The 72,089-nt window shown below is 38.1% G+C and overlaps 1 protein-coding gene across 1 annotated transcript; it reads right to left on the bottom strand.

Annotated features, from left to right (window-relative positions):
- Positions 1-37,153: 37,153 nt before the first annotated feature.
- Positions 37,154-38,543, bottom strand: LOC136051376 (uncharacterized). Its single transcript, XM_065740787.1, is given in 2 exon segments — positions 37,154-38,363; positions 38,365-38,543. Coding segments are annotated over 2 exon segments (1,389 nt in total).
- Between the last annotated feature and the right edge of the window lie 33,546 nt (positions 38,544-72,089).

A 72,089-nucleotide genomic window follows, 5' to 3' on the forward strand; every position in this document is an offset into this window, starting at 1 on the left:
GAGAATTTCATGTGAAGTTAACATTCTATGCTAACTTTAATGTGCCAAATCAGAACTGAGTCTCTGTAGTAGATTATACCCTTTGAAGTTTCTTGCCTTCCTCCTACTTTTCTGGTTTTTAGCAAATTGGAGATATTTATTAGTTATTACTTATTTTACCTGAAGAAGGAAAAGTTGTTCAGCATCTGATAGTGTCTCTGAATAACATACAGACTGTTCAGAAAATTGATTATCTACATAGAAAAATTGTGACACTTTTTCCTTTAGTTATCAAATTATGGTTTCATGACAAGGGAATAGATGACAGTTTTAGGATTGAAAATTTGAACAGTTGAGTGACAAAGATAATATAAAAAATTGCCACATTAGGTAGTGTGGAAACAATTGTGACCCATGTAGTACACATTTTCTATACAGTTTTGGTGGCAGTCATAATCTTGTCACACAGCCTGCACAGACTGACCCACACTGATCTGCTCTATGGCACATGGATTTTGATGAGCCTCTTGAGTTTGTGATTGCTGAACTCTACAGACTGGGATACTTTATTCCTATGCAATTCTGACCCAAGGTTTTGGGAAAGATAGTGATACCCCACTGCTTGCACTAGGAAAAAACAAGGGATGTTGTTTTCAGTGAGCTCATTAGGATGAAAATGTAACATTATGCATCCTGCAGATTCTTGGAATTAAAACCTGAAGTTTTGTTTTCAGGTCTGCCAAAGGAACCTGTACACCACTGTGATTCATGGCAGGATCACATCGGCTAACACCTCCCTTTGGGGTAAAACATTGTTCTAAGCATTGTGCAGCCATGAGATAGAAAGATGATAGTTGGTTAGCCCAGAATCAATAATGATGAAACATTTTTTCTTAAGCGGCTTTGTCAAGGTAGGAAAAGGAGAGAAGGGAAAACTGTCATGTCCCAGAAGTCATTATGGGGAATCAAAGAGTTCACAGAAGCTGTCCTGGGAAACAGAAGTGACTAAGATTAACTGAACTGCCCTGAGGACTGTCACTGGGCAAAGTAATCGATTTCTTTCCCTCTTGGTCTTCAGGAACATTGATTAACAAGGTAAAAATGTCCTGCACATAACTCATTTGAACAACTGAACCAAAATCAAAATGGTGATCTCTATCCCAGGCCACACAGGCTGGTTAGCATGAAGGCTATTGGTTCCACAACAGCTAACAGCAATTGTGTCACACTGCCCAGCTTTGCTTCTTCCAGATATTACTTCTGTCATAGCACGGTATCTCTTGCAGCTGCTTCTCCTACTCTCTTCTCTTACCCTTCCAGATGATTTCTACTCACAGAAGCATACATACTACCAAATCTTTTATTAGGTGTATATAGGGCAGTGGGGGCAGCATGGTACTATCCAAATTTGTTACTGTAATTCCACTTACTACATCAAGGCTATGACTTGATACCCAAAACTTCTTGTCTGAAAGCACCAAAAATGCACATGTGAGGAGCTTACTTCCTCTGAAGCAGAGGTCAAAGACCTGAGTCTATGCCTGTGAGTCAAATATGCACTACTTCTGTACTATGTAGAACATATAGGCTAATTGGAAGGGTAGTTATACTCTTGCACTTACTCCTGATGATATGTGAGACATTACATTTTCTTCAAAATATGGAAGAATGCAAGAATAAAATCTTAAGAGAATCACAGAATTATAGGGGTTGGAAAGAACTTCTGGAGATCAACAAGTCCAACCCCCTGCTAAAACATGTTCCCAAGAGTAGATTATACAGGAAAATGTCCAAACAGGTTTTGATTATCTTCAGAGGAGACTCCGCAACCTCTATGGGCAGCTTGTTCCTGTGCTCTGTCACTTTCATAGTAAATAAGCTGTTCTTCATTTTCAGAACTTCCAGTTTGTGCATGTTTCCCATTGTCCCATCTCAGAGCACCACTGAAAAGAGCCTGGCCCCATCCACTTGACTCCCATCCTTTAGTTATTTATAAACATTATTACGATCCCCTCTCAGCATTCTAATCTCCAGGTTGAATAGCCACAAGCCCCTCAGCCTTTTGTCATGAGGGGGATGCTCCACTTCCCTCATCATATCTGTGGCTCTCCATTGGACTCTTCTCTAGAAATTCCCTGTCTTTCTTGAACTTAGGAGACAACTGGACAAAAAAGCACTCTAGATGTAGTTTCACCTGGGGGAAGATCACTTCCCTTGACCTGCTGGCCATGCTCTTTTCAGTGCTCCCCAGGATACCATTGGCCTTCTTGTCCACAAGTGCATACTGCTAGCTCACAGCCAACCTGTTGTCCAGTGGGACACCTAGGTCCTTCTCCACATACTTATAAATAATATTTAATTTTATAGAAAAAATATTTACTTTATATGATTATATAAATACTGATAGCATAATAAGAATGAAGAATTCTGTTCTTCTCAAGTATATACAAAATGCAAGAAAGATTGAATTAATATTTAAAGTTTATGTAAAGCAAAAAAAATCCAAAACTCCCAAACCTCCTCTGTGGAAAGATCAGCTGTAATCAGACTAAGAGTATACCTTAAGGTTTTGAAGCACTCAGAAGAGTTTATAGTAAAAGTTTCATTCTATTTTTAAATATAATATTTACTACTGCTGCTTCTTTGTTAAAACTCCAGTGAGAAATAAAACAGAAAGAACTTTTAAAGAAAAGAAGTACGTGTTACATATAGAAATACTATCTCAGCTTTTGAGTACACTGTATCATCTTTTAAGATTTAGAAATTAGTGCTGAATGAAAACAAAGAAAAACACGTTGAGCTTTATTTTTACTATCATGTAAATTCCGCTAGCTGTACTAGCTCCCTCCTGTAAGAGATTATTGTTTTTTTATGCAATTGCCTCAAAGCTTGCTGAGGAAGAAGTCCAAGATAGTCTTGACCAAGATTTGAGAAATCCTTTGTCTGAGGGACACAGATGGAAACTACTCAGGGCAACAAGAGGGAGAGATAAGCTGCAGCTCAATGGCTGGAGAACAGTCTTGTATGTGGACTCATCTCGAGGGAGATAGCCATCTCAATAGATACTCACATGACACTTACCCAAGCACCCATGGATGTCACGTAGACAGGATAAAAGAGGGATCAACCAACATGAGGATAGGTGTTTTGTCATTGGAATGCTCACGAGCTGATCCCTGCATGCTGATGGACTTCCTCCTGGGCCTGAGACCTGCTGCTTCCTCCTGGACTTACCCTGCCACTCCTTCATGGTAACTGCTTGCTGCCCAAGGCAGACCATCACTGCTGCTGCACTACCCACCCTGCTCTTCTCCCTCAGACAATCGGAACGGCTTGCAGTGGGACCATGGCTGGATCCTGGTGGTGTCTACTCCTGCTTTATGCAATTCTTGATTCTTTCCTATCTTTTCTATCACCCGCCTTGCCTTTCCCATCACCCTAATTGGTAATAGTGTCCATCCTCCCCTTCCTCATCTCCCTGATTAAGATTTGTAATAAACTGGTCAGACCAACATTTGAACTGTTGTTCCTTAATCTCACACCAAGTAAACATATCAAAGAACCTCCTCTTCCTCCTATAAATTGAAGCGAGACACCTCAAAATTTTACCTTCAAAAATACTGCTAGACCAAGAAGTCAAAGAAACTGATAGCATCTTTATTGCACTTACAGTTTCCTGGACTGTCATTGGTTATTAGCTTCCAATGCATATCTAATTAATCTGTGATTCATGATGGAGAAAATTTAGGAATGTGATTAACTTCACTCCTACAATTCCCCTGTTAAACTCAGAATGAGTTTTTAAGTTCCTAAATGTTTTTTGTATTAGAACATAAAAAGTCAAATATAACTTCAAAACTGTTGTTGGATGCTTTTTTCCTTACCCTAATTTTTAAAGTAGATCATGCTTCTTTTTAGTTGAGCAAATGCAGCTCCAAAATACATACTGTAGCTGGTTATACGTAGTCAGGGTATTTTAAAGAGAAGCTACTGTGTCAGATTTTTATGCATCCATAAATAAAATATTATGCACTTCCCAAATCAAGCTTTTCAATAAAAATCCCACATGCTAAAAGAAGATAACGATAAGGATTAATTACAAGGGATTTCTCCAGGAAAATATGTTATTGAAAAGATTATTTGGATAGGATCTCAAAGTGAGCAAGAAATACCCTCCACAAGCGATTTTCTTATTGACTATTTAAGTCTCTGTGCAGGATTTAAGAAAACACTAGAAATATTAGTCTGTAACAACAACGTTAATACTTGTGCTCTCTATGTGATGTATAACGTCTCCTAAAGCTATTCTTTTATATTTTATTCATGAGTGATTTTATCTTCTGGTATCATTTTTAGTCAGTGATAGCTGACTATTGTACAGTTAGTTCTTGAACACTGTCCAGTGCATCTCATCAACTGATAGTTTATAGTTTCTTTATTGTACATTATCTATATAAAGAGTGTCCAAATTCAGCGAATCAATTGACCTGTTTATTTATTTGCTCTTGTCACTTGAAGATTGTAAAAGTGCAGATGTAAGATTTAAAAAATGAGCCCCTAAAAAGGCAGTGGGGAAGCCACTACCACCTAGTCTAAGAGACACCTGAAATACTGACAGCATCTGGTTTAAGTAGCTTAAAACTTATATTACAGTTGACATAGTGCACAGCTGTTTCTGCAGTATTTCTTACATTTTGAAAATTAAATGGTGATTCTTCTACAGTAGCATCAGTTACTTCACTTTGTGCTTTCTTTTTAGTTTTAGGCAAGGAGATATTACTAATATTCCTTGTAAACTTATCTGAGAAATATCACAGACATTTCTATATCACCATTGTCCTTCATATATTGAACTCCCACCCCACAAACATACTAAGCTTCTATCTCTCTCTTATTTATAGTAATGGGAAGGTCAAGGAGGTTGTGTCTGTCATGACTGCTTGGGACCATCATGATGAGAACTCCTATAACAGAATCATTTAGAAACAGAATATTATGTCTGTGCTTTCTGGAATGAAGTATTTACATAAGGGGACCCAAAGTGGCTCCTCTGGAAGTCATAGTGCATTGCAAGCTGATGCCTAATATTTTGTCCAATGACATTCCTCAGTCTCCTTGAATGCAGAAGTTTTCAAAATTTCTAAGTCCAAAGTATTTCGGGTTATAATATATAATATGCATAGATCATCAGTTTCTGTACTGTGGTTCAAAATGTTGCTGTTCCCTCCATATCAACAGTAAAAAACTGTAACAGCAGAGTAATATCAGTGGAAAATATTCATATTACATTGAGGTAGTTCACATTTAGCCAAACAAAGCATAATTCAAGAAAGAATAATGTGATTAGTCTCAGTAACAGCTACTTATCTGTCAGATTTCATTGCTTTTTGCTAGTCCTGCTGATTTACTGACATTTGAAATTTCACTTGTGTGAAGTTAAATTTTTCTTGTACTTTACTTTTATTTTCTAGTTCCTTCCATAGGGAAAAAAAGAAAGACTATGATACATAATGAGTAACTGATTTATAACTAAGATTTCTCCTGAGGAATTTTGGCATTTGACTAATGAAACATCTTCAGTGAAATGTTATTTGATTTTCTTTTCATAAAAGAGTTGTTAAAAAAGCAAATAATAAATGGCATTTGGATTATTTCAAATAGTACATTAAACAACAATACCAAAATCTAGATTCTTCAAAATGTGGCATGCAGCATGCATGCAAAAATCTTGATGATTTGAAATATAACCTCCATTAAATTCAGAAAGCAAAGTCCTTACTCTGCTGAATACACTGAATATCAAGGTCAAGGGACATCAATGGAAAATACAGCATATTCCTACTTTGCTGCCTGTAGTGGTAGTACAACACACTCATTTTTTTTCAGTTCTCAACAGCAGCTGTTTCTTGACAAGCTAACCAGAGACTGGCTGGTATCAGTCATGAGATTCAATGACTATCTTTAATCAGGCATGCATATTCACACCTTCAAGAAAATTAAGAATGTACTGTTAGGAAGTGATTAAGAAACTAATTAGACTATCACTCAGGAAGAAAAGCCTACGATACTTATCAAAAGATACTAAATTTGTCACCATCTCCTAACTTCAGCTGTAGTTTCCAGTTAAAGTTGGTATAGGAAATATAGCTCAGCTATCGAAAATAACATACATTCTCCTTCCACCCCCTCTGAATTCCTCATGGAACTCTTGGAATCTGAAGGAAACAGTACAAAATTTTCAGCAATATGTTTTTGAAGACACTGTTATGCCAGATTCTCAGATGATGAAATTTGGGATATCAGCTTCATGGCTTCTTACAACTCTTTTTGAGATGTACCATTTCAGTCATACTGTAGGAGAATCAAACAGCAGAAGTCACAGCTTCAGGTTATCTAGATATAATTGTGTCTGATTTCATTTTTCTGATGCTAGATTCTGGTCACTTGCACAGATGCCTTCCTAATTTATTTTTGTTCATGTCTTTAAATACACAGACTACTTCAAGCAAAATTATTTCTGGTGCTGTACAGGCTTTCTGTCTTATTCGGTAGACATCTGAGAAATCTCTTGTCTTCATGCTGAAACAGCAAAGGCTTATTTTATACCCATAATCCTGTATTGATTTGTTTTAATAGAAATCCCAAAGCACTCAGTTCTTCCATTTATTTTACTAGCTAGGCATTTGATTACTTATATGATAGCTTAAGAAGGGATTGTCAGCTCTGACTCAACCTTATTCAAACAAGAGTTCTTCAGTGGGGGTTGCTATTTTCTGCTTCTTTCCCTCTTAGATGCTCTGTTTCATAAAGCCTCTTATTTAAGTTGTCCAGATTTTAAGATTTATGTCACAAACATTGCCTCACCCACTTTACTTTCTGTTACAAGAGGAACATGGACAGCAGTGCAGACTTTGAACAAAACAGTGTGAGATTTTCAGGTGTCTCCTGGATTTCCTCCTATGGCACAGAGAGCAGTGTAGCTAAGGTATATTTTCAAATGGACAGTGAAGTATGGTTTTCCAAACAGCCAGAGTTAAGCAGTATCAAACAGTGCAAACAGTGGGAATGTAATCTATTTCGAATCCAATAAAGAAAATGTTGATTTAAAACAAGTCACTTATAGTAACAGTGCAAAATGTACTTGGTATTTAGTACAGAATTGTGCTGATCTGAAAGAGTCTATCTATCTATCTATCTATCTATCTATCTATCTATCTATCTATTTAATCATGTCTTTGAGAATTGCACCAAAGGGAATAATTTGCTAGGGAATTATTAAGAACTTTGCCTGCATACAAGGTCTTTTTAAATTATATTGTGCCAAATACTACTGAAATAATTGGATAGCTGCAGATGAAATATACTGCAATAAATTTAGATAGTGCACATTCAATCTAATTTGATACTGGGCAGGAGATCAAAATTATATATTTAGTATTCTACTCATTTACAGTGAGTGAAACCTAAAAGTATAAACATATTAATATTGAGTCTAGCAATGTGTGAATGCAGATTTACATATCTGTTTATTTTATCTTGATGATATGGAATCATAATCAAATTGGACATACTAATTATGAACTTTTGAATTAGTATAATTAATTTGGATATAGCATCTATTTTGATTCTCATAGTTAGAGCTCTTCCAGAGAACTGCTATGCATTATTATGAGAATGCCAAGGCAGAATGGTAATTACTACCTGGTTGTTAAGAATTTGAATGCTTCTGAGATTTTATTTGGGCGTAAAGGTACTGAAGGGGGGAGAAACTGTTGTGAAGTAAACGCTTTCTCTAGAAAACAAGATTTTCAATCAGGGGCTGTTGTCACCATTCTGGAAGGTCGGACTGTCGGGGTCAGTGATCTCCCCTGCTATGGCCATTGCCATCACAGACACCAATATGGTTGAGTAGAAAAAGGCAAAATGGCATTTAATAAGGCACGGCAGCTCCTTATATACATATATCTATCATTGTCTATGCCCCCTAGAGCATGCATCATACATCACTCACAGAGCAAGGGAGGGCCTATCGCGTCACATCCCGGTGTCCCAGCCATGCTTACTACAATAGGCATGAAACAGCATTTCAGGATACATCATACTACATTTTACATCAATCAGTTCGACTTGTGACCCCTTAATCATAGAGAAGTGACAGATTGTTCTTGTGTAAGTCTGAAGTTATTAATCTTCATGTAAGCACAGCTTTGTGGTATAGAGTGTGTTTACAGAGGTGTACTGTAAGGCTTGATTTTTGGGGGCCTCTTATGCAGTTATGTACAGCTTTTTGTGCACTTAACTTCTACTTCTAGGAAGATCTAGATCTAGAATTAGATCTTCCTAGAGCTTACCACAATTTTTGAACTAGCCAACACTTGATATGCTATAATTAATGAAGATAAATGTTCATTATGTTGAAACAGGAAATGGGTTTTTATAGATCCCACTAGTTTGTTCTTTCCACATCATGCAGAGATTTTCTAAAGAAAAATATCTTCCCATATCATGCAGCCTTCTATACTTCTATTTGTTTTGCAAATAACACTGCTTACTTTTATTCATGCACAAAGTCCATAGACCACAGGATTCTATATGAAAATTATGGTTCATTCTACCCTTCATTCAGGAGTAAGCAGACCAGCTGCTGGCACTGTAAGCAATTACTGCATTCCTTTTAGTGCATGCTGGGAGGTCAGTGCTGTAGCCCTGCACAGAACTATGATATGGACATCTGACCTGCCCTTGGAGCAGGTAAGGACTAGCTGTTGTGGCAGCAGCCAATGCTCTTTCTGCTGATGGCAAAATAGCTCATTAATGCAAATGCTGTTCTTGATAGTAAACAGTTTTGCATTCTCAGTTGTCAGTTCTGTTGACATTCATTTCTTTCCTACCCTTTAAAAATTATTCTTCTCTGTAAATCAATTTTCTTGTTTCCATGGATTAACAATTACTAAAAACTATTTATTCCGCAGGGAGATTTGATACAGTGCATGAATACTCAGCCATAGTGACCTGTGCAATGGTGCAAGAATGCCTCTTTTGCCTCAGGTTATCTTCCAACAAGGATAGGAACAAAATCTGATTTGTTTTCACATATTGTGCCCAGTGTTCTGATGCTACTGACTTTGGTCAGCATGCTTCAAATTCAGTTTGCTACACAAGACATAGCATCTTGTTTGATTGGATTACAGTTAGCCCTATTTCTCTGGAGAAATGTCTTTGTTCTCTGGCAACACAGTACAGCCAGCAAATCCCATTGCAAGGTGCTACAGTTGGCAAATTGTTGTCCAACATTGTAAGTTGGAATACAACCAAAAATGTTCTCTATCCATGCATTCTGAATATATATATGACAGTAAAGCAATCCACCTGATAGGAAGAGCTGCAGGTATCCCTGCAAGCCAGACCTGCTGATGAAAATGGTGAGCATGCAAGGCTCTGGCTCCACTGAAATAATGCATGCTCTTGTAAGACATGAGCTCACAGTGAATAAAGCTGCAAGAGCCTAGCACATGCACATCTTCAAAGTTTGTACACAGACTCAAAATGAGACATAGGGGAACTTCAGCTAGTACTGTAAAGAATCAATCTGATGTGACTCAGCCTCATACAGTTTCTTGCTAATAGCCTTGTGTATCATACCTTTACACTACCTCATCCTTGACAAGTCGCTACAGATATCATTTCTGAAGAACTACGTTAAAAATTATTTGATAAAAGCCTTCAATATTACTGAATATGGAGAGGGAAAAAGGAATTGTGTCTTTTTAATATTTGTATAAATATCTAAAATGTTCTTGCATACATCTACGAAGTTCTGGGTGCTTAAATAAGTTGTCTCACAGCTACATAGAATTTTGTTTACATTATTTTGGTTTCTTTCTCATTAAAATGCACTGCCTGCTGAGTTCTCAGAGTAATACTATAATGAAGTTGTTCAGACAAAATCTGGGGAAAAAAAGATTTTCATTGCCTGTATAGTAATATATTGTGATAAAGTTAAAGCCATTACATTTTTTTAGCTCAATAGAAGAAAATCTTGAAGTATGTTGTATGATTACATAGCTAAGCAATGTTGACTCCTGAACTTAAATATATATATATGTTTAGAAAAAGCAATAGGAAGGATAATACCTTTAACTGGAATAATAGGTACAAATTTATCTTCAGGGTCTGTAACAGGATCAACAAGCTTTGGTGTAAGTACATTCTCATAATTTACTGTCTCAGTATGAAGGAAAGAATAAAGATAAGACAGTTTTCTCTCAGGTTTACTGCCAACAATATCAATCTGAAGTAGTGCCATTAAAGAGCTTGGATTCTAGCACAGGAGCTAGCCGGACTCATTGAGAGAGCTTTAAACTAGCTGTGACGGGGGAAGGGGATAAAACAGGGCTCTCCAGTAAAGAGCCTAAGGAGGCTGTGCTGGAAAAAGGGGCGAGGCAGATATCTCAGCTGAAGTGCATCTATACCAATGCACGCAGCATGGGCAATAAACAAGAAGAGCTTGAAGCCATTGTGAGGCAGGCTAACTATGACCTTGTAGCTATTACAGAAACATGGTGGGACCTCTCCCATGACTGGAATACTGGGATTGATGGTTACAAGCTCTTCAGAAGGGATAGACAGGGAAGAAAGGGTGGTGGCATAGCTCTCTATATCAAAGAGTGTTTTGATGTTGAAGAACTAGTGGTTGGAAATGACAAAGTAGAGTGTCTATGGATAAGGATCAGGGGGATAGTCCTTAGGAGTGACATCGTGGTGGGGGTCTGTTACAGACCACCTAGTCAGGATGAAGAAATAGATGAGATGTTCTATAAACAACTCGTAGATGTTGCACGATGGCCAGCACTCGTTCTCATGGGGGACTTCAACTTCCCTGATATATGCTGGAAATACAATACTGCGCAGAGGAAGCAGTCCTTGAGATTTCTAGAATGTGTGGATGATTGCTTCCTGACTCAGCTGGTGCAAGAGCCTACCAGGGGAGATGCCTTGCTTGACCTACTTTTCACTAACAGGGAAGGACTAGTAGGGGATGTGAAGGTTGGAGATTGTCTTGGCCAGAGTGACCATGAAATGGTGGAGTTTGCTATTCTGGGTGCCGTCAAGAGGGTGACTAGCAAAACTATTACCTTGGACTTCCGGAGGGCAGACTTTGACCTGTTCAGGACACTTGTTGCAAGGGTCCCTTGGGACTTGCTCCTGAAGGGTAAAGGGGTCCAGGAAGCCTGGATGCTCTTCAAGATGGAAATCTTAAAGGCACAGGAGCAGGCAGTCCCGGAGTCCTGTAAGTCAAGCCGGAGGAGCAAAAGACCAGTGTGGATGAACCGGGATCTTTTGTTGAGACTCCGAGAGAAAAGGAGAGTCTATGTCCTCTGGAAGATGGGTCAGGCTACTTGGGGTGACTACAGAGAACTGGCCAAGATCTGCAGGCAGAAAATTAGAAATGCTAAAGCCCAGCTTGAAATTAGGCTGGCTACTGCTGTAAAGGAGAACAGGAAACCCTTTTACAAATATATTAACAGCAGGAGAAAAACTAAGGAAAATTTCCCTCCTTTACTCAACGAGGCAGGCAATATAACCACAGATGATAAGGAAAAGGCTGAGGTTCTCAATGCCTTCTTCACATCTGTCTTTAATAGACAGGACAGTTGTCCACATGGTACTTGCCCTGACCTGGAAGTCCGGGACGGGGTGCATAATGCACCCCCTGTGATTCAAGCAGAGACGGTCAGAGATCTTCTCCTCCATCTGAACTGCCACAAGTCCATGGGGCCAGATGGGATCCACCCAAGGGTGCTGAGGGAGCTAGCAGAGGTGATTGCCGAGCCACTTTCTGCCATCTATCAGCATTCCTGGTTATCTGGAGAGGTCCCACAAGATTGGAGGCTTGCCGATGTGACTCCCATCTTCAAGAAAGGCCGTAAGGAAGACCCGGGGAACTACAGGCCTGTCAGCCTGACCTCGGTATCAGGGAAAGTTATGGAACAGATGATATTGAGGGAGATCACACGACACGTGCATGGCAATAAAGGGATCAGACCCAGCCAGCACGGGTTCACCAGGGGCAGGTCGTGCTTGTCCAACCTCATCTCCTTCTATGACTGGGTGACCAGACAGGTAGATGAGGGAAAGGCTGTTGATGTAGTCTACCTGGACTTCAGCAAGGCCTTTGACACGGTCTCCCACAGTATTCTCCTAAGGAAACTGGCAGCCCGTGGTGTGGACAGGTTCACTCTTCTCTGGGTGGAGAACTGGCTGGAGGGCCGTGCCCAGAGGGTAGTGGTTAATGGAGTTAAGTCCAGCTGGCGTCCTGTAACGAGTGGTGTCCCCCAAGGGTCAGTTTTGGGGCCCATCTTGTTTAATATCTTTATTGATGACCTAGATGAGGGAATTGAGTGTACCCTCAGTAAGTTTGCAGATGACACAAAGCTGGGAGGATGTGTCAAACTGCCTGAGGGTAGGGAGGCCCTTCAGAGGGATTTGGATAGGCTGAACAGCTGGGCTGAGCAAAATGGGATGAGGTTCAATAAGACCAAGTGCCGGGTCCTGCACTTTGGCCACAATAACCCCATGCAATGCTATAGGCTTGGGGCAGAATGGCTTGAAGAATGTAGAGAGGAAAAGGACCTGGGGGTGTTGGTTGATGCTCGGCTCAACATGAGCCGGCAGTGTGCACAGGTGGCTAAGAAGGCCAACAGCATCCTGGCCTGTATTAGAAATAGTGTAGCCAGCAGGAGCAGGGAGGTGATCATCCCCCTGTACTCAGCTCTGGTGCGGCCGCACCTCGAGTACTGTGTTCAGTTTTGGGCCCCTCACTACAAGAAGGACATTGAGGCCCTGGAGCGTGTTCAGAGAAGGGCAACAAAACTGGTGAGGGGCCTGGAGCACAAGTCTTATGAGGAGCGGCTGAGGGAGCTGGGATTGTTTAGTCTGGAGAAGAGGAGGCTCAGAGGAGACCTTATAGCACTCTACCACTTCCTGAAGGGGGGTTGTGGTGAGGAGGGGGTAGGCCTCTTCTCCCTGATAAGTAATGACAGGACGAGAGGGAATGGCCACAAGTTGCGCCAGGGAAGATTTAGATTAGACCTCAGGAAGCATTTCTTTTCTGAAAGAGTGGTCAGGCACTGGAATGGCCTGCCTAGGGAGGTGGTTGAGGCACCATCCCTAGCGCTGTTCAAGAAGCGTTTAGATGAGGTGCTTAAGGACTTAATTTAGTAGTTGGGTAGAGATAGTGATAGGAGGATGGTTGGACTAGATGATCTTATAGGTCCTTTCCAACCTTATGAACTTATGAACTTATGAACTTATGATTACTCTAAGTCTTGTAAGAAATAAGATCAGAAGATATGCTACTGTATACAAACTGAATCAGAAATGAATGTCCTGAATTTGAGGGAAGAAGTTTCCTTGGTCCTGTGTTTGCTGTTACTGAAAAGCTTTCCAAACATGATTGATCTATTTAAAGCTTGGACAGTAAGCTCTCCAGCTAAGCAGTACTTGAACTGATTGCCTGGAGCCCACAGAATGATTGCTTAAAAAAACTCATCCCGTAGCTCCTGCTGACATGGGGGTGATTTAAAAGCCTCAGAAACAGCCTATAGGTTTTGGATTAGTATTATTTCAATTTTTTTCAAGATTTTAGCTCAAGTATTTGCTTTTTTTCCCCTTTCTACCATTGATCAGACTCCGCATTCTCCACAGATATTTTACCTCACTTAGAGGTGTTTGAGATTTTTATTGATTGCAGAAGAAAAACATTATTTGAAAACAATTCTGTGTGTGCAAGCTTCCTTGAGAACATTGTAGAATCTGCTGTTTCACCACTAAAATTGAAGAGTCTCACTGCTTGCTGTCATTCCACCTCCTTAGACAGCATTTTTTCCCATATGATCCAAATAAGCAGGCAGCACAACAATCTGTGTGATTCTACTTCCTTTGCTCCCTACCCTGCACTGCTCAGTATTTAACTTCAAATGTTTTCAGCAGACCATTAATTACCCCTTGGATCATTATCCCATTTCCCAATTACAGAAAGCTGGACACTAGCACTCCTTGAACTCCCATTCCAGTGCTTTTTTTTTTTCTTTTTTTTTTGAGCAACCTGCTACTGTGGCTCCATGTCAGTAGGAAAAGGTAGAAAAAATACAATTTAATTCAGATTAAAAGTTCTGCACATTCTAGACATTTAATCGCCCCATACAAAATGCAACTGTTTCTTTAATAAAATTCAGCTCAAAAACTGTGTACAGATTGTATAGTGCCGTACATAATACACAGTCATTGTTCTAGGCAGCAGGTGCTCATTCATGCAAGCCCCATCACTTTACAATGTATAGTCACTGCCATTTTAGACTGCAGTGGAATGTTTAACTCTTTTTAATCTGTTTTGGTGTACTTTAGCATTACTGTGTTACAACTTTCTTAGATTCCCACTTGTTCTAAGGAAAATTGATGTAAATGTTATAAAAGCATATATGTAATACTAGAACAGCAGACAAAAAAAAAGTGTATTTTTCAGAGTTGTCTTTCTTTTTGAATATGTCAAACAATTCTGAAAGCTTTTTAATCATAGCAGCTGTGAAGAATGAGTAATTTGCTTTTTTTTAAACGAAGAATGATTTTAATTCAGTCTTGCCCACATCTGTCAGAGAACATCAGTGGATGATCCATTGCAAAAAATTCTGCTATAGTTTATCTGGTATCAATAAAGAGAGACATAAGCTAGAACTGGATCTCTCAAGTACAATTGTTTGACAACATATCCATGAGTGTCAAATAATGCCACTACTGTCAATCACAGACTTTGGAAAACTATGTTGATAATCAAAGTTATTACTGTCTTCGTATGTAAGATTACTTCATATCTCAATCTGTATACAGATAATAATTCTATGTTCTTAATATTGTTACAAAACTATATATAATTATAGACATTTTACCTCAAAAATGGTACAAGGCAAAGGATAAAAAACAGTAGGTAATTTTGCAGTGATAAATTATTGTTGTTAACAAGTTCAGAAAAAAAGAAATCCAAACATGCTACAGCAAAGCCTATGAGGTCCCAACGCCTGTACTGTTATCTTGACATGAAATCTTGACATGAAATCTGTGGCCTGCTATAAGCAACAGCAACATCTTATTCACTGAGCTGTGAGGCCACAGATGTCTACTTTAGAAGGAGAAATAGTAGTTTCTACTATGTCACCTCTTGGACACTTTCCTTTCCTACAGCTATTTTTTTTACTCTCATAACTACTTCCCCATTGGATCTTAGCAAATTTTCATGTATTTCCTCCTCAGCCATTTTAAAAGTTCTAATATTTGGCAGAGGGCTTACATCTGGACTTTTAAATCCTCACAAGTAATTCCAATTCATTTTCATATGTAACTATATTAATAGGAATCCTATTTGAGGTCTTAGAAATTTTTAGGGTCTGACAACTATGCTCTGTCTTAAGATTTGTCTTGGGGTTAGATTTTTATATTAAGCATTATTTGCTGAAAATATAGGAAGAAAGACCAGAATTGTGTTGAATTTCAAATAAGACTAGGTTTAACACTTCTCAATTTGCTAGATTTACCTGTCTTAAATTCCTCTGAAATTGTAATAGGAAGGACGTGGTTTGGTTTTAGCAGAAACTAAGAAGCATTAACGTTTTTCTGCCTAAAAGCAGTCTTTTTTATTATTTATTTTATTTTATTTTATTTTATTTTATTTTATTTTATTTTATTTTATTTTATTTTATTTTATTTTATTTTATTTTATTTTATTTTATTTTATTTTATTTTATTTTATTTTATTATATTTTATTTTATTTTTTTAAATCAAAGTACAAAACACAGAAAACAGACGATGAAAATCTCCTATTGCTCTATGTCTGTAAATGTGTGGGCAAGTAATGCCCTCTATTTGTTGCCACAGAAACTACAACAGATTGGAAGCCCAGTAACACCATTTGGTGGAGCAAATTATCAGCTACAAAACAATGTTTTTCAACATAGTCACTACAATGAGCTGATTTACATGAATATGGTGATTGAGACACTCTTCATTTCATAGTGTGACAGCTGTACGTGGCTTGTCTCTCACGTTGCAATTGCCACTGCGGAAACATACCACCCACTACCTCACTGTGTTCACATCCATTGGTTGGTCTCCACAAATGTTCAGCTATTGTCACTGAATATCAATAGGGGTTATTTTTTCCACATGGAGGAATTCAATTCCACACCTTTGCTGTATACACACTTTCGTGTCAGACGTCACTGTGACTCATTTTTAATTCCATACCTTAAGATCTCCAGTGGACTAACTGTATTTTAAATAAACACGCTAACCAAGAGTACATCAAAGCTAAATTTTGACATCATATAAACATGAAATTCTGGAGAATTAAAATTAAACAAATGAAACTAGCTTCTTGTTTGAGTATCTTACCAGTCAAAATCAGGATTTTTGAATTTAGTTTTCTGTAAGAGGTTTAGGTTTCTTCTGATAATTGTTAAAATTGGATGCTTTTTGTATGACAGACTGAAATGGGGTGAGGACTTACCATTTCAGTTTCACAGCTTGCCTCAGCCCACATCTTTCTCTCTCAGGCTTTCTCTCCTTTACGTATGTGTTTGGTTGCACACCTACAAGTATATGTGCTTGCAGTCCAGATGGCCAACTATATCATGGTTGTACCAAAAGAGAGGTGGCCAGTAGGATGAGGTAGGAGAATGTTCCCCTCTATTTCTATCCTCATGTGGCCTCATCTGACTACTGTGTCCAGGCCTGTGGCACCCAGTACATGAAGGATATAGAAGTTGGTGTGTCTAGAATGTTAGAGTGAGTCCAAAGGAAGGCCACAAAGATGATCAGAGGTCTGGAGCACCTCTCCTATGAAGAATGCTTGATGGAGATGGGCTTATTTAGATTGGAGATGAGAAAGGTCCAGGGAGACTTGAAGTACCAGAGGGAAGCTAATAAGCAGGAGGGAGACTCATTTTTTCAGCCTGATAGCGATAGGAAAAGAGGAAATGGCTTCAAACTTAAAGAGGAAAGATTGATGTTAGATATTAGGAAGGAATTCTTTATTCAGAGTGGTAAGGTGCTGGCACAGCTGCCCGAAGAAGCTGTGGTGCCCCATCCCTGGAGGCACTCAAGGCGAGGTTGGATGGGGCTCTGGGCAGCCTGAGCTGCTGGGGGGAAGCCCTGCCCACAGCAGAGGGTTGGAACTGGGCGATCTTTTGGGAGCCTTCCAATCTAGGCCTTTCTATGATTCTATATTTCTATATAGGACGTGCATACATATGAATATGATGTACATGTCAAGAAAGCCACTGACTTGAATGGCATACATATTCTCTATTCAAATCCAGGTAGCAAAAGCTGCCTTCTCAGACTACCTGAAAAGACTTGATACCATTATGGAGAAGCTAGACACCTACAGATATTTCATTTTAGCTGAATTCTCTGCTGTGATTGCCAAAAGGGCACTTCTGAGGCAAAACTGTTGTGACATTTTGATTTTAGAGTCTATTAATTTTGTCTTTCTGTCTTCTGCAGTTTCCCCAGTGCTTGCTTTAGGCCCCAAGAAAGGCCAGAATGACTCGTGCAGCAAATGTTAAAAGCTGATTTTAAACACAGGTAATACATTTAATTGAGTACATTACAGATATTCCCCATAGTGCTTCCAGCGAGCTGCTGATCAAACTGTTCCACTATAAAGACTGTTTTTTGACCTGTGAAAAACCCAGGCTGCTGAAAGAGCAGATACTCTGTCCAGCATTTATTTGGCAAGCAGAAGGCTGGGCTGAATGCTGAAGGAAGAGATAGAAACTGTGGATTATAGCAGTGAAGCACAAGGGAGTGCAGATGGATGGAGAGCATGGACGTTCCCTTGAAGTGGGTTCTTGCTACTGATGAATGTTTTGAAGTGTTGAGATATGCACGCAGTGAGAGGCCTTCATTAGTGGTAATAGATGTAGCTAGTTGTACCTGAAGTGAGGGGAAAGGGCAGTCTGTTGTGGATGGACTGTGTAAGAATATAAGAAGAGAGCAAGGAATGCAGATGGCTTCTTTTTGCAGAAACGCAGTTTGCTTCCTGGTAAAGAAAGCAGGATAGCAGGAAGGAAAATGTGGCAGGAAGACCACACAAATGGCTGGGTTCAGACAAGGAGCCAGAGAGAAAGAAGTTTATTTTATTGTGAACAGGGTCTCTTATACCTTTTTGCCTGTAGACAGTACTTTTCCACCAACAGTTCATTAAATGTGGTTTAGCAGATACACCTGGAGTGACTTTACTAGCAATATAAGATCTTTGAAGTGTTACATTTCCTTTAGTAAAATATTTACTTTTCCTACTGCCTTTCTGTTGTCAATAATTCTGTGGTCTTTGTTGCTGTAATATGATTTGGATAAACTGTCTGTGAAGCATATGGTTCTCTTTTCTACAGGCTCTCATACTAGGATTAATTGAAATTTCCCCTGATACTCAGAGAATTAAGCTTCGTTCTTACCTCTGACATAATAGAAGTTTCTCATGCACACAACTGAAAAAACATTACTCTCTGAAGATGCACAAAATCATAGAATTCTTAGAGTTGGAAGGGACTTCTGAAGGCCATCTAGTCCAGCTCCCCTGCGATGAACAGAGACACTACAGCTAGATCACATTGCCCAGGGCCTTATCCAGACTCACCTTGAAAGTCTCCAGGGATTAGGCATCAACCACAACACTAGATAACCTGTTCCAGTGCCTCACTACCCTCACTGTAAAAGATTTTTTCCTTCTATCTAAACTAAATCTACTCTCTTTGAGCTTGAAATCATTTCCCCTTGCTCTGTAACTACAGCACTGCTAAAGAGTCTGTCCCATCTTTTCTATAGCTCCATTTTAGAAACAGAAAGGCCACTATCAGAGCACCTCAGAGACTTCTCCAGGATGAATAGCCCCAGCTCTCAGCCTGTTCTCATAGAACAGGTGTTCCATTATGTGGAACATTTTGTGGCCCTTCTCTGGATGCCCTCCAACAGGTCTATGTGTCTCCTGTACTGAGGACTCCACATCTGGATGCAGTACTCCGGGTGAGATCTCACCAGCGCAGAGTAGAGGGTCAGTATCACCTTCCTCGACCTGGTGAACATGCTTCTTTTGATACAGCCCATTATATAGTTGGCTTTCTGGGCTGTGAGGGCACATTGCTGTCTCATTTCCAACTTCCCATCCACCAGCACGCTCAAGTCTTTTTCAGCAGGGTTGTGCTCAATCCTTCTATCCCCTAGAATGTATTGGTAATAGGGGTTGCCTCAATCCAGGTGTAAGACCTTGCACTTAGATTTGTTGAACCTCATGAGATTTACCTGGGCTCACTGCTCAAGCCAGATCTCTTTGCTGAATTTCAGGTGCAATGGAGTCTTTACAGGTCTGTGCCATTGCTCTTTGGCTCTGCAGATCTGTGCTCCTGTATAGCAACTTGCTTTTAGTTACTGCTCCAAGTGGTTTGACCTCTTGCTGTTAAAATATACTTTTGTGTAATTTCCAGTCCATTAAGGAAGTATCTGTCTAGCAGTTTCCAACCCATACGAGCTTGTATATTCCCACTCCAAATGAGATCATGTACTTTTCTCTCACTCTGCCTGATAGTATAGAGAACTACTTTTGAAGATGAAGAAAGTGGAGAAGAGAGCATTAACTAAAGTTAGCAACTTTTTCTTCCAGAGAAATATAGATCCTGCAATAAAGAATGGGATGAAAATCTTAATGGCCACTGTTCTTCCTGTTCTGAACATGAGATCAGAGTATGTCTTCTCCATAAGGACCAGTCTTTGGGCCTCTTATAATCCTGGTACAGCTTAAAGCTTTGGTTTCAAATATATCTGTGTTTGATAATCACTTAATATTGGAGATGGTAAGATATATCTTAGGAGAGAGTTTTCTCTCAGTTTCTCAATACTCTTTGTTCTTTGAATCTTCATCAGTCTCATAATTTTCTTTTTTTCTGTGTTTGTGTGTCTGTTCTGTGGGTGCATGTAAGTCTGTACCCGCACAGAGCACCTAAAATGACATATATGGCATATGAGCTTTGGTTTTCTAACTTTAACTGTCAAGTAAGAAGCAAACAAGAATGAACTCACAAATACTTCAAATTGTTTTAATGTGCAAAATATTGCAGACAATGCACTAGTTTCTCATTATGATCTCTTGGTTCACCTAGTGCACCCAGCTTGTATGCTTCAATAAAATATGTGAGAGAACAGATTTACAGTGGTAAATGTTGGTGAAATTTTCTCTACAGTGGTGCAGTGATTGCCCCTGTTATCCAGACTAGGAAACTGGTATGTATGCCACATACCTAAATCTTGCATGCTTAGGCTTACATCTCATTAAACTGAAGCTGTGGATAACAAGAGAGGCCAATACAATCCCAGGACTTGTCTTTTCATAAGGTGGGTAATTAAGTCATGTATGCATGCCTCTGGTTTTAATGCAGTATTTATAGGCCCATCAGTGACAATATTTTGCATTCTTTTGCAAAGTTAGAGAGATTTTATTTTTTATGTTTTATTGAAGTTTTGAAGAAAGCTCAAACTTTTCTACTGAGAAATTTTATGAAAAAGCTGAAAAGTGGAGAAAGCATAGCTCTGCTAAAGCTGTGCTGACTCATACTAGCTGGCAGAATGGTCTTGTATCTCTGAATGGCTTGCAACCACATCCAACAAAAAGTAGCCTCAGGTGGTTTGCTGACAAATGGAATAATTTCTACTACAAAAACTCCAAAGACTGAATCCCAGACAACTAGAGAAAAAGTAAAACTACGTGTTGGCATACAGTGACTAATTCTTCCTTAATCCAGCAGAATCAGATCTGCACTGCTTTCTCCGTTCTACTTCTCAACATCTTTTCTACATTTTCCTTTATTTTGTACTATGTCACTTTTGTGACATAGAGAGCTATATTGGCAATATAGGTGATAAAAAGAAGAGGCGATAAAAAGAAATTATTCATAAAAGGAATTTATACACATTTAGGAGATGAAGAATATTTACTAAAATGAGAAAACTGAAAGCTGAAAATAAAAATTTGTTTTCTTAATGCACAGCAATATCTTGAAATATACCCAGTAGAGAAAAATAATTAAATGAACAAGAACTGCTAAAAGCCAATGGCTCTACACTGCTTTTCATTCTTCTAACTCTTTTATTTAATAAATGATCTGAATCTAAAAAAAAGCTCAGGTTAGAGATTAACATTTTTTTCAATATACATTTTTTCACCTGTTATAAAATGGAAACTGGAAGCACTTTGTTAAATGGACTAAAAATTTGAAAGATAGTGTAATTTCACTGTAAATTTTATAAGTACATCTCGAATATTAATCTGAAAATCTCTTTTGTAATTGCCGACAGAAGGTTCCCCTCAGGGATACCTTCATTACTGCTGGACCAACAATGTGCCACAGTGGATCTCCCTGTCCTCAATTTCCTCCTCTCCCAGCAATTTATAATTTTAGAGTTAAAATCCTGTCACACCTGTGAAGAGACACTTGGAGGACAAGAGATACCGGAAAAGAGAAGACAAGATAAATTTGCTGAAACAGAACTGTATCAAATACTTTCAGTTGATACCAGTATTGTTAGGACTTCACTCTTTTAGCATCTAAATCAAGCTATTCCAACATGGTTAGAATGGTCAATAAACTTTTACCTTCGACTTCCTTCCTTCTTAAAATGTCTTTCAATGTGGCAGGCAAAAGACAGACTTGGATCTGCCATTTGTCCTTGCATATACCATTGGGTGTTGACGAATTCTCTCTAAAATGGCACTGTATTTTGAATTATCTTGTTTTAAATAATTACAGATTTGAAGAATTACATTCTTCAAATTGTTTTTCTATGTGTACAGAGGGCTGGCATTAGCCAACGGAAATAAGGTTACATCACAAAATGATCAATATACCAAATACAAAGTTATTTTCATGATTTTTTTAAACCTTTAATTTTAAACTATTTCCCACTGCTGAGGAAACTGAAAAACTGTAGGATTTAGTCAGTTTGGCAAGGATGTTGTCATATCTTGTAAAAGCACAGATAGCAGTTCGAGAAGGAAGCTTTTTTTCCTAGGAGTAATTTGCATTTATTTTCTGATTTGTATGATGCCTACAAATGTTAAAAGTCTAATAGAATGCAAATTCCACATTACATCCCCTTTCAGCTTTGAGCTATTGGTAGATTACTTTGAGTTTTGGTCATTAAACACATTGTTCCAGAAAGCAGAATTCGGGTCCTTGTCTTTCATAAGAAGATATACACAATGCTGTATTTTATGGTTGTATGATTGTTTATGGTTGTATTCATTCAGTGATGGTGTAAGGCTCAGTAATGCTGTAATTTCTCTCCTCTCCACCTCCCTCTGCCTCTAACCAGTTGGTGTGCTACTTTTTATGACAAAAAACATCATTTTACTTATTAAATTTTTTAGTTGGATTGCCTTATTTTTTTTTCTGGGGTTATGGAGTTGGTGGCACCCAAAAAACAGTATTTACTGTTAGTATGGTGATATACTGAACTTCAGTGCAGTGCTCAATGAATTGGAGATATTTAGAGGATCAAGAACTGCTTGTTTATTGGTAATTTTATCCATTATTAAGTATATATATAAGTATATATATATACTTATATATATTTATACTTATAATATCTATATAGATTATATATATAGATATTATATAAGTATATATATACTTATTTATTATATATTTATATACACACCTCTATGCTTAGAGTATGTTCTTTTAAGTGTTACTTTTATTTACTATCTCTGTGATACATCAAAATATACTTTAATCTCAAAAGAAATAGTCCAACTGTATATTCATAACACAAACACCTGCTGGCTATTAAGTGTTTGACTGGTTATTACTGTTTTTTTTTCAGATTTCTTACTGTACTATTTTTTGGGATTGGCCAAGGAGTGAATGAGAAGTAGCCTGTGCTATCCCACTAGTACTGAGAGTCCTGAAATTTTTCCCTCTGAAAATAATATTTGCTTGATGTATTGATTTATGGATGTTGCATTTTGTTTCTCATTGTGACTCACATTTGATGTTTGAAAACAAGAGAGGATATACAGTACACTTCAGTAGTGAGGTAGTAGGGATTTCTGGGATACCTATAAAAGGTTCAATATGTCTGCCTGTGTTTCTTCCAGACAGTGTTGGTTTGGGACCCTGAAGCTGCATCTACCCCTTCTTCTCAACTAGGACATATTATCTTGGATGCATGTGACAGCATGAGGATAATTCATAAATGTTATGTCTAGTACTGGAGAGAGCATAACCAAAAGGATCTGAGGTAGTTCTATATGTGATTCTTTTTGCTCTTACAGCAACAGCTTTAGAGTCTGCAAAGAGAAACAGTTATTGATTCAACTCAGTGCCAAATAAAATAAGTCAGATGAGTTTCTTGACTTCTGTATGAAGCTGAGGAAGCTGTGAACAGGGGCAGAAGATCTTGAAAGGCACCCAAACTTATGAGTAACCCAAGGCTGAAGTTTATATTTTTTTTAGTTTTAGTTGCACTAATAACAGAGGTAAGGTTGTCATGATGCTCCATTGTGAGAAAAAAATGACAATGGAGATGAAAGAGTATGAGTCCACAGATGTTAAACAGGATTTTTAAATGAGCAGGATTACTATTTCTGTTATTGCCATACAATACCTTTAAAAGCAAAAACAACCAACAAACAAATAATACAGGAACAAAAAAGCCAAGTCTATACATGTTTCAGAATGCTTTGTCTTCTTTCTATTTCTCAGATAATATGTTCACATAGGTGATACTTCAGATGAAAATTTCTGTCACAGAAACTAGTTTGTCTGACTCCCAAAAGCATTAAATAATCAGCTTAAGCCAGACCACATTTGAATGAAACTGTCATTTTATTAGAGATATACCAAATTATGCAGTGTTAAAAAGATAAAACAAACAAAATTTCTTGAGTCTAAGTATTCAGTGGTTCTTTATACTGACAGATAATTCTATACATAATGAAGTATATAGCAAGTGTTTTGTGAACACTTTTGCCAGCCACGGAATTTGATGAGTCCCAGGGCAATATTCCCACAAACATAAATCTCACAAAGATGTACTTAATGTAGTTATCCTGCAGGTACCTCAACCTCACAGTTCCAGTAAGGGCAATTACTGGGAGGGCAATAAAGCACATTCTGAAATTCAAGAAAGCAGAGAGCATTTCTGTCTGAAAGATATACATTCTAAAAATACTCTTCTGATATAGGTTAGAGGAAGCATACCACTTGAGCTGTCTGTTGCATTCACAGAATTACACATGATTCAGAATGACTGAATAACAAATGAATGAATATTTTTGTAATAAATATTACGTGATATATAACAATAAGTATTATTTTATATATTATAAATATATTTTTATATAGTGAAATTTAAATCACTTGCATGGCTATGTTAAAAGTGAAACCTGTAATTTCAATTTACTGAATAATCATTTCAACAGTCTTGCTTTTTATCATTGTAAGCTACAAAACCTGCATTTGCACACTTGTATTATATGTGCATCTTTGACACTGCCGAAGTAATCTAAATGTTTTATTTAGCATCTTCTTGAATTCTTAAACATGTTGGGAGAACTTACTGTTTACAGGAGGTACGAGAGATGAAATAGCAGTTTGTGAACTCAAATAGTGTTGGTATTATATAGAAATGCACAAGAATATTACAGAGGAGTACACTCATAGAATAATAGAGTCATAGAATTCTTAGAGTTTGGAGTAACCTTTAAAGACCATTAATTCAACTCCCCTGCAATGAACAGGGACACCTACAGCTACATGAGGGTGCTCAGAGCTCTATCTAGTCTGGTCTTGAATGTCTTCAGGGACAGGGCATCCACCACCTCTCTGGGCAGCCTGCACCAGTGCCTCACCACACTTACTGTAAAAGACTTCTTTATATCCAAACTTATTCTATCCTCTTTTAAGTTTGAAATCATTTTCCCTTGTCCTATTACCACATCCTGCTAAAGAATCTGTCCCCTTCTTTCTTGTAGCCTCCTTTTATATAATTAAAGCGAATATTACTTCTCTTGATGCATTACTTATCCACTACAGAGGTGATAACAGCAATAATATAAGTATGGTAAATCAAAATTAAGACTGTAGATACCTCTTTGTGTAGCACTTTTCACATTCCAGATCAAAACTTGTCACTTTGAACAACAAATTCATACAGCTGTCTGGAACAGACAACCGTTGATATACATGCAAGAGTTTTCCCTAGTATATATCAGTGTCATATATATATACCACAAAAAATATGGAGACCTCCCATCCAACGCAACAATTTTTCAAAGTATATATCTAACAATTTTTTACCAATTTTCCATCAAAATGCCATCATATCCCCATAGAAATGAACTAAGGACAGTACTTTCTGGTTCTAGGCCCCCATGCTCTGACGAGAATTTCATTTCTGAGTTTCCTATCTGTTCCCACAACACAGATTTCTGCGAACTGTATTTCAAATTTGAATGAGAAAATTGAACATGAATTGTCAGAAGATAATTTACGTAGACTTCTCAAGTTATTCATATCAGTCTCAAATGTTGAGATCAAAATTAAATGTAGCAGCTCTACCTAAGATTTAAGAGGAAAAAGAAAACCCCCAAAATATTTTAAATCTTTAAATGGCATTGCAATGAAGCTCAATTAATAATGTGCTTATGTATTATCTGCTTTCTTACTCTAAAAATATGTATAGCTGTTGATATTGGCTGAATATGTACAGCATCATACAAACCTGTCTTATATTCATTGCTCCCTGGATACATTTGAGCTTAAAAACAGCTTAAATTCTTATTAGTGGGAGTTCAGTTGTTACAAATGTTTCATTTTATCTCTTTTACACAAATCTTATATAGGAGAAAAGCTTTCATGATACATAAAAATTAAATTGAGGAGCTTTGGTTTTTTTTTGCATTTTGTTCTGAGCATTATTTTTCATAATGAAAGTAAGTAGATTCTATGAGTGAATCAGCATCACAGAAAAAAAGAGTTCTAGAACTTGCTCTCAGCCCATATGTTTATGAAACAGATACAATTTGGGGTATGTTAATTTTATTCTGTAGTTAGAAAAGAGGAAAGGTCTTTGTCATGTCAAGAACTGCCAGTTTGAATGTAGAGATAAATGCAAGAGTGCAAAGTTCATCGGAACACCTCACATTGAAAATTTTCAAATAATTAAAGTTTAGAAATAAAATAAAATAAAATAAAATAAAATAAAATAAAATAAAATAAAATAAAATAAAATAAAATAAAATAAAATAAAATAAAATAAAATAAAATAAAATAAAATAAAATAAAATAAAATAAAATAAAAAATAAATAAAAACCTTGAATTATTCCAGAAGTGATTGTTTCATTTTTAAAAATCTTTACAGCAAGGGTAACAGAGCACTGGAACAGGCTGCCCAGAGAGGTTGTTGAATCTCATTCTCTGGAGATAGTCAAAACACTCCAGAACACTTTCCCATGCAGTCTGATGTAGGGGAACTTGCTTCAGTAGGGGGTTGGATTAGACGATCTCCAGAAGGCCCCTCCAATCTCTACGGTTCTGTGAACATAGTTCCATGGGTTATTTATCTGTAGACCAAAAGATGGGAAACTGGTAAATGAATGTGGAAAGAAAGGAGAGACAGAAACAAAGATTCAAGAGTTCTGCCAAATGCCCTTGTAAAAGCTTCTCCAGCAGAAAAGTAAAGGGAAAATTTTCTCAAAATGTTTTTCGTAAGGTTTTAGCCAGCTTTAATACTGACCTCTTTCTAAATTCTTCTCTAAGTACCACAGTGGCAACTGTCAGGTGATGTACAGTTATAAGTACCTTCTCTTAGGAGCCATAAGCAGCCGTTATGAAAATATGACCCTAGCCTTGTGCTCTGAATACACTGAAAAACATATCAACAGTTGATGTCTCAGGAGAGGTGATTTTTACATAGAATCCTACATCCCTATTCAGAGCTCTATACATCTCCACAAACGTGTGTGAGATGACTGCTGTCTTGGTGAGACCAAGTAGGCTTGTTTACAGGAGAGCCACGCAGAATGCTCTCCCCTAAGAGTTATGTGAGCTTATATTCTAGGGAGCACGTATACAGGAATATGGTTCTGAGAACCATCAGTGGCTTTGTCCTTAAATCAAAAGATCTTTAAAAGACAGGAGAGTTTGCAGGTGTTCCAGCACTGTTTCTGGGCACTTGAGCTGGGACAGGGGTAGTGATAATACTGTCTTTTAGAGTTGTTGCTAATATTGCTTCAGGTTCCTAGCACAGGAAAGTTTTCAAATGACTAGTTATTTCTTGGCAGAACTTTATATCGTTATTAAGCTTTTTTTTTTTTTTGTTTCATTTCTTTATTTCTTTTATTTTTTTAGGTTTTCAAGTAAACTCAGGTGAAAGAAGACTGGTTTTGCATGAGTAGTTTGTTCAGCATGGTATCGGACAAATACTGCAGCCAAACATTTTAGGAATTTCATTTCTTGAACAGCCCATTCAGCTGTTTGGCACACTTGCCCTGCAGCTAGTAGCACAGCTCATTATGGTGAGCCAGGTTTATACCAGGATCCAAAGCCTTGTTCTGCTCAGAGTTGAATTTCACATGATGTTCAGTAAAGTGTGTAAAGACAGGAATAAGCCGATCCATGACTTTCCACTGCCCCACTGAGAAACTTGTCTCTGAGATTCTCCGTAATGTTTGGGGAGTAGCAACTGGTGACAGACCCCAGAATAATGTACTCTGATGTCAAGGATCTCTGCATTATAATTTTCTCCCCTCCTAGCAATTCACTGTGGAAGAGAAGAGTAAAACTACAGAGTTGGTGCACTGCTGCTACTCCTTTCACTCCTTTGTGACTTGCCTGTGTAGGGAAACAATGGGATCAGAGATATGAACCTGAAATTTGTCTTTTAGGCACTTGTTGCTGTTGGTTGGACTGAGCCTCCAAAAAAGTCTGATGCAGAAGATTATCCTACATTGGTCCATGGAAACATCACCTCTGATTTGGCAAGGAAAGATGTATTAAGAACATTTTTTATACTTGTCAACGGTTTACGGGCAGGTTCGGCCCGGTTCCGTGACGATTGGTGCGGGGGACCCACGGACCCACGCCCCAGGAAAGGGGAAGGGGGAAAGGGAGAAGGGAAAAGGGAGATGGGCCTAGGAACAAAACAGCGGCAACGACCTGAGGAGGAAAGCTAATTTACTAAATAAGATATCGGAAAGCAAAATAACATAATATAATACAATATAATTGGAATTAAAGCTAATAAATCAAATAAAATGAGCAAGAGAGAGTGTCCGATAAACCAAAGGCCTTACGCTAACGCTGAAGGCGGACGGCAGCGAGCACCCACTGCTGAGTCGATCCCAAAGGAAAGAGAGAGTCCCGTGACCGCAGACAGTTTTTATCTTTCCCTCTGAGCGTAAACACGTAAGAACGCAAAGCATCGCAAAGTCCTCTGGGGAATGGAGTTCTTCTTCTCTTCTGAGACAGGCATACCTGGAACTATTGATGATCCACGGAGCTGGAGCATTAACTCTTTAATTCTAAATGTACTACATGATGTTATGATGTGGAATACCAGTACCAAAAATCATAAAACCATGACAATACTGAAATCTGGGGAAACTTAGGGAAGTTATCTTTTTATTACAGATTACCCTCAGTCACCACTGTCCCTCTGTGCTCAGCAGAGATCTATTCTTCAAAGAATAGCAGCAAATGCAGGCTATTTTATCACAGTAGCAGCAAGCTCTTCCCTGAGCAGCTATGTCCGAATTCTAAAATGTGGAGCACTGGGAAAGTTACAGGTTGCATCAGTCCAGCTAGTTTTCTGAGACGAAACTCTACTGCTCTCTGCCCACCACCTATTAAACTTATTTCTCTTATAAGGCACAGTACAATTCTTCCACAATGACAGCAGCTTCTTTCTCTTTGATCTGTTCTTCTCACCTATCTTTCTGTCTTTTTCAATCAGATTTGCAGTAGTAGCTCCTTTGCAATGATGAAGGTTCATAAGCTGTGAATGGACAGAGAAGCATGAATCATCTAGTTACTTTCAAAAGGATGACACGGAGCATGTTCTTGTTGACATGTCTCTACCCTGGGCCTTTGAATCCATTCCTTTTCCCTTGACAGAAACATATCTTGCTTTTCATTTTCCAAGTTGATATTCCCCACTAGGCCTATTTCTACTAGTTCATTTGACAGAAGTTTGCTGGTGCCACTTTTGCCCTTCTACAGCAGGTGTTTCCCTTCCCCATCCTCTGCTCCTTCCTGCATCAGACTTAGGTCTGATCTGCTGTTGATTGATGCTTTGCTTGCACTGCAGCTACTATTGTCTTCCATTCATACTGATCTGTTCTGCATTTGCAGTTTTTTTTTCTTTTTTTCAAACAGGACAAACAATATCTTCTTCCTCTGCTTCTCTCTAGTTATTAACATACCATTCTCCTTTTCTTGCTCACTGCTTTTATGCCTATATCCTGCCACCTTTTATAAAATCAATATGTTCTAAACCATCACATCGCCTGTACTTCTACAGGCTTCATATTATTTTTTCATGCCTACATTTTTAGACTCTAGTACCACCAACTGCTGGATTACAATACTGAATTCAGACTATCCCCAGCAAAAAAGTCTTCCACAGGCTTACTACATTATGCCTTTATACAGTGATAAAGCCTTCTCTCAGTAGACCCTCTCCTTTTCAATCCCATTTTGAAAAATCCATTTTTGAACTGGAGCTATTGAATATTTTCCTTTGAGAATTAAAAGAATAACATACTTCTCACTCCATAAGGACCATACCTTGCCTTTATGCCCACTACTCTGAAATTCTCTGTTAATGAAAACTTAGTGTACTGTGGGAAACATTTAAACAGCATGATCATTTTAAAATCATTAGTGAAGAAGAGGCCCTCAGTCTCATAAAAACTAGTTGATCATGGGAAAAGCAAATTTTCCCTCCCAACCAGGCATTTCTGGAATAGCTGCCTAGATTATGGACATCAGGGAGGCCAGATTTGTCTCACTGTGCTTCTACTATTATTCACCTGTGCACAAACAGGGTGCATCAGGTTCCTAGACCAAAGAGGATAGGACCAAATGGCATCTAGCTTCATTTTTTCGCAGTAAGCTCACCCTTTAAAATCTGTTTTAGAGGTCTACTACAATTATATCATAAGAGATCTTAGAAAGTAAATGGTTAAAAAGCTATTGTGAGCTTGATGTGAATTAGTTTGTTCTAATTTCAATAGGATTTAGTGAATCAGTGTAGAATTTAATGTAGTTTTATCAGCTCACTTTAGAATGAGTCAAAAGTTTTTGAGAGATTTTTTTTCAAGATATTTTTTTTCAGCATTTAGGACACAGGATAGGGTGCTGCACATTGTTTCTTGTGGTCTTTTCTAAATGCATGACAAGTTAAACAATATAACATAAAAATAAAATAAATGAAATCTATGTGTGCAGGTGTTACTGTTGCTAATTATCACAATAAATATTCATGGATGTTTTTAAGATAAATATCTTAGACACAATTCATGAACTTTTTGGTAATTCATACAGAAAGACAAACACTTTATAAACATGGCACTCTTTAAAATGACTGTACTGTTGACTTGTTTTAGTATCCCGTAATAATTTTATGTGAAACAGAAGAAATATCAATTATGTATTCTTATTTAAAAAAAAAAGATAAATCATATAAAGACATGCTTTTTTCCAGTAAAATAATCAGTGAACATTAGCATTATAGCATGCTGTAAATCCTGAGGTACCATTACATTTTTTAACAGTGAAGAGGTTTTGAATTGAAAAGAATCACAGAGCTGAGCATTGATTATACAGGTGTAAAGAATAAGCTTTTGTGCTTAACTCCATATTGCACTTAGATTTATATACATTTAATGATTGTATTCAACTTTCTCTAAATAAGATGTATGGTAGAGACATTACTTTCTATAGAAATGAAATCTTCCTGGTCTTCTGTCAAATATATGATAGATGAATTGAAGGAATTAAAAACTCAGATCACAAGAAATTGCATTTTGCCTGATACAAAGCCAAACAGATATTGCTGAATCAAAGTAGCTACTATTTGAGTGCATGTTATCAAAATTACTTAGATAAAATGGGGAAACAGTCAAGCCAGCTAATGTACATGCCAGATTTTAAATATCACTGTACAAAAGAGAACACAGAATTTGTACTTTTTTTTTTAATTTAAAATAAGTATAGAGACCTGAAAGGTATGTGGTGACCATTCCCTCTTGTTGCCACAAAAGACATATTCTCTGTATCACTTACCAGTCCCTTTTGGTTCTGCTGATCATTCTCTGGGGCTGCTACCATCCTCAGCTTAGTTGCATAGACTGTTTCACGGAAACCAAGTTCCCCTTTCACTTGAACCATGGTGAAAGGGGGATGGGTTACTGAAATCCTGAATCTTGTTCTGTTCTGGAACAGCTACACGGCTGGGGCACACAGATGGATCTCCCACATTTTACTGTGTTTCCATATACAAGAATTCTGTAACCCAATTAGAAGGGACCTTGATAAGTGTTCAAATAAATGTAACATCTCAAGTGCTCAGATGATCATCAGTAAAATGAACTGAACAAAATTCTACATCAAAAACAACTGTTCAGATACTTTTTTTTTTTCAATATGTGTAAATAATCATGATTTTTCCCTGTCATAATACTATTTTCTCACATTATATATACCAATATTTACCTCTGGACGGAACATTTCCTGTAGTCTAGTAAGGAGGTAGGTGATTGAGCTTAACCTTCCTCCTTTTAGCTTCTCACATTTGTCATTAACCACCTGTAAAACTGCTGGAATCTGGCATCTATGCTAAAATAAAACACCAGCAGAACTGCAAACATCCCCTATGTAATGACTTTATAAATTAAATTACTTGTTTTGAAAAGAGATTGCTGCCATGTAAATATTTATTTTCCATTCCACACTCAGAATGTCTCAGTGTTATTGAAAATGACCCTAGCAGAAATGAAAATTGTTGTAGATCTCTATCTTTTTTTGCTAAGACACTACGACATTGAAACTCAATGAAAGAAACTGCCAGACAATAGAATTTCTCCCATGGTAGTAGGAGAAAGTAGTGTCTAGATAAAGTGTCAGATAAAAACTAGGTCTGAACGCAGCAACTAGTTTTTATTTTAAACCTGATATATATATATCAGCTGCTTCCCAGATGTTTTTCTGTAAGGGAAATATTTACATTTAAGCACCACAAGGTATTATCTGGTACTCTGAATTAAAAATGCTTCCAAAGGGATTTCCAGGCAATGTATTTATCTCTAGGCACAATGCAGCTAACTAAACAAACTGGCTTGCTACAGGCAAAAAATTGAGACAATGCGGAAGTGTCCCATGACAAGTAGCTTCAACACATTAGTAGCTGTAGTTTGACTGAGGTTTAGAAGCAACAGCTACTCAAAAAACTAGCCAAGAGATGTAAGAGTTGACAGTAAAAGAGATGATGCTGGGAGGCAGGCTGGGAGAAGGGGAATCAGAGGATCACAGAGTGGCTTGGGGCTGGAAGGGACCCCAAGGATCAACAAGTTCCAACCTATCTGCCACAGGCAGGGCCAGCAGCCTCTAGATCTAGTACCAGGGACCCATCCAACCTTGTCTTGAACACCTTCAATGATGGAGCATCCAAAGCCTCTCAGGGCAGCCTGTTTCAGCACCTCACCTTGCTCTCTCTGTAAAGAACATCCAATGCAGACCTTCCCTCCTTGAGCTTAAAACCATTCCCCCTTGTCCTAACACTGTCTACCCTTGTAAAAAGTTGATTCCCCTCCTGTTTATAATCCCCTTTTAAATACTGGTGGGCAGTAATTAGGTTTCCTTGCAGCCTTCTCTTCTCCTGAACAAGAGAAGGCTCTTTCTCTCCCAGCTCCCTCGGCCTATCATCACACTGGAGGTGCTCCAGCTCTCTGATCATCTTTGTAGCCTTTCTCTGGGCCCTTTCCAACAGTTCTGCATCTTTCCTATGTTGGAGGCCCCAGAAAGTGAGAGAAGTGGAGCAGGGAAGAGAGATCCTCCAGAATTCTGTCTTGAATCCTGAACTTCTGAAGTGTTGTCTGAACAGAAATATCCATACTGTGGGTAATTTAAACCAAACACCCATCTTTTGAGATGTATGCTTCTAGTAACTATAAACTGGCATCCAAGAGACACTGTTTGTTTAGCTACAGATAGAGACCAAGATTTCAAAACCAACAGCAGACTTTTTCCTTTGATCCCTTAAGGCAATGACAGAGAAGAGTATTCTCTGAGAGAATAATGAAAGACAATGCAGTCAAATTTTCTCAGACCAATTAAAAAAAGTGAAATAGTATGAATAGCAGCTGGCTTCCAAATTACACACACACTTCTTTTTTTCTCTGTACGTCATTTAAAGTTATATTCACCTTTAAATTGGAGCTCCAATTGATTTATTTTTTTTTCCTGCAGCTGCTGTACTGCCAAAATGACCTCTTCATAAAGGACATTTTTAAAGTCCAGAGAGGATCACCCAAAATTAATACTAAATCTACACTAACTGGAGAGCTAATGCCATGACATGTTCTGCTCATAAAAGAGAATAGAAGATAGGGGCCTGGCTGAAGAAAAGGGAACATCACTGCCAAACTGCTCCCATTTAGGATCTGCTGTCCTTACTGGCCCAGAATAATTTAGAAAAACTTACATATCAGACAGGAAGAAGGTTGCAATAGAATGAATTTGTCCAGACCTTTTTTCTTTTTCAAGAAGGTCTACATTTTACCTCACTAGATAACATCAAGAATTTTTAGGAAGTGAGACTTCTAAAATTCCTATTTTACTAACAGAATGTGAACATGTTGCACAGGTTAAAATATTGCATTGCCTATTATGAAAAAATAATTACTTTTTTTTTCTTCCCATTAAGAACCTGAACTGGATTAAGCTTCACAAAAGGACTGCATGGTCAAAATTTTGATAATGGACACTGATAGGACAAGATTGCCTTTGGGTATTTAAAAATATGCAGGGGTGTTTTAAAAAGAATTTGAACTTTATCATGTAAAAGCCTGCCTTTGGCAGCTGAAATTCCCATAAAAGCTCCACCTGAAAGTATTCAAGAAAAAATGTTTAAACTTTCTTTCATCAGTTAAGTTATTGGCTATACCTCTTGAGAGCTAGTTTCTCTAAGGATTTTTTTATGTTGAGCTCTCAAGTGCTGCTGCTAGACCTTTACATTATATGAAGGAGTGTGGAAATTATGTATAATTTGGCATTGGAATGAGCTAAGAATACTAATCCTGCTGGATCAAAGACACTTCTTCAAAACAAACACATGAGCAGAGGAATGAAATCTCCATGCTCACTGGAATATTTACAGGTTATGGAGGACATTTCTTTTCAGAATAGAGGTCAAATTTATATTCTCTCTGAACTGAACAATGCACTTCAAAGTAGTAGGCTATTCATAAAATCTATCATACCAAAAAGAAATTTGAAAATATCATTACTGAGCCTCTAGTTAACAATAATTACTTCCAGAAGTACACATAAGAAAAAACCTTTAAAATTGTAAGAGACTAGGAAATGATTTTTTAGAAATTTTGTGCATACACATTAGAATTTGTACTAGCTACCTTAGGAATACCTACTAGTTACCTGATGATAATTTAACATTATGGAAAATCTGAAAGAGATGTTGATATTAGAGAAACAACTGAAATTTTAAATGAAATAAGTAACTAGAAACTGACAATGATGTTCAGAGAAAATGGCTATAGGCAAAGATCTGTAAACTGATAAGTTTGTGAGATCATGGGAATATATGTAAATCTGGAAGCTACTGAAGAATAAAAAGGTAGAAATTAGGAAAATCAGTAAGGTTTCTTTGTTTGGAAATTAGAAATAGAAATTCACTCAGCGTAGGAAATAAACAGGAAGAGCTAGAGGCATGTGTGCAGTTGTAAGGCCACGATCTCATAATGATCACAGAGATGTGGTGGGATGGCTTTGTCACGCTCCAATCTAAAGGAGGGAGACAAAGTTCTTTGATTATGTGTATACCCAGCATGAGATTAAGACACAACGGGTCAAATGTTAGCCCAACCAGTTTATTACAAATAATAGTTGCTTAGGGATATGGGGAAGGGAAGGTGAGCGATAGAAAAGAGATAAAAGCAAGGAGTCTTGGCAGAAAGCAAGAGAGATATAATCACCACCGTGGATCCAGCGAGGTTCGTAGTAGGTCCGTTGATCTCAGGAACTTGTCTGGTCACTGCGGGGGATGGGAGATGGCAGCAAGCAGGCCTCAGGGTCCTTTCTAAGAGTTTCTCCCCTCAGGGAATTCTCCATTTTCTCTTTGGGAGTTCTCAAAGATTTTTTCTTTGGGAGTTCTTCTCCAAAATCCTTGGTTTAGTGAAGGCCTTTTATCCCCCATTTCTCAGGTGTTTTTTTCCTTTTCTCTTCGTTTGTGTGACATGTCTGGCCCAACAGATAAGCCAGCAGCGGATGTTGCCTTCATTGCCATGCAGAAGCATTGTTCTCTTTTTGTGGTGGTCAGCTTCTCCAAGCTGTACCCCCCCCTGAAAAGACTATTTGCACTATTTCTGCTTATCTTTACAACCCAAGCAGAGACACTGAGGCAACATGACACCCATCTGGATAATCGGCAGTTATCAGTCAAAGTCTTGTCACCAGAAAAGACCTTACAAAGCAAGCTTTGAGACAAAAGAAAGGAAATCAGTTTCCGTTCTTCACACTACCCGGTGGCTCAAAGATTGCTTGAAACCCATGCGCGAACAACTGTCCGCAGTGGTGAAGGAGAGGAAGGAAAAAAAGTAAAAATAAAAAAAAGCATAAGGGAAAAGAGGGGTGGGTAAAAGTTATACGATTGTTATAAAGGATTTCTTGGGTTTGGTTACAAAAGTTGCTCTGATCTGTTGGACTTGACTATTGTCAGTTGAAGCAGTTACAATGTGCATTGAAGATACAACATGTTGAATAAGTTGAATAAAACAGGAATCGTGCAAGGAATAAACAGAAGAGTTGCAACAACACACAGTAGATAATATAGAATATGTTTCACCCATGGGCCACCTGGAGGCCGGGGGAAAAAAAAGAAAAAAAGAGTCTAGGCCTTTCCAGGTTTGGACGCGAACATGGACAATTTGTTTAACAACTTTACCATTATCATCAATTTTTAGACAACAATTAGAGTTATTCACCTTGCCACTAACAACCTATTCCTTAACAACATACCAAGCACTAACTGGTTTTGCAATGCCATTATCAGTACTTGTTGCATTTGTGATTTTAATTCTCAGAAAGCATATCTAGTCCAATTCAACAATACGTGGATTTGCCATGTAATGATTCCAAAGATAATTTGGTGTTTTACCAGGATCATAGATGGAACAAACATGCCCTTCAATAGGTTGAGTGAAGGTATAATTTCACCATGCTGCAACACTGAATATTGTTTCAAGGTTAAATATACATAGAATTGCCCATTTGAGCATCTCAAAAGCGATTGAAATGCTGAGAGAGATATATACTAGTCTGGAAAGTTCAAGTATTGTTATAGTTTATAGAACTTTCATGAGATAGTGTTTTAGGACATCCCATAATATAAAACATGAGAGAAATATACACAGAAACATAGACTGTTTCCAACAACCATGTTTTGGATGGAACTCCTGGACTGGTGTTACAATAAACATCATACTGGGTTTCTTTTTGTGTCCACATCTGACAGACATTAGATGGGTCCCTTAGTTAATTTCCTGATTTATTAGGAAGTTGGAAACACCATAGGGGAGTTACATGCAAATCATAATCAGTTTGATAAAAAGAGGTAGAAGAAGGGATCAAAAGGAATGTCATTACTGTGCAGAGAGTAGCCAGTAAGCCAGCATAACCTGTGAAAACTCAAACCCAAGTTTGAAGTTTAACAGAGCTAAAGACAACACCCACACCCACAACAACCTGAAACATGATACTATGCAACCAAAATACAAAGTGTAATCAAGAAGTATATTCAGTGTTCTAGTATGATAAAATCTACAATATTTGTCACAAAACACGAGTGACAAGCTTTCCTGCAGTCCTGGTGCCCATGCTGATTCCAAAGTTGGGGACATTCAGAGGAGGTGTGTCACTTCTTTCGGGCTTTTGTTTTGGCCATCTATTAACTAACTCCTCTAACTTGTCTGCAGATAATCCATCCATTAATTCTCGTGGAATGCCCTTCTGCTTGCCCAGCATCCAAAAACTATTACGTTTATGATCTATATTTCATCCATTTGGTTTCACTGAAAATGAGACCCCTTTAGATCTGTTGTTCTCCCGATTAGATAGGAGAGGGGTTGAATTGGCTTCTGCACACCTCATTCCCTTTGTCTCAAATTTGCTGGTGGAAGAAATCACTGGTCCATATTTGCTTCCATAGTTAATTAACTCTTGGGCAACCTCCCCCCACGTCCATACTTTACATCCTAACTGCAAATGATTAGGGGTTGCAGCACCTTCTAACGCTGCCTGAATTCTTTCTCCCTGAGGCATAGCCTGTATTTTTCCTTGCAGTTGTATGCCTATGGATTTCAGTGATTCTGGAAGCTCCCTGATAAGGGGGGTCATTCTCTCAGGATCAACAGGCATTATTATAGGAGATTCATGGTGTGGCTGCAGCTTTCTATCATACATCATTTGCAGACAAGCAGCCTTTTGAACACTTTCTACTAATTGATCAACAGTTCCAGTAATGGCAAGGGGGTCTCCCCTTTCTAGAGGGTTAAGACCACCTGCCCAATAGGCAATTCTCTGTGTAAGGGACCAGGGAGCATGATTGTTACCAGTAGTTAAAAATACTCCTGGTCCCCAATAACCTCTAGCCTCTTTTTTAGTTAAAAGTATCTGGTCTCCACCCGTGAGGCTGACTCTCCATACAAACTCCGTTTTTGATTCTTTTGGAGAACGGCTAAAATCTCTTTTCAGTTTTGCTAGTTCTGTGACTGAAAAGGGAATTTCCTTAAAATTCATTTGAGGATCTAAATCCTCACTATTACTGTATGAATACTCAGTTTTTATTAAAGGGCGCAATTGAGCTGGAGAGGCCTCTAATTTGTCTAACCTTGCCTTTATTCGTTCCAGTCCTTCTAGACGATAGATTTTCTCTTGAGGCAAACTATGGGTAGCAGTGTCACTGATATCCTTACAGTTACCCTTCAGAGCCTCTAGTAAGAGGGCTGAATTATGTTTTTCATTTTCTAATTGCCTTTTTAGTTTTAACCAACTCCTGCAGTGACTCTATAGTTTGATTCTCTGTTTTAAGCTGCTGGTCACGGGATTCTATGGCTGTAACCAGAGCAGAACCCAATACTGCACAAATAAATGCCTTTTCTTTTTGAGCTCGGGTACGAGCAAGGAACTCATGTGTAAGCTCAAAGGGAAAAGAAAGGTCCATGAAATGCTGAAAAAGGGTCCGAGCATTTGGGAAGAATATAGGAATGTTGTTAGGGCCTGCAGGGATGTGACGAGGAAGGCCAAAGCCAACGTGGAATTGGATCTAGCAGAGGAGATGAAGGATAATAAGAAAGTTTTTTTAAGTATGTCAACACTGAAATTAAGACTATCTAAAATGTGCCCACCCCCCTACCAAATAAGGGTGTGTTCAGCTAATGGGGAATGCAGAGAAGGCAGAGATACTGAATACCTTCTTTGCTTCTGTCTTCACTGTGGGAACTTCCATCTGGGACTCCTTGACACTGGAGGGGATATAGTCTGGGAAATGGAAGGCTCCACATTAGTGAGGGAGAAGATGCTCCGAGAGCATCTAGGAAACATCAGTGTACATAAATCCATAGTCACTGCCGGGATGCATCCATGTGTGCTGAGGGAGTTGGCAGAGGTGTTTGCTGAACTCCTCTCTATCATCTTTGAGAGGTCTTGGAGAATGGGAGAGGTGCCTGAAGACTGGAGGATAGGCAATGTCACTCTGGTCTTCAGAAAGGGTAAGATGGAAGATCTGGGGAACTACAGGCCAGTCAGCCTCACCTCCGTCCCTGGAAAGGTGATGGAACACTTTTTTCTGGATGCTGTCTCCAGAAATTTGGAAGAGAAGAGTTATCAGGAGAGTTATCAGCATAGGTTCACCAGGTGAAGGTTGTGTTTGATCAAACTAGTGGCCTTCTATGATGTCATTACTGGCTGGGTGGATCAGGGGAGAGCAGTGGATGTTGTGTACCTTGATTTCAGCAATGGCATTTGATACTGTCTCCCACAGCATTCTTATAACAAATCTGAGGAGGTGTGGAATAGATGAGTGGACGGTGAGGTGGGTTGAGAACTGGCTGACTTTCAGAGCTCAGAGGATTGTGATCAGTTTTGCAGAGTCCAGTTATAGGGCTGTACTTAGTGGTGTTCCTCAGGGATCAGTGCTGGGTCTGGTCCTGTTCAACAGTTTCATCAGTGACTTTGATGAGGGGATGGAGTCCACCCTCAGCAAGTTTGCTGATGATATGAAGCTGGGAGAAATGGCTGATGAGCTGAAAGGCTGTGCTGCCATTCAGTGAGACCTAGACAGGCTGAAGAGTTGGGCAGAGAGGAACCAGATGAGGTTTAACAGGAGCAAGTGTAGAATCTTGCACCTAGGGAGGAATAACTGCATGCACCGGTACAGGCTGGGAGAGGAGCTGCTGGAGAGGAGCTCTGAGGAGAGGGACCTGGGTGTCCTGGTGAACAACAGGTTGTCCATGAGCTAGCAGTGTGCCCTGGTGGCCAAGAAAGCCAATGGCATCCTGGGTTGCACTAAGAAGATCATGGTTAGCAGCTCCCCCCTTCTCTGCTCTGGTCAGGCAGCAGAAGTATTGTGTCCAGTTGTGGGCTCCTCAGTTTAAAGACAGAGATCTCTTTGAAAGAGTCAAGTGGATGGCCACAAAAATTATAAAGAATTTGGGACACCTCCCTCATGAGGAAAGACTGAGAGACCTAGGTCTGTTCAGCCTTGAAAGAAGACCCAGAGAGAATCTGATCCACCACTATAAATATCTAAGAAGTGTGAGGCAAAGGGACAAGGCTAGACTCCTCTTTGCTGTGTGTGGCAATAGGATGAAGGGAAACAGACAGAAACTGCAGCACAGGAGGTTCCGCATGAATGTGTGCAAGAATTTCTTCACAGTGAGGGTGATGGAGCACTGGCACAGGCTGCCCAGAGAGTTTGTGGAGTCTCCTTCTCTGGAGGTGTTCACGACCCACCTGGACACCTACCTGTGCAACCTGGGCTAGGGAAACTGCTTTGGTAGGGGTGTTGGACTATGATCTCTACAATCCCCTACAATTCTGTGATTCTGTGAAATATACTGCATGTTCCAAAGAAATAAGATTGACTCAGTGAAAACTGAGAAGTTAGGGAGCACACCTGCTGCTGGGATGAGCAGAAAGGGAAAAAAAAAGGGACTCATGCCCTGCCTACAGTCTTATCTTTCCCTCTGAATGGAAAATGGACAAAAGCAGAGTAACACAAAGCCCTCTGGGGTATGTAGTTCTTCTCTTTGGAGACAGGTATATTGGGAACTATCAACAATCCACAGAACTGGAGCATTAACTCTTTTAACTCAGTGCACTACATGATATTATGATGTGGAATACCAATAAGAAAAATCATTAAACCTTGACAGATGGTTACAAAATGTATGATTATGCTGTGGTTTCCACCTCACTCACTTGGGGTCAGCCTCATTAATATATGCATGTCAAAACAGAGGTGACCTTGTCAGCAACTTTTCATGCCTGTATGCAATACTGAAAACTACTTATTAAGCTTCCTGTAATAATTTACTGCTCTTATATTTTCACAAGTGAATAATCATCAGCTTCCTCACACAGCTTTATAGGAAATACTTTGGAAAAGTTTCTGTGAGTGATTGTTTCACTCAGTAGAATTAATCAAATCATTTAACATATTGTGCACTATTTTTGAAGTCTTAAGGAATCTGTCAAAAACAGTTGCTCTGTTACAAGTGTTGTGACTTATGATTAATTCCTTTGATGTGGAAATAAGTACATTACAGTTTTTTCTAACTGTCTGAAAACTAAGCAGGAGGTTTTATTATGATTAGGTAATCTGAGGAAAGTAAATCATTATCTTCACTGATTTAATATTTTCACACATTTACTGATTGTGAAATTACATTGTTTTGAGAGCAGGTGACTCAGAAAAAGCAAAATAAAAGTGTTCACTGAGTTTACAGATATTAATAAAATATATTTAATATTTTTAAAAGTTCATTGTTTGCTTGCTTTAAAAGGAAAATAATTTTCTGTTTTATTTATCTATGCTTTTTTTCAGAATTGCACACACACACACAAAAGCATAAAACCCCTCACACACAAAATAAGAAGTCAGATCAGGGACCTGGCAGATTGCTATGGCAACAAATGCTACCTTCCCGCAGACCATGAAGCACCAATATTTTTAGGCTGAAAGTTTTACAACACCAACCAACATGATTATCAAACAAATTGTACAATAAAATGTGCTCTTTGGTCAACTATCACTTCCTACTGATAGTAATGTCCCTGTCCAAGGTAATGTATCTGAGATGTAAGCTTTGACACATGGTGTTCCTGAGGCTAAAATGACTTTTCAGGGAATTTCCATGGAGAAGAAAGTGGAGTGGGAGCCAAAGGGATGAAGCCTGACTCTTCTCAGCAGTGCATAGTAATAGGATGAGGGAAAATGGTCACAAACTGAAGCATAGGAGGTTCTGCACAAATGTGCATGGGAACTTCTTCACAGTGCAGTGACGGAGCAGTGGCACAGCTGCACAGAGAGGTGGTGGAGTCTCCTTCTCTGGAGACGTTCCAGACCCGCCTGGACGCCTACCTGTGCAACCTGGGCTAGGGAGCTGCTTTGGCAGGGGGTTGGACTCGATCTCTTAAGGTCCCTTCCAACCCCTACAATTCTGTGATTATGTGATCCTCTGGAATCAAATTTGAAAATTCTGTTTTTTTTCCTCTCTACTTTCTGGATATAAATATCAAAAAGTTAGAAGTTACAGAACTTCACTGCTAACCTGTTGTTAACAGAAAAAGCAACCTTCAATATCAGCACAGACAGATGCAATCTTACCTTACTTTACTGATTTGGTAAATTGTGTATTTCCAAATCCTGCTGAAGATACCAATAGACTTTAGCAAAATTATGCTTTCTTTGTTTCCTTTCAAAACAAAACTGAAAAGCAACAAATAAACAAATGAACACAAACAAAAGAAAACAAACTCTCCATAGTTAAAGTAATCAAAAGAGTGGTAGAATAAGATACTTTGAGATAAATGTTACCTCTCTAGTGCACATAAATATTTTCGGTGAGATGTGTTCTGGAGGACTATCTAGATTTTGATTTCTAAGGTAGATGTAGTTTTACAATTAAGAACATTCTGTAAAGTTGCAGTAATAGAACTCTTCATCACCTTTTTCTAATCTTGTTTTGTACAGCATTTGATAACCTATCAGCCTTTACCTCTTTCAAATTTATCTTCCATTGGTCAAACTGTTAAAATCTTGTTAGGAAAGAAAGATGTGCATATACAGACACACAGAGTGCAGTCTCATAGCCTGGCTTCCCAAGAGTCAAGAAGTCAAAACTAATTAGTATCATTATTTTTTATTTTTATGCTTCTCTAACAAAAAATTAAAGATCAAACAAAGTATAGAGGAGCAGAAAAAAATGTATGCTTCTTTAGGAACTTCAGGCATTTTCTACTGAAATCATGCTTTTGTAAATCTCGAGCAGTCTTGCATAATAAAAAACTTAATGAACAGCTTATGTTCATTTCTAATTTTGGAGTATGCTCTTCAGTAAAAGCTCAGCTGCTTTGAGCTCATTGGCCATTCAAACCCTTTCTCTAAGTACTGTACATATCTCATTCTGCAAGCCTGCTGCCAAAGTAACATATGAAGAAAAATGGAAGGTGCAATATGAATGTAAGGAAAAGTTGAGGAGAGAGCTTTGTTTTTGGTAGGATGGAGACCACAGGTCTGTTCAGTCAGTGTATCAAAATGCATAAATTGAACTGTGGTAACCTGAGTCAGCAACGTGCTGTGCCCTACCCATGTTTTGGTTTCAGCTTCAGTGGGGTGCATAATACACCGAGGTTCAGTCAGTGCTGAGGGGCTGGACTGGGTTACAGGATGGAGCAGAGCTGTTGCCATGATGACTCAGGGCAGAGGGTGGCTGCAGTGTGATCTGGACTGGGCTGCATGTGGACCTGCAGGCCATGGACTGGACACAGACAGAGAAGACAGACTGAACTCTGTTTTAATTCCAGGGAAGCCATAGGTGTTATAGCAGATATACATTTGAATTATTGATTTCCTGTGTAAAGAATTCAGCTACACATTCAGTGTGAAGTTAAAATAATATAGATAAACAGTTAAATATTAACATATTTTAATGTTTTTCTCTGTAGAGCGTAAGTAAAAAAAATAATAAAAAAAATCTAAAAGCAGTTTCCTTACTTTTTATTAAGGAAACCATTTAGACCATTTCTTAACTTTATTTCTAGCTAAAGTCCCTGCAGACTGATGGACTTAGTTATATATGTGCACAGTATTCATCATGTTCTTACTGAACAGCAGAAAACTCCTGAACTTAAGATATGATAAAAAAAAAGTGCTTTATTAACCAACCAATTTGTCTGAAAATGAGATGCATTTAGCATGAACTATGGTAGAAGGATCTGGCCCTTGTAAAACAGGACAGTGTGAATCTTATAAAATATTATTTACTCCCACTTTTTCTCAATTTGTAGTATTCAGGAGTTAGACCAAAACAAGTTAGCTTCTAGTACAAATAAAGGCTTTTAAAAGCAATGAAAAATGTCACAGTGATCATTTAATAAGCTGGACATAAATTATGTATGCAGATATATTTAATCTCCCGGCACACACAATAACAGCAAATAAAAATAAAAAGAAGCCTGAAAATGAGTACGTCTAAGCCTAGATTGCATGACTGACCTGTACAGGAGAAGATTTTATCATCTGTTTACTACATCTAATAATACAGCTCAAGTTTACAGTCCCTTAATTGATTCAGGTTATTGGTTTTAAATATACACAGTGTAATTGCTCTTTGATATCAAAAACCACGGTTGACTGGAACATAATTTGTATTTCACCTTCCATTTCAATGACTCTGTTAACTGCATCCCACTATTCCTATCAATACATGATTAAATCACACTAAATGAGCATTGAAAGTATTCTGCCTTGAATTCTCTGCTTTATGATTGTACAGCATTTTCTGCATTTATTGGCAGTATGGGGAAAGCAGTTAATGGAAATCACCCTTCATATTCTAAGTTACTTCACTACAAAATAAAAATATTAATTTTATTTTTGTTACTTTATTCACTGTCTTATTTTTAGTCCATACTGTTTTCTCCACTTCATATTTTTCACTTCCTTTGATTTCTAGACAACTATAGTTTTCCAGGAAGTGAAAAGTTCCCGGGAAACTACAGGCCTGTCAGCCTGACCTCGGTATCAGGGAAAGTTATGGAACAAATGATCTTAAGGGAAATCACATGACACGTGCATGGCAATAAAGGGATCAGACCTAGCCAGCACGGGTTCACCAGGGGCAGGTCATGCTTGTCCAACCTCATCTCCTTCTATGACTGGGTGACCAGACAGGTAGATGAGGGAAAGGCTGTTGATGTAGTCTACCTGGACTTCAGCAAGGCCTTTGACACGGTCTCCCACAGTATTCTCCTAAGGAAACTGGCAGCCCGTGGTGTGGACAGGTTCACTCTTCTCTGGGTGGAGAACTGGCTGGAGGGCCGTGCCCAGAGGGTAGTGGTTAATGGAGTTAAGTCCAGCTGGCGTCCTGTTACGAGTGGTGTCCCCCAAGGGTCAGTTTTGGGGCCCATCTTGTTTAATATCTTTATTGATGACCTAGACGAGGGAATTGAGTGTATGCTCAGTAAGTTTGCAGATGACACCAAGTTGGGAGGATGTGTCAAACTGCCTGAGGGTAGGGAGGCCCCTGAACAGCTGGGCTGAGCTCAATGGGATGAGGTTCAATAAGACCAAGTGCCGGGTCCTGCACTTTGGCCACAATAACCCCATGCAATGCTATAGGCTTGGGGCAGAATGGCTTGAAGAATGTAGAGAGGAAAAGGACCTGGGGGTGTTGGTTGATGCTCGGCTCAACATGAGCCAGCAGTGTGCCCAGGTGGCCAAGAAGGCCAACGGCATCCTGGCCTGTATTAGAAATAGTGTAGCCAGCAGGAGCAGGGAGGTGATCATCCCCCTGTACTCAGCTCTGGTACGGCCGCACCTCGAGTACTGTGTTCAGTTTTGGGCCCCTCACTACAAGAAGGACATTGAGGCCCTGGAGCGTGTTCAGAGAAGGGCAACAAAACTGGTGAGGGGTCTGGAGCACAAGTCTTATGAGGAGCGGCTGAGGGAGCTGGGATTGTTCAGTCTGGAGAAGAGGAGGCTCAGAGGAGACCTTATTACACTCTACCACTTCCTGAAGGGGGGTTGTGGTGAGGAGGGGGTAGGTCTCTTCTCCCTGATAAGTAATGACAGGACGAGAGGGAATGGCCACAAGTTGCGCCGTGGAAGATTTAGATTAGACCTGAGGAAACATTTTTTTTCTGAAAGAGTGGTCAGGCACTGGAATGGCCTGCCTAGGGAGGTGGTTGAGGCACCATCCCTAGCGCTGTTCAAGAAGCATTTAGATGAGGTGCTAAAGGATTTGATTTAGTAGTTGGGTAGGGATAGTGATAGGAGGATGGTTGGACTAGATGATCTTGTAGGTCCTTTCCAACCTTATGAACTTATGAAGGTGGGACAATCTTTACTGTCATATCAGACGGCGTACTACCACTGACTAACATCATTCAGCTTCCTTCTATGTCATTTGAATCAACTATTTCAGTTTAGTCACTAATGAAGATGTATTACAAAATCCTGAACGCGAAATATGGGAGACTTGTAGAGATTCTTATACAAAGACATTCAGTCCACAGTTATCTTACTAAAATGTCAGTATTTACATATTGAGAAAGAAAAGCGAGACTTAAGGAAAAGTTTCTGGATCTATTTGCTTCTTACCTCATGAGTTCAGATCCTGAAACTAAGAAAGAAAGGGAGAAGGAAAGAGAGAAAAAGAATTTGTGGGCAGAATCAGTGGGAAAACTTCATGGTAACACAAGGCAAATAAAATATGAAAAGCCATAGGAGGCCTTAGGAGCCATTGGTATACCAATCATTGGTATTAAATGAGTTCCAGACTTAAATATTTATCTAGTTAGTTTGAACACAACACAAACTTATCCAATTGCACTCAGTACTTGAAAGGACAGCTAGTGTATTTGTTACAGCATAGAATTAGCAGACCAGAAATATATTGAATTATTTTTTAATATAAAACAATTATATTCTCAATTCTCAAGCATGTGAAAAAATGTTCAGTTACTGATCTCACACATCAGAATACTAAAATTGGACACTTGAATGAAATTCCTTTTCAGAGCTTACTTAACATTTTACAGTGATATCTCAAAAGCACAAACAACAGTGTTTTTATCCTAGGAAATGCTAAAAGGGGCGGTGCCCTGAGATTTTGTTAAAATAAGCTTAGGTAAATTCCAATTAGTAGATTGACCTAAAAGCTGCTGATGTATGAATAAATGCCAGACATTATAAGTAGCTCATTAAAATGAGTTGCATGGCAATGCTAATAAGATAACACAGATGTAACAGTTGGGATGGTTACTCCGATTCCAGATGTTCATGGTCAGAATTCACATGGAAGTATTCCCATCAATTAGGCAACTAGGAAGACAGTTAAAGACTTGACGCCCAGTAAATTGTAGATCTGTAACATAATCAAGTAGCATTGACATGCCACAAAACACTCTTGTAGTGTCAGGCAGAAATCCCTGGACTTGGCCCAAGGCAATGACATGCTGTAAGGTGTACAGCTAAAGACAACAGCAGATTGAGACTAAATTAAGATGAAAATTCTGTCACTGCAGCCCAGCTATGTCATATCTTCTTCCTGCTCACACATTGTATACTTCGAAGACATGGCCTTGGTAAATGCTTATGCTTCAAAGTCCTCTGCAGAAGGTTTTCTGCACCTTACCCCCACCCAAGGAGATAGCACTCTACATTGGCAAACTGATCAAAAATACTTGTTAAATGTAAACTAGTAAAGGAGAAATGTTGTGACTGTGTTTTGTTTAATGCCAGTGTAAATCAATAGCAATTCATGCAGGCAGGGCATGCAGGGACAATGCAAAGCAGACTGTTTCCCATCTGGAAGGAGGGTGCTGTCACAGTAGTTCACAGTTTCACAAGGGAATCCTGATCTGACAGTATGGTGGTGGGCACTTTCCTGAAGCTAACACTGGTGCTCCTTCAGGGAAATTGCCAGAGAGATTTGATGCACCCCTCCACAGACAAACTGGTAAAAAGGGATACTTGGCAGTTGGTGTACTGGGAGCCTTGAACCTTCTCCTGGGGATAAGTACCTGAAGAGAGTGAGCACAGGTTAATTGAAGATCTTTTACAAGAAATGACTGAGCTGCAAGAAGCAATTAAAAGGTTTTGTAGCATTAGAGGCACTGAGAGAGACAGAAAGAGAAAGATGTTTAATAATCATATTCCAGGAGCAGACGACACTGAAGAAGGCACTTTGGTACCTGATGATGCACAAAAACAGAGCTCCGCTTCAGTCCTCACCCTCCAGCTTCACTTCTTGCAGTGGGCATCATAAAAAGAAACACCAAGAGCTTGTAGTGGGTGACTCCCTCTTAAAAAGGCATTAAGACTCCCCTCCGCAGGCCTGACAGTGAGTCTTGAGTGTCCCCTGGGAGCCAAGAATCAGGACATTGCAAAGAGCACAGACTACTGTCTGCTGTTGCTCTTCTGCGTGGGCATGAATGACACTGGAAAATTGAATGCAGAAAGAACAACAAAAAAGATTGGATCCTGGAAGTGCAAAAGAAGGTGACACAAGGGGATGTATGACTACGGGGTATCATCTTGTATCTCTACATGGAAACCTGCAACCACTGCTCCCTTTTCTTCCCTATAGTGTATATACCAACATACTTTGTGTGTTGGTAAAAAAGGGCCACAATTTCCTTGCAGTAACAGTGATGATGGGACAGCTTGCATGACTGGAATACTGTCACGGATGGCTATATACTTTTTAGGAAATATAAACCTGCAAGGGGGTCGGGATTTGCTCTTTATGTGAAAGAACAATGTATCAATTATCACCTGGAAATGAATAATGAACCAGCAGAGAGATTATGGGTAGAAATTAAGGGGCAGGCTAATGTGGGTAACATCATTGTTGATATTTATAACAGGTCACCTGATCAGGAGAGGAAGTTTATGAGTCCTACAGAAAACTGGAATTGGACTCATGATCACTGGTTTTCATTGGAAACTTCAATCACTCTGATAAATATATTATTTTTACCGAAAAATAATGTACAGTACTCCATGCAACTCTCAATAGCTCAGTTGTTTTAAAGCTCCATGGTCTATCATGTTAAATTCATTAGCCATGGATCATTAACAAAATATGAATATAAAATGCACAATAGACTGCACATTTTACTATTTCTCCAGATGGTTAATTAAATATTTAAAATCTCAGGTTTACAGTGCTGTGCATTTAATGATAGTGAATACATAAGGATTTTATTGTTATATTTCTCTTTCACAACTGGTTCAAATAACATATTTCAATAACATTTGGCATATGTCAGTACCTCAGTATGTGTTCTTAATAATTAACTCACCTTCCCTTAAGAGCACCAAAAACTATAATTTGTTGAACAACTTGGAATATCACTTTAAAATAGAGCTATAGAATATAGAATGTTATTTAAGGTTGAAACTACCTTAGACATCAAAGAGTCACCTACATGGGATAATTAAGCTATTCTAGAAATGTTAGAATTTCTGCACTATTTATCAAAATACAAAAACAAAGCAAGAGCCTGTCAATTAACGATGTTTTTCAACCTTTTTTCAACCAGAAATGTTCAAAAAATAGATCATAACTGAGATGTACATTTCTTGCATATATATGGAAATAAGCACATTCTAAGAATCATTAAGTAACAACAAATGTAAAGTAATTATGCTTTATGTAAAATAAGGTTGTTAAAAATTTTAAATACAAATGTAAACATAAATAATTAGTTTAATAATGTTAAAATAGGAACTATCTATGACTCTGCAGTTCTATGATCCCCTAAGAACCAGCAGACCCAGGTGACCTGTTTCACTAAACACCACTACCTCTTAAGTTCAAATATTCTGTGTGACCAAGCTCCAGCATCTCGCCACCCTCACAATAAAGGATTTCTTCCTAATATATTACATAAACCTACCCTCCTCCAGCTTAAAGCCATTACCCTTTCTCCTGCTGCTAAATCCCCTTATAAGAAGCCCCTCCCCAGCTTTCCTGTAGGCCCTCTTCGAGTACTGGAATGTTGCATCCCTTGATGCATCCCTTCTCTCTAAGATGTTAACTGTACCATCTAAATGATGGCATCCCTTCTCTCTAAGATGGTAACCGTACCACACAGCTTGGTGCTACCTGCAAACCTGGTGAATATGCACTTAATCCCTCTATCCGTATCACCTACAAAGATGTTAAACAGCACTGGCCCCAGAAGTGATCTCTGAGGAATGCCACTCGTTACTAGTCTCCACTTGGACACTGAGCCATTAACCACAACCTTCTGAGAGATACTCCCCAGCCAATTCCTTATGCAGTGAGTGGTCCAATCATCAAGCCCATGTTTTTTCTAACTTAGTGACCAGGAATTCATAGGGGATGGTGTCAAACACTCTGCACAAGTCCACATAGATAACATCAGTCACTCCTCCATTATCTACTGAGGCTGTAATCCCACTATAAAGAGCCACCAGCTTCATCAGGCATGACTTGACCTTACTAAAGCCATACTGGTTACCTACATGGCCCATCAAATCTCAATGCCCCCACCACAGGCAGGGTTACCAACTGCTATGTCAAGTACTATATCAGTTTGTCCAGGGCATAGTAGAAAGGCTCACTGCTTGTTCTTCTCTTGTAAGATAAAACACCTTGAAGGCGTATGTTTTTAAAACTTCAACATTACCTAATAAAAGTGATAAATTCTAGTATTGCAGAATTATTTCAAACAGAAGAGAAAAAAATCCTCTTTAAAAGAGCTGAATAAAATGCCATTTTAAAAGTATTTTCACTAAGCTGACAAGAATAGAAAGACTCAAGATTTGGCAGTCCCTAGAATTTCTGGATGGAATTCCAGAAAAAAAAAGTTGTGACCAAGTTCTGAGAAAAACAAATTTATAATAATAAATAATAATAATAAACCAGAGCTTGCCCAAGAATATTAACAAGCTACATTTATACCACTTGTAATAGCAACAGAACCAATGCATTTAGAATGTGCTACAAAGAAAGAAGCAAATAGAATCCTCACCCATCTCTGAGGATCTAGGCTTACAGGAAAAACTCCACAAATAAAGAACCTTCAAGAAGAGAGCCTTTCTTAGTGGCAGTCAGCCCTTAAATGAGGTCTAAGAGGCCTGGCTCCACCCTTCCCATAACACAGGTGAATTGCCTTCACCTGTGCTCCCAGGGCTGACCAGATCTTTTCTTCAGGTGCTCAAACAGTGATTCAGGTTCAGGCTGTGGGTCAACAGTTTCCATACACCATTCTTTAGCGATATTTTATTTGAGAGCTTAGAAACTACTTTGGTCGTCAATGGCTTGTGTATTTATACTGTAGATACATGACAATATTCTGAAGATTTGTTATAAGACTTACTGGTACTACAATTCAGAAGATACTTGAAGCTTAGAAAGGCTTTTAGAAGATTGGTTCATAGAGTTAGCCAAAACCAATTATCATATACAGCTTAACACTCCAAAAAAGAAAAAAAAGTTTTTCTGCTGAAATCTTACAGTTTGTATAATTTTGAAAATCTTCCATAGTGAAGTTTTGGCACATCCACTGTTAAGAGGTGAGTATGAGAGCAAATAAAAGATGTATTCAAGATGTTTGAAGAAAATAGTTTTTTGAGGAAACAAAAAATAAAACCATTTAAAACTGATGAAAACATCTACATTATCTACTGTCTAAGTGTTCCTTTACCAGTCTCCTTAAAGAACAGAAATTACTGAGGAAAGGAAACAATTTTCTCAAACATATTAAGGACATCAATAATGAGGGAGAGTCAATCATCTTAAGTCATGGACGTGAGGATACTAGGGCCTATGCTAACTGATTTTAAAATTGGCAACCTTTTTACCTCTTAATGGATGCTTGGTAGTAGCTAACCTTTTTATACACAACCCATGTAGCCTGCACAGGACTGCAAACTTCTACTTTCTAGCATCTGTGTGCCTGTAGTTACCTCCAAAGACCAAGAACATTCTGTAAAGCATATTCCAGTTCCTAAGCAGGTGTATCTTACATATAGAAAACTCAGGGACTGGTTTATCCTTCTAAAATGCACAGAACTATACTGGTAAAAGAACACTTACCTTTATTTTCAGCCCCATGCAATATCAACAGAAACCTCCTTTCCATGTTGGTGAGACTTGAATCACTTGTCAGTGATATCCTTAATAATTTCCCATCCAAATATAACAGAATGAGAGAAGTTAATTTTGACATTAGGAGTCTTACCTGGTTTCCTGGCAGGTCAGAGAACATTCAGTCTTGGGAGAAATATTTTAGCTTCATTTTTTCCATCACAAAACATGATTGAGTATAAAACCTTACTTGATCCTGGGTATTTTTCCAGTCAAGCTGCCCTAGAAACGTGGGAAAAGGATGACTGTTCATTGGTAAGTTTGTCAGTTCCCTTCAAGCTGTTCAAAAAGGTAACATGAAAGGCTTTGTCCTTAATGATTACTCTGATTGAACCATTGCTACTGACTGAAGTGATACATCAAGCAGAAAACAGTGCACATCTGTATGAGTTATATAAATCTCACAAAAAAATGAAGAGATTTTTCATATTTAATATGCCTGTAGCACTAAAAACTGATGTTTAAAAAAAACCAACTGGGAAAAAAAATCTAATCATGAAAGACAAATTATATGATGTTTAAAAAACAAAACAAAACAAAAACCTAAAGTTATTATAGTTCTAAAGGAGAAAATAAAACAACAAAAAACCATAAAAAAGAACTCTCCTTCTTCTATACTAAAAAAATTAATAATTCAAGCCACTGAAAATCTGTATGTATATTCTCCAATAAGAATAGAAACATATGGAGAATTGCCATAATTTCCATGTTGTCTAAATGGTATGACCTACTAGTAGACACTGAAAAAAATCTTCATTAATCACCCTTCAGATTTAAAAGCTTTCTGGTGGTTTCCAATCTCTGTGCAAGCCTTAAATGACAGATTACGCTGCAGACATTTGGATTGACTTCAGTTATCTATTCAGGTTTTTCTTGAGTAAAATTATATTTCATGCTGAATATTCATAATATAGTTTGAAAAAGTAACCCAACATTTTTTTCTAATGTCCTGAGAAAAGTTGCACATTATACTTTTAAGTAAGACCTCCTCCATCAGAAACTCAGTATCACTGGGTTCAGTATGTGAAAAAAAATCACACATTACAAAATGCTATTAAGACTACTGTTTTAATAAGTCACTGTCAAAAACCTTGGCATATCTGTAAACACAGTAAAAACAAAAAATGAAATATTAAATGCTGGAGAAACACGTTCTTTTCGATTTTTGGCTATTAAACCTACTTATTTATTTTTCTAAATTAGTGCCATTATTCCCAATTACCCTTTCATAACATCTTTTGAGAAGTAACATGAACAGGTAGATATTTAACCATGAGGATGATTCTGTCAATTTTGCATAGGGAGGCCTGTTTTTAGCTCCTCTAAAATCTTCAAGTCTCATCTGATGCAGTAACTGTATGTACAAGAAAAGAAATAACGTCAAGCTATGTACTCGTATGCATTACTAACATCTAACAGTTACTGCAGGAAGTCCTGCTTTGTACCTGATACTTTTATGCAATTGGATAATAATGTTTCTAATCTTTTTCTTTTCTAGTTCAGGGTTCTCTAGCAAACAAACTGTAGGCTGCAATGACAGATGTAAGAAGGGAATTACCCTCAGGATGTTTAATAAAACCATCCATGCAGCATGAAAAAAGTAATCAGCAGAAAAATATTGACTGTACACTCCCTTAGTAAAAAAGAGAACAGCAGATTCTTCCTTTCCTTATTATTTAGTTTTCACGAGTTTAGAATGCTGAAGAGCTGAATTCTGTGGCTATATATCTGTTGCTTTTTCCCCCAACCAACAAGCATACAAAAAATTAATCTGCAGTGATGTAATATTACAAGAAAACTGAAATAACGTTTTTTATTAACTTACCTACTACAAGGTAGCAAGATAGTTAATATCTTTATATCAACAGTGTGTTGCTTGGAGGCAGACTAATTAATTGGCAGTGCTCAGTGATGTATGCCAGAAACAAAAGACAGATATGAACTGAACTGCCCTAAATGCTATCATTGGGAATGCTAGGTCAGCAGAAAGCAGCCTTTTAGTGACCTAAAACTGTGGGTACACATTAAGATCTTTCCAGGAAAACTTATGCAGAACATTTTGACACTTTTTTTTCCACCAGAAAAAGACTACATAAAAAAAGAAGATAGAGCATGTTATTTGTTTTTGTTTTTTTGTTTTTTGTCTGTGTTTCTGTGTTTTCCTCTCCCTCTTTCTCTCCCTTTCTGTGTGTGTTTTGCCCTGCTATCAAACATATTTGTGAAAATTTTAAATTGGGTTTTCACAAATTCTTTTTCAAAGTAGATGTTCAGTCACATTTGTATCTCTCCATTCTTAAGGTGTTCCTCACTGAGGTCCAAGGAATGAGTGAATTAGCCATCTTAATGGCTGTGCAGAACTGCATGTAACTCATATTTTAGCTCCTCAAGCTCCAGTTTGCTCAGTTTTTCTAGCAACATTTTAAACACTACAGCACGTAAGAGAATAGGAAAAGGGAGAATGCAAAAATGATACATCTGCCCTACAAGGCTCTAGTTCTCTCTCATCAAAAGAACTGTTAAATTATTAGATACACTATTTTAATGACAGCTGTAACAAAGGTTACATCCAATCAGACATTTTAAAGGTATTACAATGGAAGTAAATCTTAACAGACAATGTACAGATGTGACATGTCTTTCACCGTCTTTTATTAATATAAAATAATTCTTAAAAGTATATGGTTTCTTTCTATATTGCAGGCCTCCAAGTGTTTGCCTTTTTTTTTTACTTACTCTGCGTTGACTTCTTCAATAATAGCTTTTTATTTTTTTTAATTACATGCCATTTCCTCACACTCAAAAAGAATCCACATTTTCTGAAGGCACTTAATTTAAACATCTTCGAAGAAATCATCTTTGGCCAGGAAGCAATCTGCTAATTTTTAGTCCAGAGGAAGGCTATCAGGAAGTTATCACTGTCAGAAAACAGAGTGTGAATATTAAGTATACTTTGCAAGCCTAACGATGGCATTTGATTTTCAGTGACAGCTATAATAGTGATTTGCTGCAAGATAACATAACAATTTTCAATAATCTTTCCATCCTCAGTGTTTGGAAACTGGCAGAAAAGACAGTTTAATTAAGGGGAAGAGAAAGAGACAATGCTATCAATCTATAACTTCATCTTTCACAACCCAATTTATCCAAAGGATTTTAAAACCAGTAGTCAGACAAAAAATCTATAACTCACGGAGTGAACAGATGGCACAGCAGTATTGAAAATAACAGTATATGTACACCAAATGAACTGGTGTTCTGCTGTACTTAAGTGAATGTCAACATTAGTATTATAAACCACAATTTTCAACTGTTTATATGTTGACTTTTTTAGATAACATCTGGCAAATCTTGGCTTACAAACTGCATTTCTAGGTACATCACAAAAACCCCAAAACTCTAACCCTGTTTATTACTTCGTCCATTTCATATCACTTTCACATACCTAACCATACTGTAAACATCAGCTGTTAATTCGGATGCTGAGTAAGTGTCTTTGCTCACCAGTGTTACTTGAGTGAGCTGGTTAATCATTGAGAGCTGTGCTTGCCATACACAGAAGCCTGTGGCTGTCCCCAGTATTTTACACTGCAGAGGAGGCTTCAGGCACAGCTGATGGGACCTGCCCAGGCAGCCAGCTAGAGGCTTGGTGCCTGGGATGTTACTATGCTGTGACACATTTCCAGACCATCTAAGGCAGTGGCATGGAACAAAAATAATCAAGATGTCTAACAAAATAAACTGTGGCTTGAAGTAGTACTGTTTTAATACTTGTATTAAATACCACATTGTTGCTTAGGCTGATTCAAAGATGTGCTAATGTCATTAAATTTTTGCACTGGCAGTCCAGAATAATGATTTTCAACAATGCAGTCAGCCTAGAGTAGCTGCACATTTTATAAAAGTACTGCTTATGTAAGGTCTCAGTTTTGGCCACGAGGAAGAGAAGTTTTAACATTTTGTCTGAAACTGAATGGCACCTCAGTATGGATTTCAGGATTTGTCTCATCAGCTGAACAATTTTAATTATATGTTACTGGGTCTACAGCTAATGGAATTAGTACCAGTGTATTGTGGCCTTTAGTTGTAGATTTGAACCTATGTGCTAGTTACTGGTTAGTAATGACTGTGGACTGAACATAAAGCAAAATTTAGATCTTACTTAACAAATGAGTCTCCTGTGCTTGATTTTTGAGATACAAGTGGGAAAGCAGTAAATATTACAGTAGCAAATTCATAGAAGCTGTTATATAAAGAGGTGTTTTGAATTGTGATAGAATATACGGAAAAAACAAAGGGTTAAAGATGTTTGCCAGAAGTAATAATGCGATTTTCAACTTCAATAAATTTGACCAGTTTTTTTCTGGAGGGAATACTGGAAAACAAACAAACTAACCAACCAGTCAAATAGGAAATTACATTTTTAGTAGCATTTAGAGGAAAAGAAATACAGCATAATCAGTCATCTGAATTGCACCCACTGAGATATCCATATGACAGATCCTCTCAATGGAATTGTGAATCATCCCCAAGAGCACTAAATCTGGATTTCCACAGTATCTAAATATTTGTGGAATTCCATACCTACTATGTACCTTGTATCCTTAGGTGTATTTGAAACTTCTGCATTGGATAATATATATATTACTTGAAGTCTTCAGCTTCAGAACACTGAAAACAAAAACATGAGTTATCAAAGGAAAAAAATAAAGTTGAAGTGCTAGAGGAAAGGAGTGAGTGATTAATATAAAAAACAATAAAATGAATAGATTTGATAAACAGTGAGAAAGCAGTGAGAGATAGTGTCTGTACTTACTATTTATGGAAACCCAGTTACATCCCATTGATGCTTTCATTAAAATGGATTAATATTGTATTCCTAATACATGCTTTGATCCCTTTCATCATATTGGTCCTAGCTGCGTCAATTCCATAAAGCTTTGCAGAATCAAATATATAGAAATCAGCACTCCTGGGTCTTTGTCCATCAGCTGTGCCATTTACTCCATAAACTTGAGTTCCATGGTATACTGACTCCCATTCTGTGTTGATTGCTTGAATAGTACCTTGAACTTGGCTTTTGGAATTAAGGCAAATCACCTTCCCTGTAAAAGCATTAAATATTTTCAAAATTTCTTTGGAAAACCAAGGCTCAAATATCTCAGTGCAATGAAACCTCAGGTTATCCAAGATTTGTTTGGAAACTTTAAGGCTTATATTATGTACTTCCCATATGTCAGGAAACATCTTTTAAAATGTACTTCAGAACTTAAAATTCTGACAACTGGTATATGTCACTGGAGTCACAAAATAAAGATTATTTTTTCCTAAAGCAAACTACCACACAGAAATTTATTTCCTCTAAGAATAAAATGATCTATGCGGTTTAAATTGAGCTAGGCATTCTGTGAAATGAGATTTTCAGGAAAAACTTAATTCAGGACCCCCATTTTTCAGAGACAATAATCAAGGCTGAAAATGTGTGATTGCTGTCTGTAACATACACTAGGTCTATGATGTAGAGAAAGAATCTTCTCAAAGGTCAGTACTGAAACTTTCAGAAGAGAAAAACTAGTGTACTGCTCCCTTTGTCATTGCTGCAATACTACAGAAATTATTTTTATTTTGCAGATTTTTCTGTAAGTTCTGTCCTTCAAAGATTTATACTCCAGTTGATACAATCCAGAAAATCAGCTACTTTCCTTGTTGCCAGCTAAAAAATAAAATTGAAACAAAATACACACAACTCAGACTGTAGAAGTTTTCACTTCCATAGATTTAGTAATGTGTGAGAGCAGAAGAGATCTCGTTTTGAGATAGTCCAGGTTAATCTGAGGTGTAAATGTATGCAAATATAATCTTGACTCTATAAATGAAAGTTCTCCAGATAAATTATGTATCATCATCTTCCACGATTTCTGCTATTTTTGTATGTCCATAGAACAGATAATGACTTAGCTGCATTTTTCTCTTGCAGCAATGTGGATATATATATTAGCATTTTTTATTTCAGTTGCCTAGATGCTTGGGTGTCTCTAAATGAGTTTAATAAATACACGTTTACCCTGCACCGAACAGTGCCATCAGGCTTCTCCAACACTTTCCTGATTCCTGTGCCAAGTTAATTAATAAAAATATCAGCTCAGATCTGCTGAACTGAAGAGCAGCTCCTGAGAAATATCACTAATAACTCAATTTCAGCCTAATATTTTTCTTCTGATACTTTTGAAAATGAACCTTTTTATCAGACCCTTTCTTGTGTCATAATTCTTCCACTGATTCTCAGCTTGTCCATCTTAACTAACAAGCTTCCAAATATCACCTCTGTGAAAGTTCTACTGTCCAGATAATGAGATTCACCACATTCCCTTTGATGGAAAAAAAATACACAAACAATGCTAAATATAATCAGTATATAACATAATATCTTGTTATTTTCCTCTTATTCCTTCATTTCCTCACTTCATTTGCATTGACTGGCATGCAAAATGCTTCTGGATGTTGTGTGTCATAGTTGCACAGATGCTCAGCCTTTCATTCAGGTTGGGATTGCATTTACCCCTGCACAGAGCTGTATATTATAGATGATATCTGAAAGAACCAAGATCACTTTGCAGTCTTAAAATTATAGATGCTCCTGAATCTACAATTTCATGCTCCAATTGTTTCAGATTTCTCAAATGGAGATTATCTGTTCCCTTTTCTCACTTGAGAGCATTATAGCCTTTGAGTTTCTATCTACCTCTTTTGAGCTATTTTTCCATTTTCATACTCACATTCTTTGTTTCCTATCCTATAAGCAATGATTCTTTTTTCCTGTGATTTTCTTCAGTAACAACAACGAAGCTATGAGGAAAGTTTTCATTTTATTTTGAAGTTATTATTTAGTTCTTTAAACTTAATCCTACCTTTTTCTGCTGAGTGCCTTGTTTACTTGTTCTCTTATCTTTTTTTATTGAGGACACCTTTGATATTTTTTGTTTTACTATCATTCCCAAATTCTAAGTTAAGATGCCTTTTGCTTCCTGGTCCTTAAACACAGAAGATTATCAAGTGTACTTTTTCCTGCTTCCATTATGCTATTAATTAATTTCCATTTGATGCTGAGGATAAGGAGTGGCAGCCAAATTCCTTTCCCAGTTTTACTCTATACCGTTATCTTCTCTCTCTCTCTCTAATTTTTTTCCACCTTCATTTGGATTATGAATTCCTGTTTATTCTTGTATTTAATTAAAAACCAAATACTTCTCTTCCAATTCTGGGTCTCTAAACTCTTCAATTCACTTGCCTTTATTAGTCATTCCTCGTAAAAATATCCCCCTTAGAAATTAAAATGTTTAATTATAGATCTACTTTCATTCAGTCTTTCATTTAAACTGAATTATGATATGAACAAGTTCACAGTTAGCCTACACAGTTATACAGACACAACCAGTATATATAGCTAAACAGCCTGCACAGCCTTTATCACTAGCTTATGCATTGTTTGAACATTACATTCTAGACTCTAACTAAGAATAATTAATATTTAATTACTTGATTCAGTCATCTACTATAATATGGGCAAAATCAGTTTTCCTTGCTTGTTGTATCCAGGAAAATTCCAGGATATCCAGAAAATTTTAAAAATAGCTTCATATTCTAATTATATTCATACTGGGAGCAAGAGAGTGCCTGTGAAATCCATTACTGCTTACTCAAAATGACTCGGTCTTTAAAATTCATTTTTACTGTTGAGTGCAACTTTCATCGTGATTATTCTTCTTCTGTTCTCTTCTTCAGTCTTTATCCTCTTCTTCTCCTCTTCTGCTCTTCTTGGTCTTTTGTTTCTCCTATTCCAGAAGGTTTTAGCATCATAGTCATACCTCACTCTCCTACTGGACTAGGGAGAGTGCTTTTACTTTGTTCAGATCAACAGCTATATTGTTTGCTAAATGAGTATTCTTATGAGTTTACAGTCTCTCACTGTGCATCTTTTTATTAATCATTTTAACCAACTGTCAAGGTTTAAGGCATCCAGTTGTGCTCTCATAAGCCAAGAGAAGAAACTGAAATTTAACTTACTTTTTCACCTTTTTTTTTTTTTTGATTTTTAGATAAAACCCATCCAATTCTGGACCATTCAATTCTGCTAGCTCTTCCTTAAATTGTAGAATCACTTGAGAAGTCCTCATCCATATAAAGGCTAGAGCTCTGCAGCTACAGGTGATTGGCAGATTATTATGACTTATAACCTAGAAAATTATACCTATTGCAAAGAGTAACAATAATCCGGGGGTTGAGCATTATAGAAAATAAATAATACAACTATCCCAGATAATATATCTGACAGCCGTACAGAAATATACAGCCATCTAAAATTATTGTTTTCTTATCTGCCCCCAGCACTGACTCAGAAGCGCAATGGCTATTGTGTGATCTGAATCTTTCAATATGCTTCAGTTTCAAAACAAAACAAAATAAAAAAGTTATTTGCATTAAAAAAAAAAAAAGAGAGAGAAATCTTTGCTGAGGGTCATACTGAACAGGAATGCAGTGAAATACATTGTATCTCTCCACTTTTCCATTTTATTTGTTTCTAACCTCCTGTTTCATCAAGCAGACTTAATCCTTACTTGGTATCTCTCTACAGTGCATGGTGTCTGATATTTTATGAAATAGTTTGCTATTCAGTTGCCTTCTAATTTTTACTGCAATTGCATGTTCAAACAAATGAGGCATTTTACAGGAACACCATGCTGCATCAGCTATCAATGTTTAGCTGCGAACATTAAAGTAATATCATAAAAAATTGGCTATATTGCTCCTAGAATGAACGTGTTCTTTCTCTCTTTACTTGATGTTGTCATAAAGACTGGAAGGCATGCAAAGATGATAAAATAGAATCCAAGTATGTACTATGGAACCTAACTGTCTAAGTAAACCAACTGCAAATTGTAACACGATAAGGAAAGATCTCACAGCTATTTACCTTGTGTATGTTGCTATGAATGTAATACTTCCCATTTATTTCCATGGGAACTGCAACAGAAGCAAAGAGTACGTTAACACTATTTAATAGAGTAAATTCTCAGCTACAAAACACTATATTTTAACACATTCACCACCATGAGCTATGCATTTTTGCCATTGATGAACAAAATCCTCATCTGCACCATTGTTGGCAACACGTTGTTGTTGCTAATACTGAAAGACAACACCCACTGCCTCAGTGTGATCACATTCACAGCTTGGTCTCCAGAATCTTTCACTAGGCATCAATGAATGTTAATAGGTGACATTTTTTCCATATGTGCTTCATACACAATTCCATGTCAGATGATATTGTGGCCAACTACCCCTCTGCTGCCATCTGACACATGTAACAAAATGTAATGGAATATCGGTGGAAGGTTCAGCCTCTACTGTCATATCACCACCATCTGCCTCTGATGTTGTGGGACAACATAAATAGGAGACGTTACTTTCAGAGCAATCTTTGTATATGATGTTTATAAATGTTTACTTCATTAGTTAGACTGCATAACATATACACATTAAGTGAAGAGATCACAAGGTAGGCACATCCTAACGGTACTTCATGAAAAAGGAAACTAATGCATTTTTATGTTTAATTTATAAGTTTATTGACTGCAAGTACACAGGTAGATAGTGATAGGACACTACCTACCAGCTGCTGGAGAGGAGCTCTGAGGAGAGGGACCTGGGTGTCCTGGTGGGCGACAGCTTGACCATGAGCCAGCAGTGTGCTCTCGTGGACAGGAGGGCCAATGGCATTCTGGGATGCATTAAAAAGAGCATGGCCAGCAGGTCAAGGGAGGTGATCCTCCCCCTCTACTCTGCCCTGGTGAGGCCTCATCTGGAGTAGTGTGTCCACTTCTGGGCTCCCCATTAAAAAAAGACAGGGATCCCTTGGAAAGAGTCCAGTGCAGGGCCACAAAGTTCATAAGTTCATAAGTTCATAAGGTTGGAAAGGACCTATAAGATCATCTAGTCCAACCATCCTCCTATCACTATCTCTACCCAACCACTAAATCAAATCCCATAGCACCTCATCTAAACGCTTCTTGAACAGCGCTAGGGATGGGGCCTCAACCACCTCCCTAGGCAGGCCATTCCAGTGCCTGACCACTCTTTCAGAAAAAAAATGTTTCCTCAGGTCTAATCTAAATCTTCCCCGGTGCAACTTGTGGCCATTCCCTCTCGTCCTGTCGTTATTTATCAGGGAGAAGAGGCCCACCCCCTCCTCACCACAACCCCCCTTCAGGAAGTGGTAGAGTGCAATAAGGTCTCCTCTGAGCCTCCTCTTCTCCAGACTAAACAATCCCAGCTCCCTCAGCCGCTCCTCATAAGACTTGTGCTCCAGACCCCTCACCAGTTTTGTTGCCCTTCTCTGAACACGCTCCAGGGCCTCAATGTCCTTCTTGTAGTGAGGGGCCCAAAACTGAACACAGTACTCGAGGTGCGGCCGTACCAGAGCTGAGTACAGGGGGATGATCACCTCCCTGCTCCTGCTGGCTACACTATTTCTAATACAGGCCAGGATGCTGTTGGCCTTCTTGGCCACCTGGGCACACTGCCGGCTCATGTTGAGCCGAGCATCAACCAACACCCCCAGGTCCTTTTCCTCTCTACATTCTTCAAGCCATTCTGCCCCAAGCCTATAGCATTGCATGGGGTTATTGTGGCCAAAGTGCAGGACCCGGCACTTGGTCTTATTGAACCTCATCCCATTGAGCTCAGCCCAGCTGTTCAGCCTATCCAAATCCCTCTGAAGGGCCTCCCTACCCTCAGGCAGTTTGACACAACCTCCCAAAGATGGTGAAGGGCCTGAAGGATTTCCCCTATGAAGAAAGGCTAAGTGAACTGGGTCTATTTAGCCTTGAGAAAAGAAAACTGAGAGGGGACCAGATCCAGGTTTATAGATATCTGAGGTGTGGGGGACAAAGTGGCGAGGCCAGACTCTTTTCAGAGGTGTGTGGAGACAGGACAAGGGGGAACGGACAGAAACTGCAGCACAGGAAGTTCTGCACGAATGTGCACAAGAACTTCTTTACAGTGAGGGTGACGGAGCACTGGCACAGCTGCACAGGGGGGTTGTGGAGTCTCCTTCTCTGGAGATATTCAAGACCCGCCTGGATGCCTACCTGTGCGACCTGGTGTAGGGAACCAGCTTTGGCAAGGGGGCTGGACTTGATGATCTCTTGAGGTCCGTTCAACCCCTATGATTCTATGACTCCGTGAATCTATGATTCTATGACAAGAGAGGATGGATTTAACCTGAAAGAGGGGAGGCTTAGGCTATATGCTAGGAAGTAATTATTCACTCATATAGTGGTGTGGTCCTGGCACAGGCTGCCCAGAGAAGCTGTGGCTGCCCCATCCATGGAAGCACTCAAGGCCACCCTTTCTGTGTTCCTAAACAGTCTGATCTTGTGCATGGAGACCCTGCCCATGGGAAAACATAGGAAATAGATGATCTCAGAGGTCTTTTCCAAACCAAGACATTCTATGATTCTATGATTCCATGGATATGGAAATGTGAACACTATTGGTTAAAATAATTTAATTCATTAATATTTCTGGTCCAAAACTTTCAAGATTTGATTCTACTAAAATTATGGGAGAAATTTTTGACTTGACTTAACTTTTAATTATGAATTTTATTAAGTCATATATTCTAAAACTGTATTTCCAGTTAGACTGAAACTTTTTAACTCCAGTGAAATTTGCTGCAGAGTTTCTAAAAAACTAAGAATGTTTTATGCAAATTTATAGTAGCCACGTTTTTCTTTGACATCATGCCTAGGATAGTTAGCTGTAGAAAATCCATGTTTCTGCTGTTTGTTTGCAGAGAAAGAGACATCTCCCTGTGGTCACGAAAGTGTACTTGGTTCCACACAGGAGGGAAAGTACCTTAATATCTACAGTCATCCAGAAAAGAGGTAGATTAAGGTAGCAAAAGCCATGGGAAATTACAGTATTGGTGCAGAGAAGCAAAATGCTATGGCTCCACATGGATCTGTTAATATCAGGATGACCAGAGCAGAGCCAAATCTAATAAATGCTGCTATGCATGATCTGGGTTTTTTCAGAACAGTACTGATTCATCACTCTGTTTCCCAACACAATGGTTCTGAAAGGACATGGAATTCTCAGCATTTTCATCACACTGAAGCAAGCTGATGGTTCTGGATCCTGATCACTCAGCGGCATGACTCAAACAACTCATCTGGTCTGCAGTCCTGTGCAGAGACAGAACTAATAAATTCCATTGCTCACTTCATGACTGTGGAAAGCCAGAGTTCTAGTTTTATGAGCAGAGATGGCTAAAATCTGCAATGCTTTAAGGATCAAAGATTGCTGTGTTTTTCATGCATTTAATCTGCTCCCCATGTAGGTAATCCTTGAATAGGTCAGCACTGGATGAATTTCATCTTGTATTTTCATTAATTTCATCATTTATTGGTTGAAACGTAATATTTTACTAAACATTATAACATCGGTGAAGCAGGTCTAACAGAAGGGGGATGAACTACCTCAGATTATCTGCCACTTGTTATAGGGGAAGGTATCTTTAGAAATGGAAATTAAGTGTTCATTTTCCATTCTGGAAAGATAGAGGATAACCTGTGTTTAAGTTCAAAACAAAGCAGTTTATAAGCTTTTGAGGGGAAGAAGAGAAAGAAAAGGCTTTTTTTTTATTGTTCTAGTTAGACCTACATACCTAAACCTAACCTAGTCAATTTTCCTATGCTCCAATCTCCACAAATGAACAAATACTTGCATAAATAAAATAATCCATACTATATATTTGGTTTATTTAAGGATGAGTTTTCTCAACATATATATTTCACAAATTTTGTGAAAATCCTTCTCAACAATATGAGTGGCACTTTGTGATACACAAATATCATAATCTTCATTTTAACACATGAAAAATGATTAAAAAAAAGTTTGACAATATAAACTGTTCTTACAACTACATAAACAATGCTCACCTTCAGTTCTGTGCTTCCTTCTTCTCACTGAGTTGTGCTTGCTGGCAATCACCACAAGAAAAGTAGTTTTACCTAATTTTCAAAGTGCACACTATTTTTCCACATAAAGCTTTGCCATCTGTACTCTATGAAAAGAAATTTGGAGCTCTCAACTATTCACCACAAATTCAGCAGTCCTTATCATTCACTAAACTTTATTTCTCTTATCTTTCAGTCAATCCATCAACCTGAAACTAATACTATAAAGTGACATATAGATATAAAAATACAAACAAACAGATCTACATCCACAGAGCTATGTAATTCAAAGCAACAAAATAAAGTAGCCAGTCCCTCAGAAAGAAAAGAAGATGGCCTGGGAAGAATCCTTATAATGATGCACTCACCATAAAAAGATAGCATGCACTTAGTGTGAATATTCTAGAAAAAAATATCTGCACCATGAATTATCAACTTTATTCTTTAATGTTTACCTAAAGGATAACCCTAAGGACACCTACACAACATCAATGTAACATTGTACTTACCCAACAAATAAGAAGGAAGTGATCATGAAGGACACAAAATAAAAAGAAAATGAACAGTGTTCACTTTAAAGTTGAAAATAGTTTTTATGAACCTCTTAAATCCAAAGAGTACAATATTATAACAGTAATTATTATTATTCTTCTTCTAATTTTAACTTGAAATATTATATCACAGTTTCAAGCAAACATCAGAATTTTGCAGATATTTTCCCTTTTCAGTTTTATTCATCAGACATTTCCTTTTTAATTGTATTTTGGTACTTTTGCTGTAATGAGACAGAAAATTGTAGCCATAGTGCTATGGCAATATTACGGCAGAATCATAAAACAGTGGACAATTTTGTAAGATATTTTCTTACATACTTATTGATGAAGATACCACAAAGCCTAAAATGCAATATCTACTGTACATTCTGATTCAAAATGTAACATAATAACAGTAATAACATCAATAACATCTATTTTATCTATTAATATTTATATTTTCATATTGATTTCAAGTTTTATTTTATTAATGTAGCTTTCTATAAACATACTTTATTGAGTGCAGTGGGACAGTCAATGAATGGTAAGATTGTATCGGTAATTACCATGCATTGATCAAGTTCAATATCTATGCACAGTTCAAAAGACAAAACCATTCAGAAGTGACAACATTCTAAGTAGCTTCTCTTTCTCAGATGAAGCATAGAGTAGTTGGATAATTCACATTGGAAAGGCCCTCAGATCATTCAGAAAACAAGATGCCTTTAGTTTTAGTATTAGAGTTGATATGAAGCCATTTCAAAATTAGAGCAATCTTTATAAATCGTATGAAAATGATAAAAATAATGTCTTTTCAATTTTATTCTCAGTTTTCTCATGTCATTATTTGACTTCCGGCTTCCTAAAAGTAGAATTGAACATCCTTCATCAGTCTTTCTAACAGAAATAAACTCTCTTTGGAGTGTTGGGCAGAAAGGAAACAGATGAGGTTTAACAAGAGAAAGCGTAGAGCCTTGCACCTTGGGAGGAATAACCACATGCACTGGTACAGGCTGGGGGAATGACCTGCTGGAGAGGAGCTCTGAGGAGAGGGACCTGTCTGTCCTGGTGGACAACAGGTTGTCCATGAGCTAGCAGTGTGCCCTGGTGGCCAAGAAAGCCAATGGCATCCTGGGGTGCACTAAGAAGAGCATGGCCAACAGGTCAAGACAATTGATCCTCCCCCTCTTCTCTGCTCTGATCAGGCCTCACCTGGAGTACTGAGTCCAGTTCTGGGCTCCTCATTACAAAAAAGACAGGGATCTCCTTGAAAGAGTCAAGTGGATGGCCACAAAGATTATTAAGGGCCTGGAGTACCTCTCTTATGAGGAAAGACTGAAAGACTTGGGTCTGTTCAGCCTTGAAAGAAGAAGACCCAGAGGGAATCTGATCCACCTCTGTAAATATCTAAGAAATGTGAGGCAAAGGGACAAGGCTAGACTCCTCTTTGCTGTGTGTAGCAATAGGATGAGGGGAAATGGCCACAAATTGAAGCATAGGAGGTTCTGCACAAATGTGTATAAGAACTTCTTCACAGTGCAAGTGATGGAGCACTGGCACAGGCTGCACAGAGAGGTGGTGGAGTCTCCTTCTCTGGAGATGTTCAAGACCCGTCTGGATGCCTACCTGTGCAACCTGGGCTAGGGAGCTGTTTTGGCAGGGTGGTTGGATTAGATAATCTATAGAAGTCCCTTCCAACTCCTACAATTCTTTGAGTCTGTGATTCTTTTCCCTTAGATACTATTATTGCTTCCCATAAATATGCTTACTAATGCAAGAAAATGAAAATATGATAAAGGAAAAGAAAAGAAAGAATGTGCTTCTGTTTAAGAAGAAAGATTGTGCTACTGTTTATAAGAAAGACTGTGCTTCGGTTTAAGATGAAACAACAAATCCTATTTAGTTCCTGAAATTGCTCATTTTCCTTAAGATTTTATACACCATTATAACTTTATATACTCCTCTGGAAATTTTATCCTTCTTTTAGCTTATATGTGTTCTTTGTGTACCGTAAATTGAAGGATCATCTTGTACTTTTCTTTGAATAAATGCAGCTCTCTAAACACATTGGCTTGAGATAGCTGTTCTACAATTCTAAATATTCAAATTTTATCAAAATCTGGTTTATACTTTTCTTTGAAGTTATAGGAGTAGTCTTATGAAAACAGAAGTAGAAAACAAACGTGCATGTTCTGATAGTCTGAACTATTTAGCTTTGATGGCTAGGCACAAATGCGTGTATGTAAAGTGAAATTGGAGCTGTATCCTGAGGTTTTGCTGTTTCCCAGTGAAATCTTTGCGGAAATCAGTCTGAAAGTTCAGTAAGAAGGGAAGATCAACAAGCTAAACAGAAGGACTATCTCTATACACAACAAAAAGAATTCTGCAGTCTCTGAAATTCAAGATATATAACATTGCTGATAAGGTAAGTCATATTTATTTCCACTAATACAATAAGTACCCAAATGTACTGGTTGAGAACTCATTTCCACTTCTTCATGTGATTTATGAGCACACCTAGTCTCAGCAAAATTCATCAAATTCTTCATCATGTCCCATACTGTTATGCAGAGTAGCTGAGGATATTCTGCTGCTAATGAAGAGCTGTGTTTTCAGGAGGATCCCTGGTTATAGCCTGCAGACAAGAAAACATCATAAAGAATAAAGAGCATCATTTAAACCTTAAGGCTTATTTAAGACTCCTACAACGAAGCGACTTTAAAGGGCAGAGTTAAGAACCATGGTTATACAGATGTAACTTGAAGACATTTTTCCTAAAGTAATTGCATGTTTATTTCTGTCATCTTTCCAAACCATTTTTGTTTACTTCATAAGGCTCTACAAATGTTTCTGGCAATACAGTAAAAGCTAAACTTGTAGTATGTAAAGCCCAGGGTCCTTTTCTCTTGAGCAAAATTTCTGGCAAAAATAATTTCAGTACAACTTTCTTTTTATTTTCAAAAACAATGTGTAAAAAATGTAAAATATTAGGAACCTTCAGCATTTTTACAGGAAAGTATATTGACACATAGTTGATGTTATATTGGACGTTATCTAGATTGATACACTGAAATGTATTGATCTGTCAACTGCTCTAAACTAAGTGTTCACAGGATGCCTTTGGTTTCAGGCAATACTGAATTCCTTAGCACACACTTTTCACCACTCTTGGGAAAAGGGGCAGGATGTCTGTTAATATAATTCAGTATGGCTGCTCCATGGCTGCTCCTATTTTCATTTTGGAAAGGCATTCGTTTTGGATAAAGTAGATGGATATTTAAAGCATCACTTATATAAACAGCGCATGCTTTCAAAAGCAAACAAAGAAAAACATTAAAAACCCACAAAAAACAACTTCAGATGAAAAAGAAACAAACCCAACATCCACCAAACCCATGTATAACCACATTATCAGCCTGAAAAGTTTCCTTTAATCTGGATTACCCCTTGCAGAAGTCTCAGCTTCATGATTTAATCACGAAAAATAGGACTTGGGAGAAATGTTGAGGAGTTGCAAGATCACTTGTAACAAAAGTAATTCATGGATGCTGGGCATTATCCTAATTGCAAAGGTCAATACTGGGGCAATCTTCCATGGCTCTTTATTTGTCCTGTAAAACCTGTTCTTTCTTGGTATCCAACATCCTACTAATTTATAGATATATTTCTTGACAACAGTTATGAAGGAAAAGACCAAACTAGATGATGGAGCATTTCTACTCTCAGTAAGCATGAAAATAATGGAAGACTTGATTCTACAGCACTCTGGAACATTTTAAGGAAGAACATCTTTACTCAGAGGAACAGGAACAGGTTAGGTTCCCAAAGAACTTATGGGTTCCTTATGGGTGGTGTTAAAGTCCAGGTTGGATGGGGCTTTGGAAAACATAATCTTGTATGTGGCAAACCTGTCCATGGGAAAATGTGGAACTAGATGATCTTTCCAACCCATATCATTCTGTGATTATATGATTCCATATAGTTGTAAAAGATTCCTTGCTTACTCATCATTTGGGAAGGCCAGTGCCAACATACTCAGAAATCAGGGAAATTAATCATGACCTTTGGCCTTTTAATGTTTAGAGATGTGTGGTTTCAGAAATCAGGCTGTACTACACTAGTTGGGGAGGCAGTGCTGCACTGTCATGTAACATACATTACTGCTATGTTGGAAAGTTTCTTGGAGCAATGAAGATGTAGAAATAAATTCTAATATCTTCTCATACTCCCTTGCCAGTAGCACTGTCTAGTGATATATGGATTTCCTTCTAAGCAGATCAGCTTTTGCATTTCCAGTGGCTGGCACAAGCTGTCATTCTGACATACTGCTGTATAAAAAGACTACAAATATCCCTTGCAGGATATGTCTTTTCAGGATATTTTTCCTGAAAATATATTTTCATAAAAAATACCCTAAAGACAAAATAATACAAATCGGCCTCAAACATAGAGACATTCATCTCTAAGAACAGAAAACATATTCAAAGGAAATTAATATGCTCACAGGAAAGCCTATGGATTTATTTTTCCCTCCCAAGGACTAATAATGGAGATGATTTAAGCACCAAGGTAGAAAAGAATGCTTCTCACTGGGCAGAGGATGACCATTGCACTGTGTATGTACAGGGGGAAAAAAGAGCCTTTCTCTGTGGGCTGTTGTTTGGCTAGATGCTATATATGGCTGGTAGTGCACTGGGCACACATGGCCTCCTTTATTTCCATAGGCTTGATGTAATCACTGCTGCTACTGATGCTTCACAGCTTTTTCTGATACCTCCTGGGAGAAGAGGCCTCCAGGTTTTGCTGTTTTCTGGTAAAAGTAAAGTATGAAAAAAGCCTACTGATCGCAGAAAAGGGGAGGTGCAGGGACAAGACAGCACAGGTGATGCAGGTGGAGATCCAGTGCTAGAGGAAGGCTGCCTGGAGGGACTGCTGCCCATGGGGGACCCATCCTGAGGGAGTGACTTCCGGGGGGGCCATGGGCCAGGGGCATTCATGCAGGGGTCAGAAGAAGATGAGTAGGAAATTTGGAGAAACAGAGAGAAAAAAAAGTGACAGAAAGTCACAAGTTATGACAAAACAGGATGAAGAGGGCTGAAAGAGTGAGAAAGGATGCTGGGTGAGGTAGGTTTGGGTGACCACCATGGAACAGGGTTGAAGTGCATTACAGTATGGATTACAGTGGTCCAGCGTAAGGTTCCCCTGTGAAGCTGAACTAACAATCTATCTTAAATACAATCATGATCCAATGGTAAAAAGAAAATCCAATGGGAAAAAAAAAGTATATCTATTTTGTGAAGAATATTGGCAAACTAAAATTTACCACCCTCCCTTTAATAGAAGAGGGTAAAGAAATCAAGCAGATGCAAAACACTGTTTCAAACAGAGAACAAGTACAATGGAGTGTGTAAATATTCTGACTTTCAAAATCTGGGCATTATATTTTAAGCATGTGGAAACAGAAATGAGCAGTTCTTGAGAAGTCACCAAGCATCACATGGAGCTGTTGTAAATTAATGACTGGAGGGAAAACGTTTTGGCAGTGCTATCTGTGAAATTTCTCCTTGAGCATATGTAAAGTGTAAAATAGTGCCCATTTGTTTGCAAAATCTTATCTCTCTCCCAATGGCTTTTGCCTTCACTCAGAAAGAAGTACAACTGACTATGGGGATTGACATTCTAGCAACTTCCAGAGAGATATTTACTGCCTGGATTAAGGATAAAAAAATAAATATCCTGCTCAGGAGTTGATAGACAGGATGGTGTCTAAAGACAAGGTGACTTTCTTTTTTGCTACCTAAAAGAGTAAAAAATTCCCTTAACTGCCAGTACAGTTCATATATTTAAGGAAGCATATACATATGTTTGTAAATAAGTGTAACTCATTTTAACCAGGCAAATAATCAAACCACTGGAATATGGTGCTCAGCAATATGTATTGCAATATGAATATTACTAAGACCCCCTTACATAATAATAGATATGTCTAAATGTTTGGGCTGAGATGTCCCTTCAGCTATTACCAAATTAATATTTAGCAACTATTTATGTGGAGAAACGAAGTGCCATACCAAACAATAACTTATGTATGTATTTTTTCACTCTTCCTAATTAATTATGCTATCAAGTATTATGAATTAGTCAATTGAAACTGTAGATCTCTGGGACAGGAGTATATCCTTTTGTCTGCTTCTTCCATCCTAACCAATTATTTGTCTTCAAGTGAAGAACTGAACAGCATAGTGTTCGGATAATTTCCCCTGTCATTCATATAATGTGAATAAAACAAAAGAAAAATGTAAGACATTGTTTCATTTAAGTATTCAACACTCTCACCATATTTTGTTTGCAGCAAATTTCTGGAGAACAGTTAATACTAGCAGATCTAGTTTGAATTGTTTCCAAAAATAAATAACTCCAGGGTTTACACAAGGCTTGCCGTACACTTGCAAATCTTACTTTACAATAGTACAGCTGAATGTGAACATAATATGTGAGAAACTAGTGGAAAACTATCTCATAAACCACTTCATAAAATAATTGTTGCTATGTCCATATTATTGATCAAAAAGAGCTAAGTGTGCTAACCTGAATGATGTTCAGCTAACATGTTGCAATTTCTCTGTTGTGATTGCATTCTTCTCCAAAGCCTTGCTGTGCAACTATCTTTCTTATTTTTCTTCAGCACTTCTTAAACCAAAGTAATCCAAGCTCTGTCCTGATTGTACATGAATTCTACAGGGTACAGAAGAGATAAACTGCGTACAAACAGAAGCTACAGGGTTGTCTGGGAATTTGCTATTGTAAGACT

Source organism: Cyrtonyx montezumae, unplaced genomic scaffold, assembly GCF_038088225.1.
Source record: "Cyrtonyx montezumae isolate F1298 unplaced genomic scaffold, pur_monq_1.0 scaffold_3, whole genome shotgun sequence".
Classification (NCBI taxonomy): Eukaryota; Metazoa; Chordata; class Aves; order Galliformes; family Odontophoridae; genus Cyrtonyx; species Cyrtonyx montezumae.